Below are 60,948 nucleotides of genomic sequence, written 5' to 3'. Positions count from 1 at the left end.
GAAAAAGACTACTGGCTTCTCAACATGGCCGACATCTCAAATCTTAGGTTAAGGTTCCCACTCCGGGTCTCTCTTTCTGCTACTCTTGCAAGTTGTCATAGTTGTCATGTGGGTTTTTGTCCACCTTGGACTTTGTGATTTGAGTCCCTACGCATCCCTCTGTACCCATCCCCCCCTCCCAGGAACCTTCCCCCAACCTCCTTCCTCTCACTCACCTGCTTCCTTCAGAAGGCTACCGCCTCAGCCTGTGCATTTGTAGCTGGGCCTCTCTCTCAGTCAGCCTCTGCTCACTGGTCCCTGAGTTCCTACCTCTTTTCCACACGCTCGCTCGAGAGCCCCCCAGTGCCATGGATGACCGATGACCGTTGCCTCCCGCAGAAGCCCCTCCTCTCCCGCTGCAAAGCTTGCCATCACCTACAGGTTCTTCCCTCTCTCGGTATCTCTTCCCTGACTCCCCGCTTGTCAGGAGGCTGGGGTGAAACCCACATGTGGGCCAAGGAGCAGCACTGTCACCCTACTTCCTCTTGGGTGCTTACTTACAACAGGAAGCATCAGGCTGGGGCCTCAGTGGCTGTGTTCTCTAGACAGGGCCGAAGAGCCAGCTGGCAGGGAGCGAGCAGACATTGTCAGTCAGCCAGACCCACTGAGTGGAGGACTCCAGGAACCCAGAGCGGTGAGTGCGGGGCTCCTGGGCTGGGCTTTTACTTCAGAATTCCTCTCCATTTCTCCAACCCTAGAACAGATGCTGGCGGCCCATCTGGGTCCCTCGCTGGGGGTATCTCACAGGAAAAGGTCTTGAGACCTTTTCTTTATGACTTCTGGGTATCCAGACCCTCCTGACTGATGTCCACTGGAGGGAGGTGTGGTGCCACCCTGGGGCAGAGTCACAGAAGCCCCAGGAACTCCTATAACTGGGTGTGGGTCAGTGGGCAGAGGACTGAGTTGATTCCCTCTCTGCCGTGGTGCCTGGGTGCCTGGGGCTGAGGAAGGCAGCTATGCCGGGAGGGAGGACGAAGCAAGCTGTGGAGTTAAGGGGATGTGGGCCGTCACCTACCCGCTATGGATGGAAGTAGATGCCTGTGGTCATGGAGGTGACTTGCCAGATCGAAGGCAACAAATGGGAGAAAGAGCTGGGGAGACACCGTTGGCGCCCGTCTGCCTTACAGTGAGGGCCTTGAGATCTTTGTGTCTTAGGAAAGAACTTCTCAGACTGCCCCGCAAGTCTCTGGGACCTGGGCTACCAACGCCCAGCCTAGCCCACAGCATACCAACCAATGAGGAAGTCCTCTGCCCAACAATCCCACACACTGTAGTGACCAGGCCTGGGGCTAAGAACCACAGGGCCACATCCCAGACAGAGGCAGTAATGGATGCCTGTAGGGCCCAGCCCTACGAGATTGGCTTGGGGGCGAGGGTGGGGGGTCGGGGAAAGGAGAGGGTGGGCACAGAGGGCAGGGTGGGCTATAGCTGCTGAGGGGCTGGCTGGCTCTGTGAAGTGGATTCCATGAGCTTGGGTCTCAGGTGGCAGACACCCTTTCTGTATCCAACAGTGAATAAATTGATAAGTGATCGTCGATATCTGCCCTGAGCGGGAGTCAGGCCCAGGGGCCTCTGCCAAAGCAGGAGTCAAGTGAGCAGGCCCTGAAGGTTAGATGGGGCTGCAGAGGTCCAAACTTCCCACCTCCACCCTTCTCCAACAACTCTGGTTTTCTCTGTTGAAGTATGTGGAACCGTCTTGTCAAAGGCATGCAGTACACTGGCGAGGTGAACTGCAGTCACTCTGGGATTGTGGGGGCGGAAGAGTCATACAATTGCCCTTTACAGGAAGTTCTGCACAGGAGCTGACTTCGATATAGGGCTTGGGAGGAATCATTCTGCTTTCTGTGTAGAAAGGGTGTAGGCTGTGCAGGCCGCTGGACTCTCATAGGGTTGGCTGCCAGGCTTTGCAAACTCCAACCATTTGCAGTGAACAGTGATGCAAAATTCACTCCCCGGAAGATGGAGTGGAGGAGGTAACCGGGGCTCCCATGAGCTCCAGCGTTGTCATTCAGGCACAGGTGGCTCTCTGCGGGTGGCAGGGCTGTGGGAGGGGCTAATTGTGTGGGTGGGGCTGCACAGAGTCCCAGTGGGGTAACTCTGTGGGGAGGAGCGGATCCTGGATCAGCCTCTGTCTTTAAATCCCTCCCCTTTTGGCCTTCAGTCCTGCCTGAAGTTGTGTCAATCAAGGCTCCCAAATACTCTCAAGTGTACTCTGTCACCCAAGGTTACAGTTCTAGCCTCTGAGAAAACCCAGCTCAGGATGCCCCCTGCCTGGATGCTGGGCACCCTTGAGTGGTGCTCAGGAGATGCCCACAGGCAGCCAGCCCAGTGTTAGCTGTGTCCAGCCTCCGTACTCTTTTGCATGAACGGGACCTCAAATGGGAACGCTAGTTCCCTCCCAGATCCCATGAGTCTGAGCGACCCCCAGGCCCTGTGGAGGGGTCTCTGTGACACTTTGACAGTGGGAGGCAGCAGCCAAGCTGACACGGGTGGCCCAGGTGTGCTGGGTGGCTGGATGGCTACTGAGCCCTGCTGGCTCTATGAAGTAAGTGTCTCTGCTGGCTGGAGTTCAGGCCTTGCTTCTGTATGTGGATCTCACACATAGTAGGTCTGACAGGATTTGCTTGGAGTCTGAGGTGAGCAACAGATGAAGGCAAGGTCACTCTGAGCGCAGGTGAAGTCTTCTAGTCCTTTCTTCAGGACCTTCTCCTAGAGCAGAGTGGGTTGGCGGCACAGCCAGAGTTCTAACATAAAGCCAGGGTCAGGTCCCTCATCATCATCCAGCAAGAGGTTCCTCAGTAAAGAGTTGGCCCCTAAGAGGTGATGTGCAGGGCTGGAGAGATGGTTCAGCGGTTAAGGGCACAGGCTGCCCTTCCAGAGGTCTTGAGTTCAATTCCCAGCAACTACATGGTGGCTCACAACCATCTCTAGTGGGGAATCTAATGCCCTCTCCTGGCACAAAGGCATACATGCAGATAAAACACTCACATACATAAAATAAGTGAATAAATAAATATTCTTTAAAAAAAAAAGAGGTGATGTGCCGAGATCAGATCAGGTCCTGGGTCCTGCTGGGTGTGTACTCTGACGGCTTCCTCCCTCCCTGGAAGACATAGCATCTGGGCTACTCACAGTCCTGGCATCAAGGAGACCATCTGCTGGTTCTCCCCTGGGTCCCTGTGAACACCGACATCCACGAGCAGCCAGTACTCAGATGGTCTGTGTAGGATCCGATAAGGTTGGGACCCACCACTGCTTGGTGCTGATGGGGGAAGAGAAAGGCATGGAAGCACTTTTGCTGCCCCAGGATCAAGTCAATCAGGAAGCTCAGCCTCACAATGCTGGTTGTTTGTTTGTTTGTTTTGCTTTGCTTCCTGAGACAGGGTTTCTCAGTGAAACATGCCTGGCTGTTCTGTAACTCATTTTGTAGACCAGGTTGACCTTGAACTCACAGAGATCTGCCTGCCTTTGCCTCCCAAGGACTGGTATTAAAGGCATGTGCCACCACTGCCTGGCACACTGCTGTTTTACATCACCCCAGGAGCGCCCTGAAAGCTGGGCTTTAATTCAGGGTCTAGAGGATTCAGAGTTCTTCACAGAAATGAACCAACATGAGACAGGCCCTTCAGCTGGTAAGATGAGGCTCACTGCACTATGCAGGAAAATCTACTTTGAGTCTATGGACATAGAGGTTCACCCTGAAAAGGCCTGCCCAGTAACACCCAGCCTCATGTGGGAACCAGTGTTGGGGGCCTGTAGCTCAGCCACATAGACACATGAGAGTCACCTTGCAGGGTCCTTTGCTTCCAGGAAGGGAGGAAATGGAGCGGCCTGTGTGTGGCCTATGCAGCTGGGCCTATGTCTAGGATGTTCTGGGGGTGGGGCTGATGTGTTTTCCCTCTGCAGCTGTGCCTGGCTGTGTGGCCTAGGTCTGTGAGCCTGTCAGAGCAAACCCACAGACTGAGGCCAGACATAGGCTGACAGAGACAAAGGCTAACCCTTCGTCTCACAGGGGTACTGTGAGCAATGTAATGTCTGTAACATGAGGGCCTGCTTGTTGGGGTTTCTGCCCTGCCCAGTTCCCACAGCTGGTAAGCCCCAAAAAATTACACAGAGGTCTATATTAATGATAAACTGATTGGCCCATTAGCTCAGGCTTCTTATTAACTCTTATAACTTAAATTAATCCATTATTCCTATCTATGTTAGCCACATGGCTTGGTACCTTTTTCATTGGGGCAGGTCACATCTTCCTTCTTCACTGTCTGGGCAGGACTCCCAAAGAAACTTCCTTCTTCCCAGAATTCTCCTGTTTGACCCGCCTCTACTTCCTGTCTGGTTGTCCCACCTATACTTCCTGCCTGTGGCTACTGGCCAATCAGTGTTTATTTAAAACATTGTTGACAGAATATAGAATTGTCCCACACCAGAATGTCCATTGCTGTTTCTAGAGGACAACTGTCCACTTCCAGGAACTGGCCCTGACCCCAGTGGGCCCTCCACAGCCCTATCTCTACCAACAATTTATTGCAACAGGTCATAGCCTGTGCGCACGAGATGTAGACATGGGCATGAAGGTCTCTGTGATGCTCAAATCTGGACAGTGAGAAATGCAGGGGCTTTGAGTCCCCCAGTGCTGATGCTTTGGAAGCTTCTGAGCACAGAGACCTCTTGTCTGAGCAGTGGTCAGGGATCTCCCTGAGCTCCAGGGTCTAAGGATGCTCAGGCTGAGAGCCAGGGAGCCATCAACTGTGCTCCACGGTGCTTTTTAGAGTGGTAGGTGCTCTGGAAATCCAGAAACTAGCTGGAGGTCGTGGGTCAGGGCAGATACTGCAAGGTGCAGGAATGACCAAGTCCAAGAATGTCTCAGAACAGCCTGAATGCCCTTGTCCCTGTCTCAGAAAAGACCAGCAAGCATTTGCTGGACGAATGACTGAGTTAATGAATGAAGTGATGAAGGATTGATGAGCAGGCTCCCGTAGCAGTGTGAGGTCACCACTTCCATTCTGCTTGCTGTCACAGTAGGACTCTCCTCGGGGACGTTGACAGCAGGGACAAAAACACCAATAGCAATTTCACACAGTGCGTCTCTATGTGACGTCACCATGCACATTTACTACATAAACTGGAGCATATAGACAGAATATGGAGGAACCTGAAGTCACTGGTGTGATGGTACCCACAGGACTTTGGTCCATGGCTTTTCCTTTTTCCCAGCCATTCACTTTCACTATGAGAATGAATTGCCCCGGCAGCTGTCCACACCATGACGCTACTGCGTCAGATTCCACAGGACAGAAGTCGTGTTAAAATGGTAAAACCATCTTCCACTGGAAAGCTACTCCAGAAATGCCTATCTTTGAATGGGTATCCCATGCCCCTCAGCATCTGAGTTCTGCCTGTTGAATGACCTGCTCACGGTCCATGCTCCTTGGAGATACTCAGCTTTGATCATTAACTTCTCAGATTCTGTTAGAGAGGAAGCGCTGCAGCAGGAGAACTCTCCTGTACTAGCAAGCCTGTAAGGACGTTTGGAGTTTCCCTCTGTGGGACTTCTTATTGCAGTGTTATTTATTTATTTGTTTGCTTGCTTGCTTGCTTGAGATGGGGTCTCACTAGGTAGCTCTGGCTGTCCTGGAATTCACTACATATTATCAGGTTGGTCTCGAACTCACAGAGATCCACCTGCTTCTGCCTCCTGAACGCTGGGATGGAAAGCTTGTTCCACTGTGCCTAGCTTGTTGTAGTGTTCTTCGATGACTTTAGAAGTGAGTTTCATTTAACTTTAGTTGGTCAGTTGCTGCAGCTCTCGGCATTTCCGGACTCCATCAGTAGTAAGCACCATGGGACCATATCTCTCACTCACTTAGGAAGTTTCTTTTGTAGATCTGGCGGTTTTCTGAGAGTCCATGGGACCAGTATCTTCCATAATCAGTGCTCCTTCTGACCCCTTTGGCCTTTTGTTCCAAGTCTCCCTGGAGTTCTAGGACCCCAGATGCAGTATTCCAGAACCCAGCTCCTCCATCTGTTCCTGTGGGTCCCTTGTCCTAATTAGCTTTGTCAATTTTACACAGTGTTTAGTCATCTGAGAAACTTCCTGGATCAGATGGTCCTGTGGGTATATCTATGTTGAAATGTCTTGACGATTAGTTGATGTTGGAGGGCCTATACCACTGTGGGCAGCACCATGCTCTGTGCAGGTGGCCCTGGGCTATCTAGGAAGCCAACTAAGTGTAAGCCTGTGGGAGAGTGAGCCACTAAGCAGGGTTCCTCTGTCCTTTCTACTTCAAGTTCCTGCTCGAGTTCTTGCCCTAACTTCCCACGATAATGACTGTGACCTATACGCTGAAAGAAACCCTGTCCTCACCTAACTCACCTGTGGTCAGTGTTGTATCACAACAACAGAAGGGGAACGAGAACATTCTTTGTTCCCCATGTTTGTCCAGAGCGCTGGGTCCTTGACCAGTGTCCCCAACCCAGCTGCTCCCTCTGTTTCTACTGCACCCTTGTCCTCTGCCCAGAGCTCCGGGACCCCAGAACCCTGTCCAATACCCTGAGTCCATCTGCCCCTGGTTCTCCTGTGAATGTGTAAGGACAGAAGTGACGTCATGTTGACACTGGACTGATATCGTCTCTGACCACCACACGCCTTTATTTTTGTTTGCCTCACACAAAGGGGGTCCTAGGACTCCATCTATTCTCCCTCCAAACCACACAGGGCTGGGCCAGTCTTCAGCTACTTGATTGCCCCTGTAGCGCTCAGTCAGGCTCCTCAAGTGCTCTGGCTCAGGACAGGAAGCCACCCACCACTAGCCTTTTGAAAGACTTACCACCTCCCTGCTGATTTTCTTACAACACCGCCCACAGGATTTCACGTGCCTCCAGTTGTCCTTGAACTCACTACGGAGCTGAGGACGACTTTGAACTTCTGGTCCTGTAGCCTTCACCTCCAAGTGCTAGGATTACAGTTATAGGTCGCCATACCCTGCCCAAATTGCCTTTTGTTTCCTCTTTTGCCTTGTGCATTTCATTCTTCATGGGGACGTGTATGAGGCAGTGACTTTCCTATCACAGAACCCAGGTCCAAAGAAGCAGGGGTTTGGGGGCTGGAGAGATGGCTCAAAGGTTTGGAGCTCAGAGGTCCCGAGTTCAATTCCCAGCAACCACATGGTGACTCACAACCATCTGTAATGAGAACTGGTGCCCTCTTCTGGCCTGCAGGCAGAACACTATGTACATAATAAATAAATAAATCTTATTTTAAAAAGAAGAAGAAGAAGAAGAAGAAGAAGAAGAAGAAGAAGAAGAAGAAGAAGAAGAAGAAGAAGAAGAAGAAGAAGAAGAAGAAGAAGGGGCTTTGTTTATGCCTCTGTGTAATGCCACAGTCCCCCAGGGAATCTTCAGGGAAGGACAACCCAGGCCTCACAGTGGGAGTGGCCTGCTGATCTTCACCACTTCCTGGGTTGGGCTAGCACTTGCTTAGTGGAGGGTGGAGATTGAGGATGGCTCTGGTGTAGAGTTCTAGTAGCTACTGGGGTAGGGCTTTCTGAGGAGGCCTTTGCAGAAGGCCACACCGCATGACTTGGCGAGGGTACCTGCCAAAGCTCCAGTGAAGTCCATGGACTGGAGGAGACCTCTGCAGGGCTGTGAGGTAACCATGGTAACCATGGGAGCTCTTCCGCCTCCAGGCGCTCTTATTCTTGTCCTGCCTGGACTTGTGGTACAGTCCCAGGGGGCCGGCAGCTACAGAGGCCAGGGGTCTCCCCATTTGCTGGCTGCCAGACTGAGAGGAGGGACCAGCTGTGCTAGGCACTGAAAACTCTGAGATGCAACATTCAAATCTGTCTTTCCTAGGGCAGGCCCCATGTGACCTGGGCCAGTGATTGTTTATTAGAGACAGGGCCCTAAGAGGAAGGGCTAAGAGATAAGAAGATAAAGATGGTAGGAAAAAGCTGGGGTCAGAAAATCTTGTAAAAGCTGAGGACTTAATACAGCATTATCCAGGCAGTGGTGGCACTCAGGGAGGCAGAGGCAGGCAGATCTCTGAGTTCGAGGCCAGCCTGGTCTACAGAGTGAGTTCCAGGACAACCAAGGTTACACAGTGAAACCCTGTCTCCAAAAACCAAAAAGAAAAAAAAGGAAAAGCAAAAAAGAAGTACAGAGTCTCATAACAGGTTTTTGTTTGTTTGTTTGTTTTTCGAGACAGGGTTTCTCTATAGCTTTAGAGCCTGTCCTGGAACTAGCTCTTGTAGACCAGGCTGGCCTTGAACATCAGGGCCTCAGGGAAAGCCTTAGACAGGTCTAGGCCCTGACACCCACGATCTGCTCCAGTTACACAAAAGGAAACCGAGGCAGAAAGAACTAGACGGGCTTTGCTCTTTTGGGTTTCTATTACTCTGGTCTCACTAAAGCCCACGGAGCAAGCCAGGCAGGGCTTCTCTGTGCTGATACCCATACAGAGGCTGGCAGGAACTCAGCGCCAGGCCCTGCGCACCTGGAGCTTGGTCTTCACCTGTCTACCTTCCCTAGCTCACACCACTGTCATTGTCTGGAGTCCTCTGTGGGGCAGAGGGGACCCAGGTGGAGATGGCTGCTCTCAACAGTTCTCAGTTCTGAGGGCTCAGCACCTGGAACAAAGCTACCATGACCACCACCCACTTCCTGTGGCCAAGGTCAGGACAGGGCATGTGGTCTGTGGGTTCGTCCTCTAACCAAGTTGAACACACACACTCTGTGTGTGTGTGTGTGTGTACGAGTGTGAGTGTATGCAGAGGTATAATGAGACTCTCAGCCCTATACCCTGCTGCTGCTTGGAACTTCACTTTCCCCATTTGAAAAACTAAGTTTGAATACTGACTTGTCACAGCTGTTTGCGGGGGGATATCTGTGGGGCCTCTCCCCAAAACATCATGTCTGTACCCTAGAAGATCTCTTCCCCACTCTCCATCCATGGCAGCCATGGCCTCAGAAAGGGGACTTTGCTGACGCTGACCGGATTGTAGTGCCTGCATGCAGATCTCAGGGACACGTGCCAGGTCCCAGGTTAGCCAAGGGAGTTGGTGGACCTAGCAGTGTTCAAGGAACTCTGGGGTCTAGGATGCAGAAGCAGGATTAAATATAGCTGCCTCAGCTTGAGCTGGATGTCCCGGGACTGGGAGACACAGAAACATTCAGAGCTGGGATGAGTCCCATGTAGCTTGAAGTCTGCTCCCAACCTTGCTACAGTCTGCTAAACTCAGAAAGCCAGGGAGGAAGTCTTGCTTTTCCTTAAGTGGAGCAGAGTGGGCTTTCATTTAACAACTCTGGACCCTGGAGGCAATCTTTCTGGGGTCACAGGTCACTTTTAGAAGGGTCAGAAATGAGGCTACACGGGGCCCCAAAATGGGGTGGCCCTAGAGACTTTATCACAGACTTCAGCATGGATGCCGGTCTTCAGGGAACAAAGGTGATGTCAAGGATCCTGAGCTGGTGTGCCCAGTACTCTCAGGCCATACAGGGCACTAAAAGCCATCCTCAAAGCACCGGCCTGACAACACTGTCCCCACCCTCACTCGGGCTCCTCAGAGGCTTCAGCCTTGCCCTGCAGAGGAGCTGGTCATGGCTTGGGAAGGCATGTTGATTTTTGTTTCTGACATCATGGGCCTTGGTCACATATCTCTTCCTGCCTGCCTGCCACAGATCCTCATGTCTTAGGAACTCAGATACAGGGGCCACTGACCCAGAACATCACAGGTCCCAGGGGCTGGGTCCTGACCTCTCTGGGTCCTTCCAGTGAAAGGACAGTGACAGTTAGGATCTAGGAGAATGACAATCCTGCCAGTGCCCAGCTGTAAGGAAGGAAGTCACATTCCAGGCTGCTTAGCATGGCCAGTCCCCAGCTGGGCTCCCTATTAGTTCAAGGCCATCAGGATCGTTCATTATAAGCAGGATAGGGTGCTGTGGTCCAGAAACATGGCAGCAGGTGGACAGCAGTTGGGTAGTCTAGGCTGTGGATGAGCTCTGAGAAGCCTATTCTCTGCTGCCAGAGTCAGGGATTCCAGTAGGGTCCCCAGTACTATCTCCTCCAGGGCAAGACTAGAATCAAGGCTCTAAGGAGTATCTGAGACAACCAGAGACAGGCAGTCTCTGTGAGTCAGCTCAACCCTGCTTCACAAGTACTCCAAGTGCATGGCTCTACCTGGGCCCATTTCTGTTGTCTGGGTCAACCAGGTCTGTGGGCTAAGCTCACTGTGGCCTTGGAATACACAGGTATTACAGGCCTGCCCTGGGCAGTGTAAGCCGCTGCACTTGTATGGTAGGGATGGGGCTGTGCGAGGCATGCCTCTCTTTCTCTCTCTCTGTCTCTCTCTCTGTCTCTCTCTCTGTCTCTGTCTCTGTCTCTCTCTGTCTCTGTCTCTGTCTCTGTCTCTCTCTCTCTCTCTCTCTCTCTCTCCTTCATCTTCTCCCTCCCTCCATCCTCTGTGTGTGTATGTGCATGCCCACCTCCCTCCCTCCTCTGTGTGTGTGTGGGGGGGTGGGCATGCATGCCCATGGTATCCCCACAGAAGCTGGCTGCCTGCTCTTCTAGGTACCTGGCCACCTGAGCCAGTATTCAGGCCTCCACATCCCTCCCTGTGGTAACTGAGTGGACTCGTCCCCATGGGCCTTGAGAGCAATCTGTGCTGGCCCTCCCTGGTTCTCACACCCTGTGGCAGCAGGACAAGAGGCCAGCAAGAAAGAAGTCCTCAGGTGATCAGCCTGAAGTCACCTAGTCCTTTTCTCTACAGGACATGCTGGGCCCACACTTACTGCTGCTGGCCTTAGCTGGACTGCTCTTCCTGGAATCTGGTGAGTTCTGTGGAGTTGTCCCTACATTCCCATATAGCAGGCCCACCTCATGTCCCCTCGAGCATAAGGAAGGGCCCTCCTCTGGGAGTAAGTCTCAGGAATGGATGGCTTTGGTTCCCATATAACAGGAGGTGAAGTCTGAGTGCTACTCAGAATTGCTACTCCAGAGTGCTGCTCTGAATCCCATTGGGGTGACTCGGGAGCCCTTCCCAGACCACATAAGACCATAGACACTAGCCCGCACACTCCCCAGAGACCCCCACTCTTGAGGGCAACCAGCATGGGTGCAGGGCCCTTATCCAGCCTGTCTGTCTCCCCAGTCACATCCCAGGAGTGTACCAAGTACAAAGTCAGCAACTGTCGGGACTGTATCCAGTCGGCGCCTGGCTGCGCGTGGTGCCAAAAGCTGGTAAGAGCGGTGTGGGTATTCTGACAGAGTCTAAGCTGCCCTTGCCACCCCCTCTACATCTCTTAAGCTGGAGATACTAGGGCGATCTCCTTAGGACATAGCAGGAATGACTCAATAGAGAAGCTTCTAGAAGGGAGATGAATGTATTGTGGCCACCTAAGCTGACCCAGGTACATAGGGGAGGACAGTCCAGCTTCACAATATGAACAAAGAGCAGAAGGAGATGGAGGCCCACTGTCAGGCATGGTGGGAACGTCTCGCCTTGAATGGCGGTCCCTCGGTTCAGCTGCCCCCCCCCATAGAGGGCTCGCCCATGGGACTGAACCTTGATCATACCCTCCTCCCAGGGTCCCCAAGCTGCTGACCCCACAGGGCAACCCACACATTACTCTTTCTCCTCAGTCACATGATCCTTGCTAGTGGAAGCTACAGACAGGCAGCCCCTGTCCCTTCTTTTTCACAGGTCTTTGAGAATAAGGTATTTGCTTTTAAAAAACCACTGAGTGTATTTTTATAAAAACATACTGCTATAGTTCTTCTTCTGTTGCTGTCGTAAAAACACCCCGACAAAAGCAACTGAAGGAAGGGTTTGTTTTGGCTCACGGCTAGAGAGGACAGCCTGTCATGGTGAGGAAGTCGAGGCAGTGGGGGTGTGGGTGTGGGCCAGCTGATCACATCCCGGCCACAGTCAGGAAGCCAAGTGATGAATGCCCACGCTCAACTCCCTTCCTCCTCTCTCTTCAGCCCAGGACCCAAACCCACGGGTCAACGCCACCTACACTGGGCAGGTCATCCCACTTCAAAGAACATAGTCACCACAGTCCTTCACAGTGTGCCTGGAGCCTTGCCTGTTGGGAGATTCCAAATCCTGTCAAGCTGATGATCAACATGAACCATCACATGCCCATGTTCATATTTGATCTTGTTACCAAACTCAGGAGACCCCTATCAACCCAATGGGCAGGCCATATGCAAATCTTGACAATTTTCATCTTTTTCCTGGCTGCTGTAATCTGTGGACACACAGGATGTCATTTTACTCTCCTTGTATCCAGAACATTCCCAGCTTTCTCCATCTTCACATGCCTGTCCTGGAGCCACCAGTGTAGAATGTCCCTTGGTGCCCCCAGCCCAGCACGTCCTCTGGTGTACACTGGGGACACCAGACAGTGACTCATTCTTTGTGCCCTACATGAGGCACAAGCGGTGCCCTTATCAGTGTGCCCTACGTCCCTGCACAAGTGATGTTTCTTAAGGTGGCACCTGCCAGGCTTCTCCTCACTTTCTGTGTCCCCTCACAGTGAGTGACAGGCTTATCTGTGAGGTGCTATCAGGTTGCTAGGATTCTGTCCCAACTAAAACTAAGTCTGTGACCTTGCAGGCTGTCCACTGGCAACTCAGGCAAGCTCCATTACCACTGTAGTGGCTGTAAAATCTCTCTCTCTCTCTCTCTCTCTCTCTCTCTCTCTCTCTCTCTCTCTCTCTCTCTCTCTTTCTCTCTCCTCTCAACCCCCGCCCCACCCCCTGCTCTTTCTCCCCAGCCCCCACTGATGGACTTGCAGCCCTTTATTCTGTTCATAGATTATAACTATTCTTTTTCCAATCTGAGGTTCAAGCTGTCCATGTCAGGCCCCTAGGTCCCTCTAAGCTGCTCTCGGTGTCATTCACATGACTATTTTGTGATTGTTGTTGTTTGGTCATTTTTGTCTTGTTCTGAGAACTTTTATACTCTGGACTGATGAGCTCTGCGAACTCTACTCTGACCTCCCCTACCCTGGCCCAAGAGTTAGAGTTACAGAAGACTCCTAGGCCTTAGTGAGAAGTGGGCTCCCAGCATTCTCTGCAACTTTCCCCACCCTCTCCATCCCAGAAGGCTTTTGACTTCTGTCTCCAGCAATCATGTCCGCCGTAGGCAGCTCCAGAGCAGAGCCCTGGCGTTGCAACCTCTATCCCGTGACTGAGGGAGGCGGTGTGAGCCTGGACAAGCCATTCTCACAGGGGCTGGCTTTTCTCTCCTTCTCTTGAGCCATTTTATTAGTCTGAAATGAATAGTCAGGCCGCTTTTTCTACGCAGATTACACGTTTGCTTCTCTTCCCTCTATTCCTGCTGATTGTCTGTGCTTCTTGAGGCCTTGAGACGTGGCTCTGAAAGCCAGCACGGAGCAGAGGCACTTGGGAGGTGGCGTCTACCGCATTTCTGAGTTGTTCTTCTGGCTTTACCATCTGCGGGCAATCAGGCACTCCCGGTGTTTTATGGTACTTTGCAGTTGAGCCAGACCCACTTTGGACACAACAGGCTCCAGTAGAGGACCAAGAACAACCAAATACTTCCTTGTCAAATCCAGGGGGCTTTTGAAGGGACACAGTGGTCAAGATGAAGGAGCCCCAGGCTCTCCACTCCCCTCACCAACTCGTTTCCCCAAGCTCTGCCATGAGTCTCAGCAAGGGCTGTCACATTGGCTAAAGAGATTACCTGCGTTCCGTTGGGAGGCAGCAGCTCCCTGGGCAAAGGCCCTGCTGAAGGACTAGAGAGCTCTGGCCAGCATTTGATCTTGAGTTAGAGAACCCCAAGTCTTTGCTGATGGATTCAGTGTCTGAAAGACAGAGAAAAGTCTATAGTCTTATACTTCTGGAACTCTCCAGAAGACCTGGAGCTGTCCGGGTGACCTAGGCTGTCTGGGAGTCTGCTTTTCCCTAGATGACTGCCCTGTCCCACAAGGATCTCTAACTGAAGTTTCGAGGGCAGGTTAGGAGGAAAGGGGGCCGGACCCCACGGTTCCAGCACTGTGCCTTCTGCCTGACCCCTCCTCTAGAACTTCACTGGGCCAGGGGAGCCTGACTCCTTGCGCTGTGACACACGGGAACAACTGCGGCAGAAGGGCTGTCCAGCTGATGACATCATGGAACCCAGGAGCCTTGCTGAGCCACAGTACGACCCACCAGGGGAACGGAAGCAGCTCTTTCCACAGAAAGTGACGCTTTACTTGCGACCAGGTAGGTTTGGACTCGGCTGGGATGGGCCGGGTGTACAAAGAAGGCGTTCAGGAGGGCAGCCTGCTCAACCTGTCAGGGCTGACAGCTGGGACGTGTCCCTGGGTTGGACAGTGAACTGGGCTGGTTGATGAGCCTCTCATGACGGATGTCTGCGCTCTAGATCTAGTGAAAGGGTTCCACGCGTGAAAGTGCTTGCCACCAAGCCTGGTGACCTGAGTTCAAGTCCCCGGGACCCAAAGGGTGAAAAGAGAAAACCAGCTCCTGCAAGCAGTTATGGGACCTCCATATGCAGAACGGGGTGTGTACAAGCCACCCTCCCATAAATAAACAAAACTGTAACTTTTTCAAAAGTTACTTCAGCTGGACTGTGGTGGTGCATGCCTTTAATCCCAGCACTTGGGAGTTTGAGGCAGCAGATCTCTATGAGTTCGAGACCAGCCTGATCTACAGAGCAAGCTCTAGGACAGCCACGGTTACACTAAGAAACCCTTTCTCGAAAATCCAAAAAAAAAAAAAAAAAAAAAAAAAAGTTACTTCAAAGTCTGAGCTCTGCCCTGGGTGGATTCCCTCAACACCACTGTCTGCCCTGGGTGTCTGGATCCTCTCTTAGCAGTGTGCTCTGTGCCTCGTTGAAAAGGGGGAGCAAGCCGTTCAGAAATCAGCATGCATTTCCACTCTCAGAGGCTCAGGCACTCTTGGCACGGTGTGTGCACTGATTAAGTCCGATAGCCCAGGATGCAGAACTGCTTACTTAACTCAGGCTTGCTCCAGGCATGCTTGGCTGGGTCGGACGCAGTGAAGTAAGCATGGCTGGGACAAGAGACACGCTGTGGGCAGACTCGATGTCGCAAGGGGGACCAGCAGATTGCCCTGAGAGCCGCTGGGTGGGGACCCCAGAGGCTCGTCCTGGTTTCATTTCTGTTGCTGTGATAAAACACCTTGACTAAAGGCAACTTAGTGGGAAAGAGGGTTGTTTTCGGCCCACAGTTTTAGCTCATGGTTTACTGTTTCAGGGAAGACTAGGCAGCAGGAACTTGAAGCTCACGTAACATCCACAGCCAAGAAGAGAGAGAAATGACAGCGTGCTTAGCGCAAGGCTCACTTCCTCCACTTTTAACGAGACCAGGGCCCCAAACCGGGGGATTTTACCACCCACCCAGACTGGGTCTTCTCACATCAATGAAGTCAGTCCACCATAATTGCCCATCCTGTGTCCTGGCCCCAGGCCCTTCCAGGTCATAATAAAGGGGAGGCAATAGGAATTTAGGGACTAGGTGAGGGCTGGCAGCCAGGCTCAAAGTGTCCCTTGCTCTCTTCTGACAGGGCAGGCAGCTGCATTCAACGTGACTTTCCGGCGGGCCAAGGGCTACCCCATTGATCTGTACTACCTCATGGATCTCTCCTACTCCATGCTAGACGACCTCAACAATGTCAAGAAGCTGGGCGGTGACCTGCTGCGGGCCCTCAATGAGATCACTGAGTCTGGCCGCATCGGTGAGGCCCGCGGTGCAGACATGCATCTCAACCTTGGGAACCCCCTGCTGCTGCACAGAAGCTGGGGAGCTGCATATGCAGCGCTCATGGGGCCAGAGTCAGCCCTGCATCTCTACCACAGCCATGTCTGGTCACAGGCTGCTAATAAGACCCATGGACTCCTCCAACCTTTCTCTCTCTCCTTTATATTTTGATGTTTAAAAGACAACGGTCCTGCAGTGCTGATTTCTGAAAAGTGTGTCTGTCTTACAGTGACCACACCATCAATAGAGTAGTGGAAGCAAACTTCAGGGCAAGGGCCAAAGGGTGAAGGTTGCAGCACTGGCTAGCACCAGCATGTTACCAAGCACGTGGGACAAGAGAACAGCACTTTGACCTCATTGTCTATGTATCAGGATGCCCACATGCACACCTGAACGCAAGATCCAAGCAAGCTTCTATAGACTTGTTGCTCACACACTTACACATGTCCAGGATCCCATACACAGACACATTTGCATGCCTGTGTCCATGCCTAGTCACACATGTGTCTGTAGGCCTGCATACACAAGACCCATGTATATATCTGCATTACTCACATGCAAACACTCATGATCACAGATGTATATGACCACATATATGTACATACTCTGTCACACACACTCATGTTTGTACATGACTTCACATGTTCTCATCTACACATGACTACACACATGCTTGCACCACAGGATCATTCACACATGCTCCCAAAACCATCACCTTGCTTTCTTCCTTGTTTGGGAAACTGAGGCTTGACCCTTACCCCACTGGGAAGTTCACTGACCTGCCTGGAGCCCTGCCTGCTGCCTCGTCCCCATGCCTCCAGCCTCATGCTGTATATTCTTCAGGCTTCGGGTCCTCCCTGTCCTGCCTAAGGGTCTGTCTTCTGTCTCTGTCCCCCCTGCCTCATGTTATGTACCCCTCAGGCTTTGGGTCCTTCGTGGACAAGACAGTGCTGCCCTTTGTCAACACACATCCGGAGAAGCTGAAGAACCCGTGTCCCAACAAGGAGAAGGCCTGCCAGCCCCCGTTTGCCTTTCGGCACGTGCTCAAGCTAACCGACAACTCCAACCAGTTTCAGACAGAGGTCGGCAAGCAATTGATTTCCGGAAACCTGGACGCCCCTGAGGGTGGACTGGATGCCATAATGCAAGTCGCTGCATGCCCGGTGAGATCACTGTCCCTGGTCAGCTCTCCCAGTTTCCTCAAACGCAGGAGCTCCGCCAGTGTTGTGGGGCCACTCGCTCTGGTTAACGGACCTCTTCAGGGACTCGCCCCATCTGGCCCCATGTTGTCACCCCGGGTCTTGGAAGGGCAGCCTCCATGCCCCAGGTCCCTCCCAGCCAGATCAGAGAGTGAAGGCAGAGTGGCAACATAGCCCTGAAAAACACATTTCAGCCTTAACTGATAACCCTCAAGCTCTCCTGAGAGCCAGGCTGCCCAGCAGCAGGTCTTCAGAGTGAGGACTGTGCTTAGTTAGCTCCATGTCTCCTCATCTACACCCCGGCCTGTCAGTTCCAGACTGTGCTTATAATGTCATCTGCAGCAAGCCAATCCCGCCCCAGCCTGGCTCTCCGTTCTCCAGCCTTGTTGTGCTCACGCTGTGGGCACACACACTCTACATGTGTGTTGGACCATGGGACAAAGCCCGGGTGGGTGCTGCATGTGTGTGCTCCTCCCCTTCTTCCAGACACTCAGCTCCCCTATGAACATCCCTTGGTCCCCTCTTTAGTGGTTGGGAGATGTTTGCCTTTTTAGTGGACGCTGCTGTGTATCTTTCTCCTTCACAATTGTCACTGGGGTCCAGTTCCAGGTCTGAAGAATGTTGATCTCTTTAGATTCAGATGTATTTCAGCTCTCACCTCACAGTCCTGCAGGGCATGCTGGGAGCTGTTGGTTTAGGCACTTCCTGGGTACTAGATGGGATCTCTCTATCTCTCTCTGTCTGCCTCTCTCTGTGTGTCTCTGTCTCTCTCTTTCTCTCCCCCACCCCGTCTCTCTCTCAGGCCTAGCAGGGAAACTAAGGCAGGTAACCTCTGGCTGCCTGCTTCCTCAGGAGGAAATTGGCTGGCGCAACGTCACGAGGCTCCTGGTGTTTGCCACAGATGATGGCTTCCACTTTGCTGGTGATGGGAAGCTTGGCGCCATCCTGACGCCCAATGACGGCCGCTGCCACCTGGAAGAGAACATGTACAAGAGGAGCAATGAGTTCGTGAGTACTCTGTCTGCCTAGGCCCATCCCAGTGCCAAGACTGGCTAGAGGCCATTCAGTAATGATGAGAGGACAAGATAAAAGCAGGGCCACATGCCTAGATCACCCCAGCAGAACCCAGACTCTTCCTAACACAAAGAACAAATCACAGAGGAGTTCCCAGAGACCCTGGTGACCTAATGAGATTCCTGGCGCTCACATCGGCCTGCAAAGCAGTCCTGGCCCTGGTCCTCACGGCAGAGACCCTGACACAGCTCCCCACCCCGATCCATCTCACCGCCTCTATGCATGCCTGCTCTGCCCATAATGACCCTGTCCGAGCTCCAGGTCCCATCTCTGAATACTCATTGCCTTTCCTAAAGTACCGTGAAGAATTTTTGCGCCCCTGTACTGCAGGGACCACCTGAAACACACTGATGTGGAGTTGCTGGCAGATAGAATCTGGGGGTACTGACCCCAGGCAGGAGCAGGGGTATCTTATGTCCATTTGCCACACCGCTAAAGTTGAATATCATGCCCATTTGCTGTACATCATGGTGGTAAGGAGTGGGGTCTAAAATCTAGCCCTAGTGGGAACCCAGGGACTTTCCTGGTGCCTACACAGCAGCTCCTCAAAATGCTACCTGCATTCCGGCTGCCTTAGCACCCAGAGTGCTAACTCCCTGGAGTGTTGCTTACCTGACATTGACCAAGAGAATTATCACAATAGTCAGGGTTCTCTTCTTGTATTTCAAAAGAGTTGGTTTCCTGTCAATCCTGTCACACCAAGTAAGGCCTGCCCTGAGCAAGTGGCATTGCCCTGTCAGCATGGACTCTTGCTCTCCCAAGGTGTCCCAGAAGACTTGTCTGACAAGATGTCCCCTTTCTCCAGGACTACCCGTCGGTGGGCCAGCTGGCACACAAGCTTTCCGAGAGCAACATCCAGCCTATCTTCGCGGTAACCAAGAAGATGGTGAAAACCTATGAGGTAAGCAGAGCCTTGTGCAATGTGGGCAACAGGCCCCCTCAGCTGTGAGTGACAAGCCAGGCCCTGCCCAATGTTGCCTCAGTTCTGCTTTCCGTGTGGGCTGTGGGTGGTCAGCCTGGCCACTGGCCGCAGTTTTCTGGGTGTGAGCATCCTGGTGGAGGAAGCTGAGGCTGCCACTGGGCTACACAGTGTCCACGTCTTGAAATTCCGCAGCGCTGCTCGCTCTTTTTGTCTCTTCTGAAACAAATTAGCCTGGAACTGCTTCTCTCTCCTTCCCCCTCCTCCCCTCTCTCTTTAGCTCAAAGAGAAGCCCCCTTTAAATAATCAACATTCAGATGGAGCTAAACTCACAAGTTGGGACCCCTCCTTCCTCCATGTGTTGATTAGCAACAAGCCTCCCCAAAGCACCTCAACAAGCAGAAGCCAAAACCAAAGCAAACAGGATCTTGGGTTTGCCATTGGCTTTGAAACAGTTGCTCCCTCCTCCTGGGGAGGACGCAGCCACCCTTGCTCCTTGTAGAGACAGGCCTGAGGACGCCAAGGCTTTGCATCCAGAGAACTCTCTTGTTGTCAGGAGACCCTTCAGTTCATACAGCAGGAATGGCACTTCCATCCGTTCGTCTCTTAAGACAAAGGTGTCAGAGCCAGAAGCAGCTGCCAAGCTAGACAGTGTTTCTGACGGTCGGGGTGGCTCCCTGTAGCCCCTCAAAATGCTCCCTGCGGCTCACCCGTGTTTCTGCTGCTGTTGTCACGCCATGTGTGTGTCCTGCTTTGCAAAGTCAGCTGAGGAGCTGAGGTAAAATCCTCCAAGGATGCATTCACATAGGCAAGATTCTCAGGTGTTGTCAGGCTCCTGAGCCTTCTCCTTGGCTTACGATTTGCTGGACAGGCCAGCAGAATTAAACAAAGCCACTAGGCTCCCAGTCCATTTGCCACCGTGTCGGGGTAAAGTCAGTAGATATAAGAAACAGAAAAAGCAAATCTAAGAGCAAGATGGGGCTCAAGCTTCCGTGGCCCCTCCCCTTTCAGGGTTAATCTCTCAGTTGACCAGGACCCCCAGCCCCCTGAGAATGATGGGATCCTTCGAGGGTTGTCCTCTCCTCACAGAGCTGTAGCAGGTCCCCACTCTGACAATGAGTGGCGTGGGTCGCGTTGCAGAAGACACCGTGGTGATGGGGGTGACATCTTCAGAAAGGGGACTTGAGTCCCAAGCCCACCACCCGCTAGGCTTTGATGATTGAATGAGACAGGGCTCTCTGGAGGAACCGAACTGACAGAACATTGTACAAGGCGATCCATTAGAATGTCTTGCAACCCATAAGAGCTGAATTGTGCCACTGTAGTTGACTGCCCTCTCAAAAGGCTGAGAGATTGGTAGTTGCCCAGTTAATGAAATTGGATGCCCAGCCTGGTACGGAAGGACTGAAGGGTTCCTGGAAAGTCGCTGCTCTTTGATGTTGGTGAAGGACAGCAGCAGTACAACAGGGCAGATGTGCTCGCTAGCAAGAAGCAAAGGCAGACAGTGACACAGAGCTGGCAGAGGGTGCTGCCCACTCTGCAGCAGGGTCTTCCTCCTTCAGTTAGCCCTTCCCGGAAGCATTCTCACAGGCTTATCCAGGGGAATAGCTTAGCTGGCTCTCGGTTCAAGCCAGCTGACAATCAAGAATAGGCACAGCAGGGGTCACGGGCCCTCCCAACCCTCTATCCCTTAGGTGATGGTCAAAAATGTAGGATGTATGAGGATGGTCCACACTGGACCCTCCTCCTGTCCAAGCCTGGTCCCTGTGCTGACGCGCAAATGAAGCGGGTGGCAGAGCCCAGAGGCAGTTGATGGCTGGGCTATGATGGACTCTTGGAAGGGACAGACTTCATTCCAGAGACTCCCGGAAGAGTGCTGAGCATGGGTGGCTTGGTCCTCAGCTCCGTGGAGGTGTGTAGGAGGCGACTGACCTGCTCCTGAAATATAGCATGGCCATGAACACTAGGGAAGATGAGAGGAAGATGCAGGATGTCTGTCATTTGAAGGCTCCTCTGGGCAGCAGGCCTGTGCCGCTGCAGCTGCTTGTCACCGGGTTAGGTGACAGTCACTATTTAAATGAGAACTCTGAAACCCATTGAACTAGTCAGGGCTTACCGCTTCCTGTGATCTCACCACCATTGTACTGTTATCTGTGTAGTGTGCTGATGTGGTAGGAATACTGTTCCATGGTGAGGCAGGCATGTGCTCCCGGCTCGGAGATGCTATCAGATTGAAGTGTCCACTGGGGACATTCGCACCCAGGAGTGTAACCTCCACTCAGGGCTTTGAAGCTGGCCTTTCTCCCTCCTCCTCTTTCCTTCCTTGACTCCCTCTCCCTTCCTTGACTCCCTCTCCCTTCCTTTCTCTCTCTCTCTCTCTCTCTCTCTCTCTCTCTCTCTCTCTCTCTTCTCTCTCTCTCCCTTTCTTTTTGAGGGAAGGTATCTCTAAATAATCCTGGCTATCTTGGAAGCCATAATCCTGGCTATGCTTTGTAGATCAGGCTGGCCTTGAACTCACAGAGATCCACCTGCCTCTGCCTCCCAAGCGCTGGAATTAAAGGTGTGCGCCACCATCTGGCTTTCGCCCCTTTCTTGGTCCAGATTTGAGATTAAACCTGTGCCAGCAATGCTGTGCTGCTGGCCCACGGCCTCAGTCCTCTCCTCACTTCCACTTCTGAGACAGTCTGGCTGAGGAACCCCAGCAGGCCCTGAGCTTGTCATCCCCCTGCCTCAGCCTCCCAAGTATCTGGAGTGAGAGGCCTGGGACACCAGACCAGCCTAGGGCTTGCTGCTCCTCAGCTGGGATGAGAGGCTGTGACTCAGGCTGCCGCACACACCAGGCCTGGCTCCTCGGGGTTTGCGCGCAGAATCTGTTATTGGCATTCAGCAGCACACCCTTGACTTATGAAAGAATGTCATGTGAGCCATGTCATGAGCAAGGGAGGCCGTGGGCATCCATTACAAGCCTTGTGGCTGTGGAGGGGGCCTGTAGCACCACGTGCCAGCTTGAGCTTCTTTCTCATCAATAGAAGCTCACAGAGATCATCCCCAAGTCGGCGGTGGGGGAGCTGTCCGATGATTCCAGCAACGTGGTGCAGCTCATCAAGAATGCCTATTACGTGAGTCTCCGGCAACGGGGTGGGCTGGCAAGGCCGCTGTGGGTCAGCGGATGAGTGGCAGGGGAGGTCACCTTGTCGTGTTGGGGTTCCTACTGGGCTCCTCATAGCTTCTGGATGGGAATGGCAGGGAGAAAAAAAGGGAGCGTAAAGAGAGATGTACCAGCCTCTACCCACGGCTTTGGGTCCTTTTGGGGCATGACTGACCTTACTAGATCCCGACTGCTAGTTCCTGAAACACCAAAGGCAGGCCCTTCTTGCTGAGGCTCTTCCCTGCTAGCTGACATGGAATAGTGGGAAATGGAGAGCTGGTGAAGGCAGAATGATGCCTCTCACAGTGGGGAGACCCCAGAAATCATCACTGTGGGCCTTGGGCCTTGAGCCTTGACATAGAGTGCCTCTTGTTTTTGTTTTTTGTTAAGATTTTTTTAAAATATTTATTTACAATATTCTGTCTGCCTATATGCCTGCAGGCCAGAAGAGGGCACCAGACCTCATTACAGATGGTTGTGAGCCACCATGTGGTTGCTGGGAATTGAACTCAGGACCTTTGGAAGAGCAGGCAATGCTCTTAGCCATTGAGCCATCTCTCCAGCCCTAAAACACCTCTTATATGCCAGACCTCAAACTTATTCTGGCCCCTCATCCATCATCCTCCTTGATGATTGGCAGTTTGTTTAAGTATATTCAGATTTGCTTCCCTCAGAGGCCCAGTGTCCCGGTGAACACCAGTGTGCACCAAACACAGCATCCAGACCCCGATCAGTCACAGAAATCTACTCCCAGTGGCAGGTGTCCCCGAAGTTCTGACCTGCATCCCTGTTGCTGAATGTGTGAAGGCTGCCAGCATCAACTGTGTGGGAGGCCCTTCAATACCACTGTGGGGGGCTGGAGAGCAAAGCCTGGGGCCAGGCTGGGGAACCCTGTTTCCTTCTCCAGCCTTGTGAGTCCCAGAATCCCCAAGCAGGCTCCCGTTGCCTAACCGCTGCCCAGTCATGTCTAGCTCTGTCTTTACAGGGATGACTCGGGTGACACCATCATTGCCCACTCACCGGAAGCCACCTGTTCTCCTCCTTCCGTCTGTGTCTTGTGTCTCTCACATCCCCTCAGCAATCTATCGTTCCTGCTAACCCTGGGGTTCTACAGTGATGGGATAGTCCTCACAGGGCTCATGGCCTGTGCCTATGCTGGTCCCCGGCCGGTAGCCTGTCTCAGAGCAAACCCGTGGCCGCACTCTGCTGTCCCATCCTGACACAATCACTGAGCTCCTAGTGGGTGTTTGTGCCATCAGCTGGTGTGCAGGAGAAGTACGAGAAGGAAGATGTCCAGGGGCGCAGGGATGGATGAACAAGTCACCTCTGAGCATGACTGCTCTCTGTCCACAGAAACTCTCCTCCAGGGTCTTCCTAGACCACAGCACCCTCCCCGACACCCTGAAAGTTACCTACGACTCTTTCTGCAGTAATGGAGCATCAAGCATAGGCAAGCCCCGAGGGGACTGTGACGGTGTGCAGATCAACATCCCGGTGAGCTGGCCTGCTGAAGCACCTGGGGTTCCCGCATCAGCATGTTGGAGGGGTCTGGGGAGATCTTGGTGACCCACTCCCAGTGAGAGCTGGGAGGCAAAAGATCACAGGGATAAGCGAGGGAGGAGACCACTGATGACCAGCAGCCTGCCTCTTTTCCCTTTACACACCAGCGAGAAGGCCAGATGTGACATCAGGGAAAGGGTACAGGGAGGGTGCCAGGACATGGTCTCAGCTGCAGGTTTGCACCTATCAATGTAATGAATGCCTGCAAATTTCTGGAGTGGCCCTGGGTAGACTGGCAGGCATGGAACAACAGCGCCCTCTGGTGGCAACTGCTGGACATGCACAACTGGACAAGTATCTGGTTGGGATGCCTGAGAGGCGCAGCAAAAGAGACAAGAGCAGAGCCATTACCCAGGTCACCCACAGACCTGAACGGAACTCCACCATTCTCTTATAGGTCACCTTCCAGGTAAAGGTCACAGCTTCTAAGTGTATCCAGGAGCAGTCCTTTGTCATCCGGGCACTGGGCTTCACAGATACAGTGACTGTGAAGGTTCTTCCCCAGTGTGAATGCCAGTGCCGGGACCAGAGTCGGGAGCAGGGTCTCTGTAAAGGCAAAGGTTCCATGGAGTGTGGCATCTGCAGGTGAGAAGCGTGCACGTGGCCCATGGTCCATCAGTCCTTGGGGAAGATGTCTGCGGATGAGGTGGACTTGGCCAGCCTATAGCATAGTGAGTGGAGCATGGGTCACCCCACAGCCTGCCAGCCCACGAAGCAGGTGTCTGAAGGTGGTATGGCCAGCTCACTCAGGAGGTAGATGGCCTGCAAGTGCTCCCACGTCCTAGCTCTCTGATCTCAGAGCGATCAGGCTAACGGCATGTAGTTAGAGTATCACGGGGCCAGGTGGCTACTCCTGGCAGCCTGGGCCCTAAAGTCATCCTGTGAACACAGGCCTCCGTTCAGGATGCAATCGAGGAGAAAGGGTGCAGTGTGCCTAGCAGAGAGGCTGCAGTTGGCGGCTTGGGTGTCAATCATCCTCTCCCAACTGCTTCCCCAGTTTCTGATCTTTGGGGTGCTCTATCCCACACCCCAGACCCACACTGCTGTATACCACCTCCCAGATACTCTATGATAGTGGTGGTTTTGGTGGCTGCGCCCTGACCAGTGGCACCTTGCTCTGGTCCTGAGTGTGCAACCCTAGGGTGGCTTCTCTGCCAAGCTGAGCTAACTTGACTGGAGGACTGGGTCATTGGTCAGTGAATTCTGCGGCTTCCTCCCGCAGGAGGACACAGTGGGATGGGTCAGGGTCGGCTACTGAAGCTCTCGTCTCACTGAGCTGTGCACAGAGTTCCCCACGTTCTTCTTTACCTAGTTCAGTGGTGAGGCAGTGCTACCATGTCCTCACCAGACCCCGTTTCCAGGTCTAGGTTAGCAGGGACAGAAACTGGTTCCTCAGGACAGTCCATGGATACAACACCCAGGAAGCTCCCAAATGCGCCTGCCAGAGGTGCTGTGCTAATCAGTGTGTCTGCTGCTGCGAAGAGACACCACGACCACGTCAGCTCCTACAAAGGAAAGCACTGAATTGGGTGGCTTACAGCTCAGAGATTCGGCCCATTATCATTGTGGCAGGACATGAGGGCATGCTGGAGTAGGAGCTGAGACTTCTACATCTTGACCCACGGGCAAGAGGAAGGGATATGTCTCACTGGGTGTGGCTTCAGCATGTGTGTGTGTATACATATATGTATATGTGAGCCATCCAAGCCCATCTCCACAGTGACACACTTTCTCCACCAAGACGATACCTGCTCCAATAAGGCCACACCTCCTAATAGTGCCACTCCCTTTGGGGGCATTTTCTTTCAAACCACCACAGGGTATCATGCTTATGGGACAGCCACCTATATGCCCACAGGGACTTCCTTGCCTAGGACGTGGCACATGCTCAGGAGGCCTTTGGAAGCAGGTGTGGTGTGCCGTACATTTACAGGTGTTTGGATGAGTTCTGGACCAGGTAGGACAGGAGGTGTCTTCATGCCGAGGGAGGACCTAAGCGCACACCCCTCCCCTATTACACCAGGTGTGAATCCGGGTACATTGGGAAGAACTGTGAGTGCCAGACACAGGGCCGAAGCAGCCAGGAACTGGAAGGAAGCTGCCGGAAGGACAACAGCTCCATCGTGTGTTCAGGGTTGGGGGACTGCATCTGTGGGCAGTGTGTGTGCCACACCAGTGACGTCCCCAACAAAATGATCTTCGGGCAGTACTGTGAGTGTGACAACGTCAACTGTGAAAGATACAATGGCCAAGTCTGCGGTGGCACAGGTAAGTGCCAGGGGCTACAGGTAGCCGTTTGCACCACTTGTACCAGGACATATTAAGTGGGACATTGGGGACAGACAGGTGGGCAGACTAGCAAGCCTTCCCTGCCTGTTTCTGTGTCTGCAAGGGTCAGCATTGTCCTGGGAAGGCAATGGAGGTGACAGTCCCATTCTGACCCAAGAGCTTTTCAGATACAACGTGGCAGCTCCGTCTGACTAAATGGTGGCCATGTTGCTAGAGGTGCAGGACAAGAAGACATCCCCAGTCCCTGCGTTTTTACCCCAATGTCCTTCCATGGTTCTCTGGAGCCATGTGAGGAGGGTTAACTAGAAGTAATTAACAGTCCTACTTGCAAGGCGGGCAATGAGTCCCGGTGACTTCAATTGTTTTCCAGAGAGGGGCTCCTGCTCCTGTGGCCAGTGCATCTGCGAGAAAGGCTTCGAGGGCTCTGCCTGCCAGTGCCAGAGGTCCACGGAGGGCTGTCTGAATACCCGGCTGGTGGAGTGTAGTGGCCGTGGCCGGTGTCGCTGCAACAGATGCGAGTGTATTGCGGGTTACCAGCCACCGCTGTGTGAGGAATGTCCTGGCTGCCCCTCGCCCTGTAGCGAGCCCAAGCACATGTGAGTGTCCCCATGGCCCATATTGGTCTCACTGTTGGACAACCCGGGAGCCCCCCAGAGACACAACTGTGCTATAGTTCTCAGCAGGACTCAGCAAGCCTGGTGTCCCTGCCACCACTTACCTCCTTGCATGCCTGCAGGAGTCCTAGCTTCCCAGGGGAGTCTAGGCCCCTTCAGTCTTTGAACCAGGTTTCCCTAACCCTTCCAGACCCTCTTAGAAACATATTATCCCCCGTCACTCACATGGCACTGAGACCTGAGAGCTCCCCAGACCCTCCGCCTGGGACTGCCTGGTATGCAGTCAGCCAGACTCCTTTCACGCTATGTATCAGACACACCTGCATTTCCTAAATCATTCCTGCCACCTTGTATAGCTCTATAGCATGGTCCAGCCGTGCATCCTCACATACCAGTGTACCCCACACACACCTGGGCATCCTGGCACACACGTGTGCTTTCATTATTCACAAACCTTGACGCACCAGTGCACCCTTCCACAGCCATACATCTCTGCACACCTACACACCCTGACAGACTTGTGCGTGCTTGCATATCAACATGCCACGTCACACCTCATGCCCTAACACCCTCTCAACACCCACTCCACCCCACTCCTCCGCAGCTCTTGTGCCGAGTGCCGGAAGTTCGATAAGGGCCCCTTTGAGAAGAACTGTAGTGAGGCGTGTGCCAATGTGACCCTCCAGCTCACCCCTTTGAAGGGAAAACCCTGCAAAGAGCGGGACTCGGAGGGCTGCTGGATGACCTACACCATGCAGCTGAAGGACGGCAAGGACATTTACGACATCCACGTGGAGGACAACCGAGGTGAGGCTGAGCAGTGCCTGGGACATGACATGATCCAGTGTAGGTTGAATGCGGTGACAAGAACTCTGACCGCGAGGTCTCTGCAGCGAGAGGACTGCAGAGAAAATGTCCCTCTTCTGCGGATGCAAGTCAGGCCCAGCAGCAGGAGGACAGCCACCCAGCATTGCAGGACAGGCTGCCCGCCATCCCCTTTTCTTGTCCTACGGCCTCTCTTTCACTCTGCTCTCCTTCCCGGGCCCTGTGTGAGATGAATAGCAGGTGGCGTTTCCTGGCAGTGGCTCCAACATGTGTTGGGTGTGATGCCATTTCAGGACCACACCGTCCAGCCAGAGCATCTCCCATTTGATGGGACGATCCTGAGAGATGGTGTCTATTGCTTCCTCAGAAACCCCCACGGAGAGCTGTAGGGCAGTGGAAGTGACACCCCCCCCAGGCACGGATCCCCCTCCCTCCACTTGTCTCTGGTCTTTGCCAGGCCCAGTCACACCTGGTCTCCAGGTTCACATTGAAGGGAAGGGGGACACCTTGGCTATACTCCAGACGCACACCCAGCACTGTGTGAGGCTGTAGCCGGCAGTGAGAGGTCGCCCAGGCTTTCCTCATGTTGGCCCCTGGCCTGACCTCCTTCTCTGTGAACAAGGGCCAGGCCAAGTGGCCTTTGTGTATCATTTGGAAGCACGGAGCCTGGGTCTCATTTCTGGTAGGGGTGAGGCTAAATTCCATCCTCTACTCGTGAGATGCGCAGAGGGTGAGCCCTCTGTGGCGGGAATAGATATAGAGCACTGGCCGCCATAGGGAGGGGCTGACATTTTGGGTTGTGTGCTTCCTCCTTAGAATGTGTGGAAGGCCCCAATGTGGCTGCCATCGTAGGGGGCACCGTGTTGCTCGTCGTGCTGATTGGTGTCCTCCTCCTGATCATCTGGAAGGCCCTGACCCACCTGACTGACCTCAGGGAGTACAGGCGCTTTGAGAAGGAGAAGCTCAAGTCCCAGTGGAACAATGTGAGTGGCCTTGCTCAGGGGACCCGCATAACACATGCATGCTCCCTTTCCTCTTTGACCTCTCACGGGGAGCAATTGGTACATTCTCTATCCCAGCTGAGCTTGGGAGACCCACAGAGAGTGTCTTTCCCACCTCTTACTCACACAGCGAGACTATGGCTGTCCTGGAGTAATGACGCATCCCTTACCCCAGCAGCTTAGCCTGCAGGCTCCCAGTGTAGCGGTGAGCAGGCTTAAGCCTGAGCCTCAGGCCCTAGGAAGGCTCCTTGTCTTGGTTCCTCAGAGTGAGCTCTACTGATCTGGCTGGTGGCTTCTTAGAGTCTTGATACACTCCCTGTGCTGACAAGAGCATGTTTGGTTCCTCCCTAGGACAACCCCCTCTTCAAGAGTGCTACCACTACTGTGATGAACCCTAAGTTTGCTGAAAGCTAGGGTACGAGCTTCCAGGATCAACCACATGCGACCCTGAGACCACGCCTCCTCCCCTCTGCAATCGTGATGTGGCTTACAGCTCACCACAGCACTGCCAAGGATCCAAAGGCCCACTCTGTTTCTCCCCACCTTTTACGTCAAAGCCGCCAGGCTTGCCACAAACCCATCACGGGCACAATCTTGTCACCACAGAGCCTTAAGGATGTCCCAAGGTTCCGCACACACTTCCTTATATAAAGGAAGACTGCAGGCCTAGTAAAGGTGGCATGGACTTATTTATATTTAACCTTGTCAGGGTATGAAACCACATCCCATTGTTTTATAATAACACCCCAACCATTGTATTATATATGGGTATAAAACTATAGCCCACGTATTATATTGTAATCGTGTGTGTAAAAATAATAAAGCTTCCATCATGCTATCCACAGAATGTGGGCTTTGTGGAGTCCTCAGGGCTCAAGTGGCTGAGCCCCAGAGTGTTTTGTCCCACCTACCGATGGGTCATTCACATCCTGAGGGTTCTGGTGGGTTCTGGGCCTTGGAGTGGGAGATTTGGTTCTCTTCTTCCCTACCTGCGGACCTGTATATATGGAGCCCTCCCGGACCCAGTGCTAAATCCTGGATGGCTGTGCAACAGGTGTCAGGTGACAGAAACGGCATCCTCCCCTTTCTTCCTCCCAACTTCTGTCTGTCAGGTTTAGTACAGGAGATAGGGTGGTGGCCAGAACACAACCAGGGTTGGGTAAGAAGTTTCTTTCTTGTGAGCTGTTTTTGGGGGTGACCTGGAAGTCACTGCTGACTCACGTTCTAAATGAGTAAATGGACCCACCTTGTGTTCAGTGATCATGGAGTTCCTGGGTCTCCGAGAGTGATGAGCCAACATACTAGGTAGTTTTTCTGGAAATATTTGTTTTGCCTCATGGTCTAAGGTGGTTCCCTTGCTTAGCCCCACCTCTCACAAGAGCATCCTGTTGGGGGAGTATGCTATGCAAGCTGCTTACCTCATGGCAGACTGGTGTGGGAAGTCCTTCTGCATATGTGTTGCTTTTATTGGTTAGTGAATGTTTTATTACCATTGATTAATAAAGAAGCTGCTTTTGGCCAATGGCTTAACAGAATATAGCCAGGCTGGAATAGATAGATATAAAAAAAGAAGATCTAGAGAAAGAAGTTGCAAGAAGCCATGTAGCTCCTCTGGAGACAGATGCTGAATGAAACTTTAACCAGCAAACCACAGCTTCGTGGCAATACACAGATTAATGGAGATGGGTTAGTTTAGGATGTGAGAGTTAGCCAGAAATATGCCTAAGCTATTGGCCAAACAGTATTGTAATTAATGCAGATTTCTGTGATTATTTCATGGTCTGGGCAGCCGGGAACAAACAAACGGCTTCCCCCAACAGCAGACAGAAAGCAGAGGTAGGATGTGACCAGTGACAAGCTATCCCAAGGACCAACCCCCAACCTTCCAGCTAAAGCTCTACTCCCTAGAGTTCTCAGGACCTTCCAAATTAGTGCACTCACTAAGCACCAAGGCTCCAATACAGGAGCTTTTGTAGAAGGACACCTCATACCCAAAGATATCACACAGCCATGTAAATGGCTGCCCAGCTTTTGTGCCCAAGCCTTTGAGTAGGAAGGGCTGGGTGTGGCCAGAGAAACCCTCAAGGGCTCTCACCTTTAGACAGAGGTACTCACCTCTGGCACCGACATGGCATAGTGGCAGTAGACTGAGGCGTGGGGAGGATGCTATAAGCAAGGGAACAGTGAAACCCCTGGACTGGACCACTCTGCAGGTAGAAAGGTTTATTGGGGACCCAATGGCCAAGGGTCTCTTGGGGGATGGAGCAGTGTTCTTTTCCTGTTGACTTAACGACTGCCCCAAATCTACTGATATTTTAACTACTACCGGCACCCTGCCACTCAGACCAGGGCCTGGCGGGATTTTCAGCCCCACCGGCACCAGCTTGCCCACCTCATCACTCCCCCCATGTTCAATTCTGCATATTCACACAAGAGTGAAGTGTGCAGGGTGGGTTGAGTATCAGACTCTTCCCCATGCGAAATGGATTTTCTATTTTAGGTTGTGCGCCTAGCCTTTTACGGCTGAGCCATCTCCCCAACCCAGCGAAATGTACTTTCACATGATATTTTGTTTTCATCTTTTCTTAAGAATGTAATTGTTCGGGCTGGAGAGATGGTGCAGAGGTTAAGAGCATTGGTTGCTCTTCCAGAGGTCCTGAGTTCAATTCCCAGCAACCACACGGTGGCTCATGACCATCTGTAATAAGATCTGTGCCCTGTTTTGGCATGCAGGTATACATGCAGGCAGAATACTATACATAATAAATATTTTTTAAAAAAAGAATATAATTGTTCAAAGTCCAGAAAAAGCTGTTATTGACTAAACAACCTATTCAGTCAAAAAGCAAATGCTGCCTGTCAGGCAGAGTGGATGGCACAGTGGATCTCCTCTGACCCCACCAGAACTCAGCCTGCAGGGGAAGCCTGCATTGTCGTTTATTAGGGCCAGTGTCAAGCACAGCTGCTGGGTCCTCTGTTCTAGCGCCACCTGCTGGCAGCGCTTGCTGTCTACTGTCCCGTGGAAACGTTTGCTGCCATGGCCTGAGGAAGTCCCTTGCCAGTCCCATGGGAGCTGCCCTGGTAGCAGCAGTGAGCCTGGACATTTGTCCCAAGAGGCCTTGAGATTTTCCTGGACAATGACCACTCCTTCGTAGGGAGTCCTACCTCAGTCAAGGCACCAATCCTCTTCTTTGGGGCTTATTACCTTGCTTCCCACCATGTTGTGAGTATGGGTAGGTGGCCAGTCTTTGCCTTCTCCATTCTACCTGGCGGTTCCCAGCATCTGGCCACCTTTGAGCATCACTTCTTGCCTGAGACTCATCCTATAATGTAGGACGGATTCTAATTGCTCTTAATAAAACTTGGGGTCAGATATTAGGGCGTGAAAGCTGATGGATCAGCAAAGCAAAGGAGCCAGCAATAGAGTTCTTACCTCTGCCAGTGCTCAGACCAAAGGGGCGATCATTGCCTACGAATCCTCAGACTGCTGCTGTCTCTACAAAACCTCACGCTGCATCCGTCTCTATGAATCCTCAGATTGCACTGAGCTCCCTTCTCCTCCCGCCTTATATTCCTCTCTCTACCCAGCCATATCACCCCTGTCTCCACCTCCTTAGCACTGGGATTAAAGGCATGTGGTCCCAAGTGCTGGGATCACCTTTGTGTGAGCTCTGTTTCTCTTTTATGCAGATTTAATCTCACACAGCCTAGGGTGGCCTTGAACTCACAGAGACCTGGCCTCTGGCTCCCAAGAACTGGGATTAAAGGTGTGTGCCACCACTGCCTGGTGGCTTAGCTCTGCACTCTGATCTTCGGGCAAGCTTTATTTGTGAGATCACAAACAAATTATCACTACACCACGGTGCTGTGTGAATGTTAATGTCTCTCCCCACTTCGCCTGTTGGAATTTATTCCAAAGACAATAGTGGTAGGGAGTAGGGTCTTTGAGAGGTGAAAGGACCTCAGCGTGAAATTAGAAGTGAGGAAGCTTGTGAGAGAGACAAGGAGCTGTCTGGCAAGTAGAGCTAATCCTCAGCAGTCACCAGATCCGCTGATGCCTTGATTCCCAGCCTCTGGCACTGGGGTTGTGTCACAGATAAATCGCCCAGCTTTAGGTATTTTGTTAGAGCCAGAGGAACAGACTGAATAAGTGTATTTGAAATCTGCCGCGTGTGCTATGTGTTCTCTTTCCTGCCTTCCTGAGCATCACCCAGTGCTGCTCTGCTTTGCATTGCCCTGTTTATTAAGACTGGACTTATTAATTTGGTTTGATCTAGCTTATTGCATTGGCAGCAGAGGAGCCCAGTAACTGAGGACCTAATACCTAACAGATAGGAAGTTAGTTTTTCTGAATTCTGAGGCCCCCATAGCATGAAGCAGGTCCCAAACCAGCGGAGTAAACAACCTCTCACAGGGCCATTAAGACCGTCCCGCATTCCAGAGTAACTCCTTCTTCATCTTGGCTAAATCCAACCGTGGAAAATGGGCTTTGTCCCCAGGCACGGCCCCTCCCCGGCCCCAGTGATCTGCTGATCTCTGTCTCCCACAAACAGACAGACAGACATACAGAGACAGAGACAGACAGACAGACACACACACACACACACACACACACACACACACACACACACACACCAGCACCTTGCCATCTCCCCTCCAGGAGTTCCAAGTCCCAACCCCTCGAGCAAGCACCCGGATGGAGCGCCTGCTGACAAATGCGCCGTGTGACCCAGGAGGACGCTCCCACGCTTCTCATGCTGCCAGGATGGAATTCTGGGGCTAATTGAGACATGTCCTCACACTGGTGAGAACCCAGGCACACAGATACTACCAAATAAAACTGAAAATCCCCAGCAGGTGACTCAGGTATCAGAAGCTCTGATGTGTGGCTGTGGAATTCCCATAACCGCTGAGCTGCTCCCCGGTTTTCTGTCTCCCCTGTCATGCTCTTGACTACCCGAAAGTGCTGCATGTAATAAAACATGGGCATTTTAATTTGGCTTAATTTGACCTGATTGGATTTCTTTGCGCTGGTGGAGCGGCTCACCTTAGGATTGTTCCTAACACATACCCCATGAAAACCAGCGAGCAGCAAAACCTGGGACCACGTGTCTCTCCTCCGGGTGCCCACTTAAAATACCTTGTAGGAGTGTGGCATGCTGGGATTTGGAGTCCAGACCGAGGCAACTCCCAGGCCACGGGGCTGGGCTGGATGCCAGGGGCTGGGCTGAGACTCCCAACTTAACTCTACATTTCAGATTCTTTGGATATAGGGGTGACAGAAAGTTGAGGTGATAATTATGACCAACATTTTAGGCTCTTTTCGTTAAAAGGGGCGTAGACTCAAGTATGGCTACTTCCTGCAGAGATGGGATGACATGGGAGAGGGGAGAGCTGGAAGTTGGCCCACTCACGCTCAGTGAAAGGTGTGGTTGGGGCAGCATCTGGTTTGCTGTAGTCCTCAGGCAGCTGCTTTTTGAGGGAGATGCGAAGGCTGAGTTCGAGACCAGCCTGGTCTACAGAGCTAGTTCCAGGACAGGCTCCAAAGCCACAGAGAAACCCTGTCTCGAAAAACCCCAAAAAAGAGGAGGAGGAGGAGGAAGAAGAAGAAGAAGAAGAAGAAGAAGAAGAAGAAGAAGAAGAAGAAGAAGAAGAAGAAGAAGAAGAAGAAGAAGAAGAAGAAGAGAAATGGGGCTAGCCATGGGATGGGACACAATAGCAGATGAAACCAGATTTTAGTTGGCAGGTGTCCATGATCCAGAAGACTTTATCCTGCACCAGGTGGAAGTGTTCCCTAGCTTATCAACACACTGGTGACCTTGTCCTTGAGCAAATGTGTCCAGGACAGGCTTCTTGTGAAGGCTGTGCCAGGCACTGAGTTGGCTCAGGTTTGGGACACTGACCCTGAGCTCTAATCATCTAACCCAGGGCACCTGATTCTGTTCTGGTGTTTGTTTGCAGTGGCCACTGGAGCTTTGAAACTTTGGTAGAGGTCTTGGCGGTGGGAAGGGGAGGAGCCGGGACTTGAACTCATGCATAGTAGGAGGCCGCTCGTTCGTTCGTTCCTGGCTACTCAGACCCAAAAATAATCACTCAGAAACTTTATTAATTAAATCGCTGTTTGGCCTATTAGCTCTAGTTTTTTATTGGCTAACTCTTACATCTAGAATTAAGCCATTTCTATTATTTTCTATTTTACCATGAGGCTCGTGGCCTACAGGCAAGATTCCATCATGTCTGTCTCTGGCAGCAGCTTCATGGTGTCTCCTGACTCCACCTTCTTTCTCCTAGCATTCAGTTAGCTCCCCCCCTCCCGCCTCCCCCCACCACATAGCTCTCTTCTGCCCTGCTATGGGCCTAAAGCAGTTTCTTTATTCATTAACCAATAAAAGCAACACATAGACAGAAGAACTTTCCACACCATTCATGGCTTCTTGGTGACTCAAAATGCAGACCTCAAAGGGAATGAGACAGTTTATTCTTGAGTCCATTATGAATGACCATAGCTTAGGAACATAGACACAGGTTGTCCTGAATAACATGCTTCAAATGTGCATACAGTTCAATAAAGTCCTTACAGTTACAGAACAAAACAAAGTCATATATCAAGGCACTTTTCAAATCTTTAATATTAGAGGAGACATCAGGTAGCTGGGTCACAACAAAGCAGGAGAGTCTCTTGCTATAGCTCTCAGATGTTATCCATGGCATTCTAAAATTTGGGTTCGGTGGAAGATCATAGTCTGCTGTGAATGCATTCCAGAGATTGCACCTGATAGTAAAAAAGATTAAGTCAGAGCCAGACAGTGACGGTGAGCACCTTTAAACCCAGCACTCAGGAGGCAGAGGCAGGTGAATCTCTGTGAGTCAGAGGCCAGCCTGGTCTACAAAGTGAGTTCCAGGACAGCCAGGGCCACACAGAGAAACCCTGTCTAGAAAAAAACATTAAAAAAAAAGATATTAGGTCAGAGGTGGGCAATGATTGGCTAGTAAGGAAACTAAGAGAGGCCATGAAAATTCGGCTCTGGGTCTGCAACATTCCAATTCTCCAAAATTGCCAATTCCAACCAATCAAGTGGCCTTGAGGAGCCTTCAGCGTAGCTGTGTTTCTTTTCTAGGAATTCTAGTTCACACCAGTCCCCTGTGAGCCCTCCTGGACTTACGACTGTAGCGCACGGAGATGTAGCGCGCACCATGGCGCTGTCATGTCAGGGGCACGGGGCCTGGGCGCCATTTGCTGTTCCACGTCAAACTTAACAGCTTGTGAGCAACTTGTGCGCATGCGCGCCCACAGCGCATGCGCCCGCGAGCCCCCCCCAACGCGGGGAGTATTTCGATCTGGCCATCCGATCTGGCCAATCATAATTTAAGCACGATCACTCCATTCTGGCCTGAGCCATTGGGTTGATGACACGTCAGGGCTTTGTCTGGCACCGTATATATTCTTCTGCGTCACGGGGACGGGGTCTTTTGCCTCTTTACAACCTTAAGTGTAAGTGCTCCAATAAAGTGTGTTCTGAGAAGGATCCTGTTGCAGTCGTCTCTTCTGCTGGCGGGAGCGGCGTGCTGCATACGACCACGCGTAATCCATACCCATTTGGTCTGGTGTCCCATTACCACTCTGATAGGACTATTATTGGACCCGGGGTCAGGGAGATTCCTGGTCCGGTGAAGAAGTAATTCATCAACAGATGCAGATGGGACCATAGCAAGTCAGATGTATTTAGCCAATAGTTGAATAGTATATTTCAAAGATGGCAGGAGCTGGCAAACCTGAGAAACGGCAGCAGTGAAGGACCTTGGGTTGGTCATTGTGCATGAGGTTTATGTCTATTCATGAGGGTGGTAGCATAGTCACAGGATGCCATGGTAACCAGCCAGGATCTCCTGAGGATGCAGACCTTCTAGCAGGTGCATGATGCCATGCTGACCAAGCCAGGATCTCCCGAGGATGCAGGCCTTCCTAGGGTACATGATACCATGCTAACCAAGCCAGGATCTCCCGAGGATACAGGCCTTCCACAGGGTGCATGACTGGGATGACCCCCTAGGGTCTGAGGTTTTGACACAGTAGAAAGAAAAGCGCTTAACTCTAACAGGGCATTTAAAGACAGCTGCCGTTTCCTTGGTGTGTTCGTTAGCCTCTTTGATGCTATGATAGAACACTGGCTAAACCAACTAGGGAAGGAAAGAATTTAACTTGGCTTACCCTTCCACATCACAATCCATCATTTAGGGAAACCAGGACAGGAGCTCCAGGCAGGAATTGAGACAGAATCTCAGAGACTCACTGCTTAGAGCCTGGCTCAGCTTGCTTTCTTATATAATCCAGCACCACCTGCCCAGAGACGGCCCTCCCACATCGATCATGAATCAATAAAATGTTTCAGAGTCATACTCACTGTCGGGGTCCGTTGACCCCGACAATTATTTCTCTTGACCAGACCCCAACATAAACTATCTCTCTGGACCAGCGTGGAGGCACAGGAATAAAGACACAACTCACATGGCTTTATCAGGAGGGAGATTTTTAGTGGTCCCTAATGAAGTCCTGAGTTCACGTTCTGAAGAATTTGTCTCGTTTATTCTCCAAACAGTCTTTATACCAAAACTTAACTTAGGGGAAATACATTAGCATTCTGTCTCCTAGGTAACCAGGTGAATGGCTTTCAATCACATACACAACTACCTGTCTGTTGTGTATGCTAGCTGTGACGTAGGCTTGAATCAGCATCTCTATCAGGCATCCTCCAAATTACAAAGGAGCAACAACATCCTGACCTTTTGTTAGGTTGCGATGCCCTGCCTGGTAGGCTACTTGACCATTTGCAGGTGGGGCCTATGGCTTCAGAGGCTGGCTGCCACACCATATAGAAATATGGGACCTACAACTCCCAGACCCGTCCAATGGAGTCAATTCCTTACTTGACTTTCCTCCTGCTAATATGACTCTAGTGTGGAGCCCGTGTGGGTCCAACACAGATTCTCTAACTAGACTGGAACGGAGTCGCGAGGAATAATCAGACACAGCTTACACAGTCATCTTGGAAAAGGTCAGCCTCCTCCTTTATTGTCCAAACATCTTATATACCCACACCAAATGAGCGGGAACACACCAAGGCTGTTGCCTAGGCAACCAGGTGCCTGGGCTCTGGTCACATGTGCTTCTAGCAGTCAGGTAGGCCCTGAATTAGCATCTCTATGAGACAACCTTCAAATTGCATAAGGAAAGAAACCCCAAACATCCTGACCAGTTTCAGTCAACACCTCTTCTCAGGTAATTCACACTTTAACAAAGAAAGCTAGGAGCAAGGCATCCTGGCTTTTGTTAAGGGCGGACAGCTTGTCTGAGCTATGTATTCAGCTCAAACCGGGGCAATGGCTTTTGTGGCACATCGGAATATGCGCCCACACTCTAGTTTGTGGCCGCTTGCAGAAACTATCCAGCACACTTGGCTACCCCATGTCTAGCTCCTTGCTTCAACCATCTCAGTGTTAGCGATGTGCCGCTGCCTTGAACATGGAGCATACAGACACATCCATTCTTCTTACATCATCTAAACAGAGCCAGGGTGGGGGCCTGGGAGAAGCGCCAATTGCCAGCTACTCCTGGAGCTGCTATCATAATGTAGTTAAACATTTTTTTAAAAAATTCTTTTAAAAAAATAGTTTCCTTACTCATATTTTATATGAGTGCTCTGCATGTGCACCCGCATATCAGAAGAGGGGATCATGTTATATGAGGGTTGTGAGCCACCACGTGGGAATTGAACTCTGGAAGAGCAGCCAGAGCTCTTAACCGCTGAGCCGTCTCTCCACCTACTTCCCTGCTATCAGTCTTCTCTTCTTAACACCTGTCCACAGGCACTTCAGACTGCGGCCGCAGGGGATGTGACACGGGCTGCAGAGCTGGTTCAGTGGATGAGAACGTTCAATCCATTACTCCAGTTGATGAGATCAGCGCTGGCAAGAGGAAGGTGCCAGCGTAAAGGGGTTCGTGACCCCCAGGTCCATGTTTGGGGCACTGACATTAGCTTTGCTTTACCGGAGGGGGGAGTGGAGCAGGGCAAGGGAGTTACATAATGAAATAATCTTGGTCCCACTGTGGTCTGGTTGTTCGTTGTTTTGGTTCTGGTCCTTCAGGGTGATGTTTAAGAAGCCCTGGCTGCTGCAGGGGACAAGCTGGTTACCTGGAAGTGACTGCTCCTTCTTAGGAGATGGGGCATCTGTCCACCAAGTTCTGTTGTTTATCTCTTGGGAACCCGCCCCACTCTCAGGAGCTTCTCTGTTGCTTCCTTATATCTCTTCATAAACTGTCCTTACTGTTCGGCTGCTGCGATGAAACACCATGAACACAAGCAACTTGGGGAGGAAAGGGTTTCTTTCTCTCGCAGTTTCATAAAACAGCGCATCATGGAAAGCAGTCAGGACAGGAACTCATGCTGCTTACTGCCTTGTTCCTCGAGGCTCATTTAGCCTGCTTTATTACAGAACCCAGGACTACCAGCCCATGAGCTGGACTCTCCATCAATTACTAAGAAAATGCCCCACAGGCTGACCTCCTACAGCCTACTCTTAGGTAGGCATTTTCTCATTTGAGGCTCTCTTCCTCTCAGATGACTCGAGCTTGTATTCAAGTTGACATAAAACTACAAGACACAGTGGGGCGGTGGTGCCGCACGCCTTTAATCCCAGCATTCGGGAGGCAGAGGCAAGTGGATGATCTCTGTGAGTTCGAGGCCAGCCTGGTCTACAGAACTAGCTCCAGGACAGCTAGTGCTGTTACATAGAGAAACCCTACCTTGAAGAAAAAAAAAAAAAAGTAAGAAATTAGCAGATACAAGCTTGTATCCTTGTATCCTATTTTGCTTACTCCTACAATTGTCGGGGTCTCTAGTAAGCCAAGAAAATTGGGAGCCGCTGTCCCACACTGATTTTAGTGGCCCTAACGCTAGGTCCCTGGTTCACACAGAGAAACTACCCTGCTACTCAAAGCTCCTGTATCTCCAAGTTCATGTTCTTCAATCACTGTGAATCAGGACTGTTTTGTTTCCTTTGAGCCAGCGTCTCATGGTCTGAGGACCTTGAGCTTCTGATTTTCTTGACTCCACCTCCCAAGTGCTGCGGTGACAGGCGTGCTCTATCACGACGGGTTTGTGAGGTTCTGAGGATGGAACTACGGGCCTTGTGCATCTATTGCTAGGCAGGCAATCCTACTACCTAAGTCAGCTTCATCTTCAGCCCTCTCTCAGGAATTTAAACGCCTTTCCATGACAAGTTCGAGACAGCTTGAATGTACAGAAGTAAACCAACCCTCAAAACCTGTGCTGTGGACACCCACGCGGCCCTGGGAAACAATCCTACTCCTTCCTGCTCAGTAGGGCAGGAGGCCCTACTGAGGATGGGTCGGGTGGTCGAGGTTTACAGAACAGGCGCCACCCGCAATCGCTGCTACCAGCGGCCCTAATCAAAGGCACTTGAGGCCACCGGCCCAGGCCACACCGCTTTGCGGTCATGCTCAGAGCCCCTCGGCGGTCCTAGGTCTCTCACTATCCCCGATGGATCTATGTGGAGCAGAGCATCTGAGCCTCGGAACCTGCCTCCGACGCCAAGGCTCCCTTGCCGCGCAAGCGCTCTAGCAAGCAAAGGACAGCCCCGGCCATCTACTGGGCACGCGCGGGTCTGACTCTCCGTTATACCCCGTCGCGGCTGTTTCTGCCGGCGCGCAGGCGCACTAAGCTGCCTCAGCAGCGCCCGGAGGCGGGCGTAAGGGCGAGGGGGCGGAGCGAGCCGGAGCCTGCGGCTGCGCACTCGCAGGCCCCGCCCCTCGGGCTCGCCTACGGTGCCTCAGCGCTGAGCCGTGGAAACAGCCTAGCTCAGCCTCCAAGTTGAGTCTCCCGAGGAGCTGCTGGCCGCGGACGCCACCGTCGCACCATGGCGTCTGCTGCCCTCGGCCTGACGCCGCGCTGGCTGATGCTCCTCAGCGCCGCGCTGCTGCTGCTGCTTCTGCCCGCAGCCTCCGCGCAGGAGCCTTCGGCAATGAGTAAGGCCTGGGGGGTGTCCAGGGAGCCTGGGGGTCGGAGAGGAGGGCGGCTGGGTCGGCTCCAGGGCGGAGCCCAGCCCGCGGGCTTTGAGTCCACGGCGCTCACGCCCTCCCTCGGAGCTGCGGGCGCGTCAGCCGCCGCTGGAGTTACGTCGTGCCCTAAGGCACGGAAAGACAGGCCCAGACGGAACCGAGGCTTCGGCACCTGCTCAGCGGCCGGCTGGTTGTGCTTCCACTCGGCGGGCTTCTGCGTTTCTGCCTGTGTCAGGTGCTGGGCCCGCCGCTTTGAGGAGCTGAAGTCTTGCACAATGCCTGACTCTCTAGCCCAGCACTGTTTCTTTTGGGGGAAATCGGGCAGCTGGCAGGTTGTGCCAAGGCCTGAAAATGAGAGGGTTGGCTTGGTCAGCTTCCTGACCTTTACAGCGAGGGCTGATGGGGCCCAGCTAGAGAGGGAGAATATTTTTCTCGACCGTGTTAGCTCAGGCTCTCTCAAGGTGGCTTTACACTGTAGCCTGGCACGGTGTGTTTTCTCTTTGTGACCTTTTGCGTGTTGTGGCAGCTCTGTTTAAGTTTCTTATCTGCTCTCAGGTGTGCCCAGGGTCTGTGACTGCCGCGTTCCGGGGAACTTGGGGCTAAATTCCCCAGTGAGGACTTCACAGCAGGCAGAACGCTGGAGAGCCCGTGCTGGCACAGGACCCCTTCCCAGTGGCTCAGGGGTCTGCTGTTGTGGTGGACCGCTCTCATGAAGAGAGCATCCACATCCTCCACCTCTTGCCACAGAACATGTGCTAGGTGTGATATTTCTACGACTTGACATTCTATAGGAAGATGCCTAATGAAAACCTTTTCTCTTTACAAGGGTACCGCATACATTTAAAGAATATGTCACAGCGCCCCAAACTCACCTTTTTGTTGTTGTCTGAGACAGGGCCTCCCTATATGGACCAGGATGGCCTTGAACTCACAGGTGTTTGCCTGCCTGTGCCTCCCAAGGGCTGAGATGAAAGGTGTGTGCCACCTTGCCTGGCAAAACTCACCTTTTTAATGTTTTTGTGTGCTTTGTTGCTGGGTGGACATCCAAACTTGCAAGGGATCCTTAGAGGGAAATGCAGGACGTTGAGGACACTTGGATAGGGCTTCTGGACCCTCCCTCATGGTGTGTGGAGTAATTTTCTCAGAGCTTGGTCTTGGGAAAAACAGCCCCTAAAAGGACTGCAGTTGGCACCTTCCACAGGGTCACTCAGGCACAGCGGTGGCTGGTGCAGGTCACCTGGTCCTTACTGAACTCAGTCTGCAGAGGAATCTGCAGCTCCCCTCCCTCTCTCCCTGAGGAACCTGCCTGCCTGAACTGTACTGAATACTACTCCATCCGTGCCTTTTGGGGTGCCCTGCCCCTCCTCCTCTCCTTTTCTCCTCCAACAGTGAGGTGGCCAGGACTGCTCCCCCCGCCCACATGACAGTAGAGGTGCTCTCTGAGTCCTGTCACCAGAGTGGGCCCTGAGCCCTTCCAGCTCTATTCTTCTCGGGGGCACAGAAGACGGCAGCATGAGCCCTTCTGTGCCACAGGTTTATGATACACAATGTTTGCTTCCTTAGTTTCCGTCTGCACGTAGGTGTGCCCTTTTGTCCTGAGTGCCGTAACTGACTCACCCGAAACGTCAGGGTTTCAGGTAAACTCAGAATAAATGAGTCACTATTTATTATCTTTCCATTTAATTATTAAAGTGAGTGAGCCCCAAAGTCTTTAGAACTGAGTAAATGCCACCTAAACTGGACTCTTAACTCATAATGCCTCAGAGTCTGGATCTCAAGATCAGCACTGAGGGAGCTGCAAAGATACTGTTCTTATCTCTGGCATGTGGTTGGCTGTGTCCCGGGATGGGTAAGAGATACTGTGTGTGCACCCCCTCCCCCTTGCCGCTGCCCTGAAGTGTGAGCTGGGGGGAGCAGGTTGCCAGTGTTTCCTTCCTTGCCACATGAGTCTGCGACTTGAGCCAGGATGCCTGCCGCTCACGCTTTCTGGGGAGGAGGAAGGCTGGCCCGCGGGGATGGAGAGGGTGGCCAGAGCTCATGATGCGTTCCTTGGAGCTCAGCTCTTTCAGTTCTCAAAAGCGCATTACCAGAATATCCCATCACGGAGATCCAGACCTCGGCATTACTGGGCCGCCGTGTCAGCTGATAGGAAGCAACGCCAGCCTTTCTCGTGGATGACTTTGAAAAAGAGCTGGAGAGTGGGTGTGTTTGACACACCCTCAGCTGTCACCAGAATGGGAAAGATCTCCGTGGGGGGTGTGTGGGAGAGCTGAGGGGGTGGTACAGTGAGCTCATGGATGGTACAGCTCTCCAGAGTGACTGCCTGTTTGCTGACCACACCCTCCCTCTCTGTGTTCGCTAGTGTCTTTCTTATCATAAAATATCTGGTAATTAAACATTTATTGCACATTATAATCTTACAGCTTGTTACTAATTTGACCAAATCATGGGAGTAAGTGGCTGAGGTGGCTTGTGCCCCTACAATTTTCAGAAGCAGTTCCTCCTAAGAACGAGGCTAGTCTCTGCTCAGCTAGAACATGGCTGCTGAAGCTGCGGTGTTAAAATGGAGCTCAGACGCTTGGTTTACTGCACAGTCCACCCACAGCTTTATCGGTTTGTCCAGTGAGGTCCTTCCTTTTCTGCTTGACCTCTGACCCTAGAGTCATCTTAAGTTGTTCCAGCTTTACAATTCTGAGCTCCTCCGTTTCCGCTAAGCTCCTCGGTTCAGCTTTGTCTTCAGAAAGCCCGTTCATGGAGGAACCAAGTTTGGTGCTGCCCTTTCTTTTTCTTTTCTTCTTTTTTCTTTTTTCCTTCAAGACATAGTCTCAACTGTGTAACTCTGGCTGCCCCAGAACTCGCTCTGTAGACCAGGGTGGCCTTGAACTCACGGAGATCCCCCTGCCTCTGCCTCCTGAGTGCTGAGAATAAAGGCTTGTGCCGCTGTGCCCTGCTTCTTGCCCTTCTAGTCTTTGTGGACAGACAGAGCTAGGACCAAGTGAGTAGTAGCACCTGGCTGTCCCTCAGGTCTGCCCCGAAGGGAAGCCCAGGAGCTGCTTGTGTCCCCACCACCACCAGGCTCCCACCACTAGTTTTATCACCACGTTTTGCTGATAGTCCTGTGCCATTACCTGCCTAGGTGTAGCCTTTTCTGAGTGTAGCTCCAGGTCAGTGGCAGACCACCAGAGCTCAAGCGTTGTCTTGGTTTCCTTCTGTCTTTTGGAGGCAGGATCTCTGTGTGACCCACACTGACAGGCCCTCTGGAAGCCCAGGCCTCAGCCCTCAGGTGGTTGGGGCTGGGCTCACAGGTCTGCTCCACACCAGTTTTTCCCTTGGAGAAAATTTCCTCCTGTGAGATTAGAAAGCTTAACCGTATCCCTGGATAAGTCTTCTCATGTAACCCGGCTACCGTGGATGCAGACAGACTATCCTAGCAAACAGCCCCAGAAGCGCCTGTTCTCACCCCGGTGGGAGGGTCCCCATTGTGTAGAAGTGCTTGGCTTTGGGAAGGGATCTTTGGAATGAGGCTTCTTTCAACCTACATGGTGTTGCTCAGTTTCATTTATTTCACTTTTCTTTGTGGCTTGAAGTTGTTCCACTGTGTAGACTCCAGTCCGTCTGTCCATCCTTCTAGGAGTGAACATCTGGCTGTTTCCAGTCAGGTTTCTGTGGATAGAGTTGTGGTGAGCACGCCTGCACAGGGCTGCCTTCGGGTGTGTCTTCTGATGTCCTGAATAAGATGCCTCGAATGCACTTGCTAGCTATGGGAGTGGCCATTTCTAAGAATGGCTGAGGCAACTCCAGATGTGCATTTTTGTTGCTGTGTTCCTGGTCATCTCCCTAAGTTCAGCCTTTCTTGCGCGTTCTTTTCCTTGCAGTTTTAATTTGCATTTCCCTGGCAGCCAGTGACTTGAATGCAGTGCTCCTTCCAAAGTGTGCTCGTCTTAAGGATGATGGGGAGAAGTAGTGGCCCAAGTTGGAGAGCATGAGAGATACTTGTTTGATATGCTACTTCTGTACCTTTGATTTGCTTGAGCTCCAGGGCCAATAGCTATATAGACTTTGGCCCTTTCCTGCAAACAGTGCTGTGGGTGCTGGCAGTGTGCCCCGGGTCCTCTGCATGCCTAGAGCAGGCTGATATCACCCGGCTTCTTGGGTCTGGGGAAGCTTGCCCCAGGATCCTGAAATCTAGAGGTGAGTTTGCAAGCTTGGCTTTTCCTGTAGGCGTGTTCCCTTCCGGCCGTGCCTCCTGCTCAAGAGCATGCTGGTGGCAGAAGGTCTCAGCATGTCAGTGGTTGCACAGGTTTATGGCTCACCTATGGAGGAGAGCTGTAACACAGGGCTGCTTGTGTTTGGAATCTTCCTTCCCAGAAGAGTCCTTGCAGGGAGAGTTGTGGAGTGGCTCTTCTGGGACTGGCTTGCACAGGAATAAGTTGGGTGCCATGAAGCAGGCCAGTACCAGCAGAGTCTTGATCATTCCTGGCAGAGGTTCAGAGCACCAGTGTCTTCTCTGCCCTTCAGTGATTGATGCCTTTGTCTCTCCTGGCAGGTTGTTCTGTGTACACAAACAAATCCTGTGAAGAGTGCCTCAGGAATGTCTCGGTAAGTAGTGCGGTCAGACCCATGCCCTCCAGTCCATGTGTGTTGGGAGCCCTCTGTCGTCTGAGAATTGTTAGGTTCTGTACACGGTGGTGGTTAAGTCCTATTCCAGCTTCTCTCAGGCATCCGAAGCCTTCTCATGAACGGCGCAGGCTCCATCCAGCACAGCCAGTATCCATGACTTGGGTAGGCAGTGTGGAGGATACACCCTTCCTGGAGCTGCTTGGCACAGCTGGACAACAGCATCCGATATGTTGGCATTTGATGACTGGGACTTCTTGCCTCTGACCAGGTCTTCTTTAGAGGGTTGCCCAACCTTCAAGGCCTGTTGGGGGCTGAGGTAACAACTTATACAATGACAGGCACTTGACAAGCAAGCACAGGGCTTGAATGCACACTCCTGAATGGCAGCATTCTTCTTCCTTCGTGTGTAGTGCTGTAGGGTCCTCTTTAGTCCGTGAGAGAGCTGCAGGCCGTGTGGTCCCCGGGAAGACTGAGCCAGCATGTTTGCTCTTTAATTCCTGTGTGCCCTCAAGTCAGAAGGTAGCTGCTATTCTGGAGCAGAGACCCCTAATCTCCTACCCTGTGAAGTGGCCTACAGTAGAAGGTACTCATGAGGTACCTGCTAGAGGCTCATCCTGGGTTTTGTGGGACAGACATTCATCTGCACTCTGGGATAGGCAGACCAGCAGTGGGGAAATGGCTTCACAACAGAGATCTCTAGATGTCTTTTGAGGACGCTCAGCTTCCCTAGTGTGACGGCCAGCCCTTTGGCCAGTCTGGAAGGCTCCTCTGTGCTGCTCCCTAAGGCTGAGGAGTCGGCTTGGGCACGTTTAGCCCAGTGCTGTGTAGCTTGCCACGGAAGCTCTCAGGGAGGAACAGAAGTGGAGCAGCAATTGATTAGAAAACAGCCCACAGAGGCTTCCCCCTGGGGACTCCAGGGGGCCTTCATGGCGTCCTAGGGCTGTGCAGTTGTGTGTTCCTCCCTGACGGTGGGTTAAGGACAACCCAGGTCAGAGTGGTGTTTCTTCTTGGCTTCCTCCATAGGACAGTGGGAGCATCTTAAAAAGCAGCAGTACCCAAATAACCAATAAAAGTGTTATGAAAAAATAAAGAGCAACAGTAGCTTTTTAAAGTGACAGTAGTGCAGGTCTGAGACGAGTCTTGTCACTTGGTGAGACTCCAGTGGGCGGTAGGAGCTGCTGACAAAAATACGCAGCTGCTCCCACTTCAGGACTGACATTGGTACTGCTGAACCTTCTCCTCCAGGTGCTAGTGGTTCTTGACTCTTTTTAGGTTCTGGTTTTTCCTTTAGGAGGCTATTTCAGCCATAACAGATAGCTTATTGTTGTACTAGCCTTATAACCTCATTACCCTGAGTTGTGTGTGGCGAGGACAGAGTCCAGAGAGGGACCCGCCCAGGTCACGGTGAGTTGCTCTAGTCGGGTAGAGCCTGAACCCAGACAACAAGGCTTCAGTAAGGTGAAGTGGAGAAGGCTAGCCCAGGCCCAAGGGCCTGCCTGGAGACAGGGGGAAGAGATAGGCCCCTGTAGGCCTTCAGAGGACCTGTGGGTTAGAGAGAGGTTGTGCTGTTTCTTGATGCTGTTAAGTTGTTGATGGGCCTCTTATTTAGTTAAAAAGAGTAGAACAACATGCCTTGCAAATGCTGTGTTCTCATTGGAGCTTAGAAGGTCAGACCTTATGACTTGAGCCCTTTTTAAAGTGGAAGAGTAACCAGAAATAATGCGGGACAGAACCACTGGGATGGGAGATGTTTTCCGTAGCAGGATCTGCGGGCCTCTGCTGCTGTTTGCCACGCAGTTCCAGGACACTGAATGCACAGTGGGCATTGCACAGTAGCCCAGCACATGCTTTGATGTTAGTAGATGTTACTCCAAACTGACACTCAGACCTGGTCCTTAATCTTGCTGACATCCAGTGACATGCTTACTCTGAAGATGTCTGATTAGGAAGATGTTCTCTTGGCTCTGGCAGGGCCAGTGCTCTTGACAGCAGAATTCCTTTTCCCTGTGATGTGTGTTGTCTTCCTAAGGACACCTTTTTAGGTCAACTCTGCTGTTCGGCGGCCGTCCTCAGCCCTGTCTAGCACTGTGTGGTGGGTCCTGCACTGAGTTCTGACAGGAGCTGGTGTGGCAGGACTGTCTCCTCACTTCCGTTCCCACCCCGATGTTCCGAGGGCCTTAGACAAGAGCCCCTGGGGGTTCTCTCTGCTCTTGTCCTTGGTTGTGTCATCCTCAGAAGTAGACACTTAGTGCAGCATAAAAATGGAGGTCCAGGACCTCCTGCGGTAGTGGCTCCCCTGTGTCGTGTCATCTGTTAGCAGATCCCGAAGGAGCACCTACCTGCTGGATGCTTAGCTTCCCCTGTCCGTGTCTCTGGGTGCTCAGTGAAGGCCACAGTTATCTGACCTCCTGCATGAGGTGGGAAATGCACTGTGCAGCCTGAAGAGGCATGCTGTGGAAGGAAGCAGCAGTGTTGTCGGGACAGTGGGGACCTGGGTGGCTGATGGCAGGGCAAGCCTCCTTGAAGATAGGAGGGAACCATCTCAGGCTTAAGGAAGAGGCCTCTAGAGAAAATAAGCAGGCTTCAAAGGCCCCGAGAGCAGGCAGCTTTCAGGACTGTGGGGCTCTGTACAGTGAACAGGGATGCCAGCCTCTGTGTTGGACAGTGACCAAAGGGCAACAAGGATGAGTGGGAGTATTTATTTGGAGGATGCATCCATGCTAGAAACGGTGGCATGGGTAGCACTGGAGGCAGGGAGGTGACTTGTCCTAGTATGAAGGGTCTTTCGACGCTGGTCTCTTTCAGTGTCTGTGGTGCAACGAGAACAAGGCATGCTTGGACTACCCAGTGAGAAAAATCTTGCCCCCTGCTTCTCTCTGTAAACTGAGTTCTGCTCGCTGGGGCGTGTGCTGGGGTAAGTTGTTTTCATTTACTTCTTGCAAAATCAGTGGGTTTTGGTGATTCTGGGACTTGTGCTTAATCAGCATAAGTTACTAGGAAGTTATGTCCTGTGACTCCCACGGGAAGAACCAAGGGGACCTGTGGTGGTCTGCTGTTTGGCAAGCAGCCAGGGACCTGGAGAGCTCCTGTAGAATCAGTCCTTAGCCACAGCACTGCACAACCCACATTGCAGGGGGGGGGGGGGCATGTGTAAAGCCTGTTCTTATGTTCCTGAGTGTGATGTGGCACCTGGGAGCCTGTGTGCGTTCCCACAAGTCAGTCATCCCCAACCAAGGACCCTGTTAGTCCAGACAGCCGTCTGTGTGTTTGTGTCTGTGTTGGTCATTTTCTTCCTTGAAGGACATTAGCCCTATGTGCTTCTGCTTGCCTTTTAAGTACATTTGTGCTGTATTTTGCTGCCTGGAACTCATTTTCCTGGAGTGAACTGTTTAACTTTGGTGGTGGTTAGGTTTGGGGCTGCACAGGCCTCTTGCAGTGTAGTGAAGGAGCTGGTTTTTCTCAGAGCACTGGGATAAGGGAGTTATTGATGGTTCCTCATGTTTTTGCATCATGGATCCTCTGCCCCTTTCATCTTGTTTAGTTATCTTTAAAACAAGCAAACAAACAAACTTCAGGAAAAACAAAACGAAAAACCAGGTAGTGGAGGTGCACATCTTTAATCTTAATCCCAGCACTTGGGAGGCAGAGGCAGGCAGATCTCGTGAGTTTGAGGCCAGCCTGGTCTACAAGGTAAATTCCCAAATAGCTAGGCCTGTTAAATAGAGAAACCTTGCCTCGAAAAACAAAACAAAAAAGACTTCAGGATCAGAATCCTGTCAACTTCCACTCAAAACAACTTGGCTGCTGTAAAAGCCCAGGGACTCCAGAAAACAATGAGTGCTGACCCCCGTGTCTTTGCCTTGTCTCTGTTGTCATCCTGTCTGTCCTGGCACAGGAAAGCCTCTGCCTTCTCAGCACTGCCCTCCACTGCCCCCTCCTGGTAGTGCTCCTTCCTGGACTGGGAGTGTTGGCCCTGGAGCACTGATTGCCACTCAGGCATCTCCCATCAGTGTGTGAATTCCAGAGTACCTTCTGGTCTGTGGGTTCTCGGAGGAACAAGAGGTTCAATTCTAGAGCTTCTGGAAGTGGTCCCCTCCCCGGGTCCTGAGGTGGCCTTCATAGAAAGAAGTCCTGCTTCATGCTGCTTTCTCCATCACTGAGACTTCCCAGCCTGAACTGTTTTGCCCTTAAAGCAATGTGACCTCATGTATTCGCATTTCTCCAAGCACTGAGGACCTCTGCCTGCTTCAGGTCCTTTCCACATAGTGGGCGTTTGCCTGTTTCACCCTTGACTCATGGGGTGATGTGTGGAGAACTGTGAGCGTTTGCTCTGACTAATGGCTGAAGGTGTGGACTGTGTCAGGTGGTGGGTGTTCCTGATAATGGTCTCGTGCAGCGCAGGTCCCTCCCAGGTGAGGGCGGCTAAGTAGGACTCCCGGCACAGCACAGATGAAGTTGCCGGTAGCTCACCAGCATGTGTCATCACCACATGCTGCCAGCAGTGTAGGCTGGCGCCTGTGGGAGGTAGCCGTGTGCTGTCAGGAGAGCCAGCAGGTCTGCCTCTGAGCCAGCGGGCACACCTTTGCTTACTTCTGAGGGACTGACACCTGCTACATGCGAATATGAGTAGTTGGGCCTGGTCTTGTGATAAGGGGGTTGTGGGACAGGGTCCATAATCCCCTGAGCAGAGTAGCATGTGAGGTTGGGCCACTTAGCCTCTTGATGTCGCCATAGGTCCTAGTGGCTTGTCATGATTGTAGGCCTGCACCATGAACAGTCAGTTCTTACAAATCACTTTAGAATCCCGTAGGAGAATTGCTGTCATCTTTGTTCAGGGTTTTAATCATAATGACTTGAAGTGTTCTGTGCATTTGCGGGAAAATGAAGTCTTTACATGTTGATCTTTTGCATTGAGCAAGATGTCACTCATTCCCACCAGGCCGTGTTTGCACATGAGTAGAAGAAGCTGCTGAGTTTCCCTATGGGCTTAGCAGAGGTGCTCACAGACGACTTTCCCATCATGACAGGATTTCTGTTTCATCTGCTTGTCAGAGAGCTGTGGGAGTAGATTGGATTTAGTTAGATCTAGCTGTCTTAATGTTCTCATTTTTAGGTTGACTTTTACAGAATTCTGTAGTCAAAAACTGTACCACCTGCTCACGCCGACGAAGTCTCCTTTCTAACCACACAAGTTGCTCCTTTTTGCACCTCCGCACTTGGAGGCTGGGCACGGGCAGACAAAACACAAGCTTGAGAGTCAAAGGCACCTGAGCAGTTTTCGCGCCCATTTCTGATTTTAACATGCTTAGAAGCTGAAGTGGAGCCTGGCAGATGAGCACAGCCCCTGCGCTGAGGGAGCCCAGGAGCTGTCCCTCGGCCTCTCTCCTCCTGCTGCCCAGCTGCATGGGTGCCTCCCTGGCCCAGCAGAACCTGCAGTGGACACATTCAGGCTGTCAGCAGCCCTGCAGCTAGGGACTTTGCTTGTGAAGTACCTGTTGCAGTGTTGAACCGGGTGACTGGGACATGTTGGCAAACGCAGTGCGGGCTCCTGAACTGGCTTTTCTTTAGTGGACTAGCAGAAAAGCCTTGACTGTTTTGGGTTTTTTGAGACAAGGTTTCTCTGTGTAGTCCTAGCTGTCCTGGAATTCCCTCTGTAGACCAGGCTGGCCTCGAACTCAGTGATCTGCCTGCCTCTGCCTTGAGTGCTGGGATTAAAGATGAGCAGTAGCACACCCAACCCAATTTCCTTGACTGGTTTCCATTTAAAGATCTTGAAGAGAAATTCAGAAGAACCTTAAAATTTATTTTTAGTTTTTATTGGTTCCTGAAGGGTGGCTGTACCATCTCGTCACATCAATGAGTGACACTGATGAGCCATTTTCCAGTACCAGGGCATTTGTGATGCTTGGATGTGCACATGTTGGTGGTCAGGGTACTTCCCCATCCGTAGGTGGCTCTGAGGAGTCAGGAGGTCTTGGGAACAGACAAGTGACATCTTTCCTTCTTTCCGTCTTGAGGAGGGAAAAGGGCTGTCTTGTCTCATCAGTTTGTTGTGGTTAATCTAGAAGTGTTAAGTTGTAGACATTGGCTGACAGGAGCCACGTGCCCAGACCCTGTGTTTAGGACTGCTCCTGTGACAAGAAGTGGTACCCTTGGGGGTGGAGGCAGGGCACACGTGCCGAGGTTTCAACTCTGTGCCTGGACTTCCAGTGAACTTCGAGGCCTTGATCATCACCATGTCAGTGCTTGGGGGCTCTGTGCTCCTGGGGATCACTGTGTGCTGCTGCTGCTGCTGCCGCAACCGGAAGAGGAGCCGGAAGCCAGACAAGAGCGATGAGCGGGCCATGAGAGAGCAGGAGGAGAGGAGAGTACGGCAGGAGGAGAGGTGAGACTGGGCTTGTTGCTTGGGAGCTTGCCTCTGAATTTGCAGCAAGAAGGCCATGGGGAGCAAGGGTTATGAGTCCCGTGCTTTTTCCATTGCTAGGGAGGTAGCATGTGTTTGTTGTCCAACACTTTCTGGGCTGTAGTTAAAAAGGGAAGCTGGTAGGAGTCTTGTGGGGTCGCAGGCTGTGTCTCCGACTGCAGGCTGCCTGGCCTTCCTCTTCTACTGGTAGGGCCTGCGCTACCGTGCCCTGCACTGGCCAAGCCTAGCCTTGAGTATTGCTATTCCAGCCCCAGCCTCTGGCGATGAAGTAACCTGACTGCTCGTATAGACACTGGCTTGTGCCCACTAGTTCCCGGAGCTCTGAATTCTCCTAATATGTGCTGGGGCCTCATGCAGCCCCTGGAGGCAGTGATGATCATGCTCTCAGCTCTGACTCGGGTACCTCTAAGCAGTTGCTTTTTCCTGGTAACCCATCTGCATTTTCTTTATGAGAACTTTAAAAGATCACTGTATTAGACATTTGAATTCAGTTTTTGATTTCTTCTTTTTTGGGAGTGTCTTACTTCATAGCCCATCCTGGCCTTAAACTCTGCATGCATCCTCCTGTCTCAGTCTTATGGGCACTGGGATAACAAGTGGTTACCACCATGTCCAGTTAGAATTAGTTTATGGAAAAGAATAGAAGGGCCATTAGAGCAGCCTCGGAAGACTGGCTTTGCAGTCACCCTGCTTGCTGGTCAAGTGGTAGGTGTGGCCTAGTAACCACATTCATCTCCACCTTCTTTTGGGGGAGCTTGTAGAAAGTGCTGCAGGAGCCCTAGCCTCTGCTAGAGGAAGTGAAGGCCTGGGAGTTTGGGGTGACCTTACTTGTCTGTCATAATTTGATGCTACTTGGTTTTTCTGTATTTTTTAGGAGAGCAGAGATGAAGTCAAGGCACGATGAAATCAGGAAGAAATACGGTAAGAATGAAAATTGTCTCTCTTGACTGGTTGGGATCTGGGCAGCTGCCATTTTTCCAGAGAACTCCTTCACTGAAGACAGCAGCTGTGCAGTTCTCAGGGTGCCACCAAAGACTGATTGTACTGAGTGCCTGAAAGCAGGAAGGCTCTGAAGGTTTTTAATCTCAGCCACAGTTTTTCTTTGGCACTCATGGGGAATAAAAACTTCAGGACAGGTGTTCGTAGCTGTTTGTCCATTTGCCATAAAATGGGGTCTGCCTGTGTAACTAGCCTTGGCTCTGTGAGTTCCTGGGCTGTCTCCACCCCTTTCTCTGTGCGTGTCTCTTCTCCTTGTCTTCTGTTGGGGTCAGACCACCCTCCTTTACCAGAACTGGCTGAGACTGACGCATGCCATTCCTCCCTTGCTGCTTTCTGGCTGTGTCATCTTGTTTGGAGAGACTCTGGGAGTGACCAGGAACCAAGCGTAAGCCTGTGTGGTTCAGTTAAATGAGTCAGAAACCCAGCACAAAGGGTAGTCCCTGTCTCCAGCGTCACACTCTAGTCTGTCTCTGGTCCTGGTTGGTTGCTCTTCCAGCTGGTTCTCAGCTGTTTTTAAAGCTCAGAAATGGTCCTAGAGCTTTCCGCCTAGACTCATGGCTGCGGAGGTTGGGTGCTGCAGAAGCTGACCCCTCACCCACTTAGATGTGGGGCCATGGGGCTGTGTGAAGGCACCGACTGTGAACCCACCTTTCTGACCTTGAACTGCAGGGTTTCTCTAGTAGCCCTGGCAGTCCTGGAACTCCCTCTGTAGTCCAGGCTGGCCTTGAACGCCAAGAGATCTGCCTGTCTCTGCCTCCTGAGTGCTGGGATTAAAGCATGTGTCACTACCACCCAGCTTGAATTACTATCTTAACAGGAGAAATCCAATGGAGAAACTTTGAAAAACTTTCCCAAAAATAAGCATTAAAGTTATTTAATTCATTTACATGTGTGTGTGCATGCAAGTGTACAAACATGCAATCGTGCACATAAGGAGGCCAGGGGATCACTTCTGGGAAATGGTTCTCTCCTGCTGTATGGGTCCTGTGGTCTTCAGGCTTGGTGGCAAGGATTTTACCTACTCAACCCATCTGACCAACTCCTAAGAAATGCAATTTTGGGATCATTGTTTAAATAAGGAGATAGCATATTTGTGAAGCTTCAGGATCTTACCCACTGGAACATTACTATTCCACAGTGTATGTTAGCGGAGACAAAATGCCAGAGTCCACTGCCGTGGGCCTTTGGTGGGCAGAGCTTGGTGGAGGAAGGCTGCTCACATATGACAGCCATGGCAGGGTTTGAGGAGACAGCAGCCGGGACAAGGAGAACCCTTTAAGGACCTGTGTCCTCCAGCTAGGTCCTGTCTCCCGAGACTGCCATCAGTTTAAGAATCTATGAGTGGAAGCCAGGCATGGTAGCACTCGACGCAGAAACAAGTAGATCACTTAAAACTTAGAGACTAGCCTGGTTTACACAGTAAGTAGATCACTTAAAACTTAGAGACTAGCCTGGTTTACACAGTAAGTAGATCACTTAAAACTTAGAGACTAGCCTGGTTTACACAGTAAGTTCCTGGCCAGCCAAGGCTGGGTACTGAGACCCTGTCTCAAACAACAAAAAGAAAAGAATCTATGAATGGATGAACCCTTTGATTAACTCGGAAGTTATGACCTATCACAGAGCTCACATCTGAACATCTGTTTCATTGACTAAAAGATGACTTAATGTCTAAGCCATGATACCAGGGAGTTTCTGTTATTTGGGATATAGCAGAATCCACTTGCCCCAGTACAGTGTGGCTTCTCTGGGTTTGAGTTGTTCAGATATTAAATATGCAAGTATTTGGTCCCCTTCCGGGGGCTGTAGCAGTCCCATTGCTGCTGGTGTCGGGACCTGGTCACACTGTGCACTGGGAACTGAGGAAGTGCTATAGCTGGTGGGGCCTTCTTCCTCATTGCTCCTGTTTCGGGCTCTGTGTGCTGTGGCCTAGACTTGGATTTGGGCTTCTCTGATATCAGAAGATGTCACTTGACCCTGGCTAGCCCTCGTCTCCTCTCTGTTGATTTCTGTCCTGCTGTTTTGGTCTTGCTTCATCTTTGTGTCTATGGGTTTTGAGTGAGTCTGGAACACAGAGATACTAGTGTCTCTACCTAGCTATCAAAGCCCTAGTCGATAGATTACTGCACTGGCCCAGGACTTGTCATACAGGTACCGTGTGGGGGCTGGGACAGTGAGGGCAGTATGAGACAGAGTGAGAGATTGCAGAGTGGTAGAAGAAGGGTGGAAATAAAGAGAAGAGTGGGTGGGTACACAGATTGGTGCTTAAGTTCATATTTTGTCTTAGGTCTACTTTAAGTCTTGATGGTCAACTTGATGGTGTGTGTTCTTTTTCTAGTCTTAGTTCTCCAAGCACAAGCTGTGGTAAGAAATAACGTGCAGGAACTTCCCTGGTGACCTCAGCTGTGGCTTGTTTCTCAGGAACTGTTGGGATTTCTGTTCCTGATGGATTTTACTTCAGTTTTAAGGTCACGTGCGACTCAGCTTCAGTGATAGTCAAGGATAGTGTGGGAGCCTGCTTAGCACTGAGGGTAATTTTGAGGTAAACTTAGCTAGGTTGTTTTGTAGGAGTGGGGTGAACAGTTTTGTTTCCTTTTGTCTTTTTGTTTGGTTTGAGTTTTTGAGACCAGGTTCTGCTATGGGACTCTGGTTGGCCTGGAACTCTACTGGTAGAACAGGTTGGCCTCTAATTCACTGGTCTCTGCCTCCTGAGTGCTGGTATTAAAGGTGTGGAAGTCCAGCCTTTTGGTTTGTTTTTCTCTTTTAGTTTCTTGTTCTGTAACCCAGGTTGGCCTCAAACTCATGGCAGTCCTCCTGCAGTAGCTTCCCTAGTACTAGGATCGCGGGAACACATTGCTTTTGTGAGTTTTGTCTGTGGTGGAGTGGGTGAGGTCGTAAGTCACGCTTGTTTGTTTCTCCCTCAGGTCTGTTTAAAGAGCAAAACCCATATGAGAAGTTCTAGAGCAGCTGGCACACACTTGCAGTTCCAGAGTTTCCTGGGAGTGCCATCCTCAGCATAGCCTGCGGAGACCTGACCACTACAGCCACCTATGACCTGGGTCGTATGACTTGGCTCTTCCTTCCAGCCTCAGCACAGGCACCAGAGTGGCCTTGAGAGGACAGTCCTGCTCTTGTTCCCTCTATCTCTGTATGTAATCACCTGAGACGTTAATCTTGATGACGTCCCTTTATGGGGGAGGAAATGTACTCGGGCCCCACACTCTACAAAGCTGGTGGCCTGAGCTGCTGACTGGCTGCCGAGTGGCCTTGCTGTAAGATTCACATTGCAACAAATGAAGTCATATTTACTTTGTTAGGGCAAGAATTGACCCACTATCCTTGCTTTCCCAAGGCTATGTTGTGACTGCAAGTCCATTTCTGTGACATGTCATTGCTTTAGATTGGGTGACTTTTGGAAGACACTGTCCCCACAAGCAGTCTGGTACCCAGCTGTATCCAGTGACACAGGAGCACATAAGATCTTTAGTCCCGCAGGAAACAGTCTTTCCAAACCTTTCATGAAAAGTCCAGGCCTCTTCTTGGATGGCATTTTTCAGCTGTCTCTACTAGATGGAGAGCCTTTTCCCCCATGGGAAATCTGAGTTGTGAGTTCAGTTGGATCTTCCTGTGCATGCTGAGTTGCCTGCCTCAGGCTTTTCCGCTGTGGTGATGTGGAACCACGTCCTCAGAAGGGCTTTTTTTGTGCAGATCTTGGACATCTTCCCTCTACCTGACAGGCTGCCCGGTTGGCCCTGTGTGTAGCATGGAGGTTGAACAGCTTGTAGGACCCCAGCTGTACTGCCTACCAGAAAAACTGAGCAGACATACACACCCACCTCACTTCACATCCTGCTTCCAGCCGTGTCTCGGCTCACTGTATCTGACACATCATCGTGGGCCCTTGGAAACTTGTCAGGGACACAAGGGTCCCCGTGATACTGTCCACAGTGCACATTTCTCTGAAATCCAGTTGTGTCACAAGCTTGATGGCAGGGTAAGAAGGAAAGATACTCCCCCTAGGAAAGCAGCCACCAGCAGATGGTGACCTTACTGCAGGCTCCTTCCTTCCTAGACACCTCACCCAGCAGCTCAGTAACCTTTTCAACTCTGTCACTCTGCCCAGGGATTGATACCTCTCCCCTCCAATTTTCAGAAACTAAGGGAATGACCTTTAGCGCTCTCTTTCTGCCTTGTTAGGCTTCTGATGTAATTCGAAGCATCATCAAACATTTAAGTATTACAGCAGCCATTGAGATTTGCCTTTCTACTGTCTGTTGGTAAAGGAGCCCTCCTCGCAGGCCTTGATGAGCGTTGTATAGTATGTAGCATGTATAAGTCATGCCTGTTAGGTTGCTGAGCTGATGATAGTCACCAGCTGCTAAATGCAGAGTATTTAATTCTCCAGTGTAGACAGATAGCAGGTGCTCTCAGGACTGCCCTGCGCCCGCCTCTGAGCAGCACGAAGAGCAGCCACCTACACCTGAGACCACCATCCCCAGTGCCTTACTTTTTAACCACTTTCCAATAAAATGGTTGAATAAGACTGATGTCTTTCTCTGTGCTTTGTCTCAAGGGTGAGTTGGGGTGTGAGCTTTCCGGTTGAATTAAACTGGACTTGCCCTGTGACCTGGGTACCATGTTCCATAGGGGCTGAGTAGGCCAGTCCTGGAGTGGTCAATACTCCTGCCCTCATTGTAGAAAGGTCCTCATTGTCACCCACCCTGCCATATTCAGGATTCTGCTGTTGTCTTGGTACAAAGACGTCAGAAGGTGCTTCGTATGGCTGGCACTGGGCACCCTCCCCTGGCAGGTAGCGCCTGGCTCCTTCAGCCCTGGTGTCTGAAGTAGAGAGGCTGCTGGTGTAGCATAGATAAGGGGCATGGGTGTCACTGAGTCTGCCTGTGTCAGGCTGACAGCAGTCTGTCTGCTCAGGGTTCATGCTGCAGTAAGTCTGCCCTCTTGAGGCGTGTGCCCGGACTGACCTGTTCTCCGGGAAACACAATCCCTGGGACATGTACACCCATGGAAACTCCAAAGCACGCTGCCCAGGCTGCGCGACACAGTGAGGACTGGTCACATCACCGAGCAGGCGGGAGCCCACTCACCCAGCCTTGTCCAGAGGACAGGTCACCTTGCTGAACAGGCGGGAGCCCACTCACCCATGCTTGTCCCGGGACCACAGAACAGAGTTTTAGTAATTGGCACCATAAATGGTAACGTGCTAGGAAATTCTGGGGGAGTGTGGGGAAGCCAATAGGAATTCTGGGGGCCCAGTTGGCAAAGATACTAGATGTGTTGAATCTTTGAGTGTTCCACGGAAGCTACCTGGGAATGGTTCTAGGTCCAAGGACATCCTCAGCTTGGGCGTTTAGATTCACCCGTGGGAAAATAACACAATGTAGTTGGGTTGAAGAAAGGTTTACTAGCAGTTTCCTTTGCAGACAGGGGAGCATGCTGGGGTGGGGGCAGGTACATCAGTGACACGATGCTGTCAGCGACTATGTGTCAGGACCTGACCTGTCTGTTACCTGTAACCACCCCTCAGTCCCTCAAGTGGTACTCAAAGAACAAGCAGCCTTGCACTTTTTAAGAGTCAGCTTAAGCTGAGCGGTGGTGGCGCACATCTTTAATCCCAGCACTCGGGAGGCAGAGGCAGGCGGATCTCTCTGAGTTCGACGCCATCCTGGTCTACAAGAGCTAGTTCCAGGACAGGAACCAAAAGCTATGGAGAAACCCTGTCTCGAAAATCCAAAAAAAAATTAAATAAATAAATAAATAAATAAAATAAAATAAAAAAGAGCTTAAGCTCTGAGTCCTGGTCCCACCTTTGGAGCTCAAGTGAAAGGAAGGAGGCAGGGTAGGCTCACAGCTGGGGTTCAGACAGGGTTGATCCAGGGCTGCTATGGCTCCTGCTCCACCTCAGTGTTCCGGGAAAGGTCTCCCACAGACACCAGTGCCATCCACAGCCAGAGGGAACATGGTGAAAGTGGAGAGATACGGGAGCCATGCAGCCAGAGGAGAGAATAAGCAATGGGCTGCTCAGCACTGGTCAGCAGTGCACTCTGGGTAGGACCCACGACCAGAATGAGCAGCCAAGCCAGTGTGACCCACTCATCACTCTGTCCTGGATTCATCAGGAGAAGCCACTGGGTCTCTGAGCATGCTAGCCAGATTCTCAGCCATTCTTGGCATCTCTTCATTCTCTGCCTCCCCTCCTTGCTCCATACACTGTAACCCTGAGAGGCCCTCCACCCCAAAGACTACCTCTGAGGCCTTGTCCCAGCGTCTGCTTCCTTTGAACTACTGCAAAAACTTACCCTCTGCCCCAGGAAATATGACTTAAGCAAACAACAGCAAGGGAAGGGGCTTGTCAAGGTTGATCTTTATGGACCACCTCTGACTGGCTAAGAAATAGCCAAGGCCGCACATTTGCCAGCCAGTGTGAAACAGTGCTTGCTCCAAGAATAAGAGATAGTTTGTTCTGAACCAGATATGTATGCCATAGCTCAGGAACATGGGTTGGGTTTGCCCTGAAGGACACGCTCCTCCTTGGAAGCAATTGTGTGAATAGACACAGTCTCTCAGAAACTCTCAGTGACATTCTTAGCCTTTAGGGCTGGTAGAAGCTAGAGGCGTGTGCTAAGTCAACACTTCCAAAAGTTTTCCATAATAGCCACAAAGATGCTAGGGCATAAACGAGAGCACGGATGATAAAGGCAGGATAGGGCTCTAGATCTGCAGCGTTCCGTCTACAAACCAGGAGATCGGCACAGAACTGGCTTCCTCAAAGAGCATCACAGATCCGGTGGGCACTCTTTCTGGACGAAACTGGACTTTTGAGTTGGAGCACTGAGCAGAACCAATAGCTCTCCCAGTCTGGGTGGAGGCGGCATGGATGTGGTCTCTACGTGTCATGGCACTGCTGAATTTGATCTGAGTTTTTAAGTGTGTCTAAGGTCACAAGAGTAGTATATTGGGCTGTGCTGATGGGTTTGGGTGTTGGGGACCACACTACATTATAGTTCTGCTGGAGGTCCTTTTGTCAGAGAGCCATGATGCATTAGGACTAGACCCTTCACTTTGTCAAGTCTACCAGCCATGGTCTGCAGGGCATGCTCAGCTCCCAGGGCTCTGTGTGCTTACATCGGTCCACATCTGCCCTTCAGCAATGATCTGCCAATGCCTAATCTCAAGCCTCCTTCCTTCCTTCCTTCCTTCCTTCCTTCCTTCCTTCCTTCCTTCCTTCCTTCCTTCCTTCCTTCCTCCCTCCCTCCCTCCCTCCCTCCCTCCCTCCCTCCCTCCCTCCCTCCCCCTCTCTCTTATTTCTTTTTTCTTTTTTGTCTGCCACAAGTGATGCTCGTGTCTGGCTTGTGTCTGGGTTTCAGCTGGCTGACCACCCAGCTGATCCCAACTCTGCGATGGGGTTGACAGCCCTGGCTCTGCAAATCATTAGTTCTTCCTCTTTGAAGGAGGGCAGTGCTCTCTCATGTAGTGCGGTCTGGGTCTGACCACCCAGTGTTTGCACCATCTTCTCCCTGTCTGTAAACAGTGTGGATAGTAACCACACCATGAACACAAGTGAAGGCTGGGGAGCTGCAGTTCATGTAAGAACCTTCCAGAACGCCCTTACATCATTTTTATAAACCAGTCAAATGGGTTGAGTTTGATTGTACTGTTGTGGTATCCATAGTAGTTTGAAAGCTATTTCTAATTTTTTCTTCTTTTTATAAATTTATTTTATTTATTATATACAGTGTTCTGTCTACATGTTTGCCTGAATGCCAGAAGAGGGCACTATATCTCATTACAGATGTTTGTGAGGCACTATGTGGGTGCTGGGAGTTGAACTCATGACCTCTGGAAGAGCAGCCAATGCTTTTAACCTCTGAGCCATCTCTCCAGCCCCCTATTTCTAATTTTCTTGAGCTGATCCTAATTTTTTTCCTTTGCCAAACTTTTTCATTGAAACTGAATATTGCCACAGCAAAGTACATTCATAACAAATATTTTTATGTATTTAAATGCCCATCATTCTGTTAGCACCTAATACCTGTGTTTACATCTTGAGCCAGGCAAGGGCTGTGTGTGGCTTGCTTCTCTCTCTGTGCCCCTCCCACTCCCCATTTTTCTTCCTGCTGCATGTGATTATCTGGGATTTCAATCTCAGGAACTGCTTTTTTTTTTTTTTTACAGTGTGCACCAGATGTTAAGCATTAAGTATAACTTTTCCTGGCTTCATTGCTTGCTGTCTATTTATGCCAGGAAACACATCACAAGAACTTGCCCTGCTGGGTAAGAGTAATGACTTCAGATTTTTTATAGTGTGCAGCCTACCAAACAACACACAGGTCTTGCCTGATTTTCTCAGTCATGAATTCCATTTGGGCTTTTGGCAGTAAACTCTGTGTGTGTGT

General features: G+C 51.6%; 2 protein-coding genes across 2 annotated transcripts; both read left to right on the top strand.

The window, feature by feature from the left end:
• The first annotated feature begins 488 nt into the window (after positions 1-488).
• Itgb2 (integrin subunit beta 2) lies at positions 489-29,253 on the top strand. Its single transcript, XM_050142980.1, has 16 exons — positions 489-673; positions 10,806-10,866; positions 11,187-11,275; positions 14,089-14,269; positions 15,593-15,763; positions 16,708-16,949; positions 17,838-17,993; positions 18,865-18,960; positions 22,008-22,097; positions 23,480-23,620; positions 24,084-24,271; positions 25,710-25,954; positions 26,346-26,571; positions 27,194-27,396; positions 28,231-28,397; positions 28,767-29,253. Exons 2-16 carry the CDS (start codon positions 10,809-10,811, stop codon positions 28,827-28,829), a joined length of 2,316 nt encoding a protein of 771 aa, XP_049998937.1. The 5' UTR covers positions 489-673; positions 10,806-10,808; the 3' UTR covers positions 28,830-29,253.
• A 10,988-nt stretch (positions 29,254-40,241) lies between these two features.
• Pttg1ip (PTTG1 interacting protein) lies at positions 40,242-57,077 on the top strand. Its single transcript, XM_050140608.1, has 6 exons — positions 40,242-40,458; positions 45,038-45,090; positions 47,917-48,025; positions 51,322-51,496; positions 52,410-52,456; positions 55,459-57,077. Exons 1-6 carry the CDS (start codon positions 40,350-40,352, stop codon positions 55,494-55,496), a joined length of 531 nt encoding a protein of 176 aa, XP_049996565.1. The 5' UTR covers positions 40,242-40,349; the 3' UTR covers positions 55,497-57,077.
• Positions 57,078-60,948: the final 3,871 nt, after the last annotated feature.

The sequence above is a fragment of the Alexandromys fortis genome, unplaced genomic scaffold (genome assembly GCF_014885135.2).
Source record: "Alexandromys fortis isolate MF-2015 unplaced genomic scaffold, M_Fortis_MF-2015_v1.1 scaffold_9, whole genome shotgun sequence".
Lineage (NCBI taxonomy): Eukaryota > Metazoa > Chordata > Mammalia > Rodentia > Cricetidae > Alexandromys > Alexandromys fortis.
This window is presented reverse-complemented; position numbering and strand designations above follow the sequence as displayed.

Excerpts from the sequence above, each read along its gene's own strand:
- Itgb2 (XM_050142980.1), top strand. The coding sequence starts at position 10,809 with ATGCTGGGCCCACACTTACTGCTGCTGGCCTTAGCTGGACTGCTCTTC. Across the intron at positions 10,867-11,186 it reads ACTGCTCTTCCTGGAATCTG|TCACATCCCAGGAGTGTACC; the intron begins GTGAGTTCTGTG and ends CTGTCTCCCCAG. Across the intron at positions 26,572-27,193 it reads TGTAGCGAGCCCAAGCACAT|CTCTTGTGCCGAGTGCCGGA; the intron begins GTGAGTGTCCCC and ends ACTCCTCCGCAG.
- Pttg1ip (XM_050140608.1), top strand. The coding sequence starts at position 40,350 with ATGGCGTCTGCTGCCCTCGGCCTGACGCCGCGCTGGCTGATGCTCCTC. Across the intron at positions 40,459-45,037 it reads GCAGGAGCCTTCGGCAATGA|GTTGTTCTGTGTACACAAAC; the intron begins GTAAGGCCTGGG and ends CTCTCCTGGCAG. Across the intron at positions 52,457-55,458 it reads TGAAATCAGGAAGAAATACG|GTCTGTTTAAAGAGCAAAAC; the intron begins GTAAGAATGAAA and ends TTTCTCCCTCAG.